The sequence below is a fragment of the Staurois parvus genome, unplaced genomic scaffold (genome assembly GCF_062004578.1).
Source record: "Staurois parvus isolate SC_StPar_1 unplaced genomic scaffold, SC_StPar_1.0 ptg000390l, whole genome shotgun sequence".
Taxonomy (NCBI): Eukaryota; Metazoa; Chordata; class Amphibia; order Anura; family Ranidae; genus Staurois; species Staurois parvus.
Genome location: NW_028318186.1, coordinates 5,301,334 through 5,364,424, shown reverse-complemented (window position 1 = coordinate 5,364,424; position 63,091 = coordinate 5,301,334). Strand labels below are relative to the sequence as shown.

The following is a 63,091-nucleotide window of genomic DNA, read 5'->3' as shown; positions in this document are numbered from 1 at the left end:
ATTTAGCATAGATTGTGGGGTACCCCTACATATGTTTCTAGTTTTTTTCATGGGGTTCCCCTTTAAAATCCATACCAGACCTGAAGCATCTGGTACGGAATTCAGCAGGGACCCAACGCTCTTTATTTGTTTTGCTTTGGGGTTTTTTAGGTGGGGTGCCCTTTGACATTCATACCAAACCTTCACCAAGGTCTTGAATACAATTCTAGGTGGAACCCCACACTGCGTTTTTTTTTACATGGATTCCCACATTAACATCTATTCCAGACACTCATCTAGGAAGAGAGAGAGAGAGAGAGAATACACTAAACTTAGCGGGACATGAGAATAATATCTTACCTCCATAGGATCTAAAGGTTTGCACTAAGCATTCCGCTTCCTCATTGATCTTGTCTTCTATACCTTTCTTCCCCATTCCATAATCCCGTAGAGTTGATAGAGTGAATCTTCTCATGGCCTTCCAACTTTCACCATTGGAAAAGACGATGCCTGATAGAGTTAACACAATAATCTTTGTACATATTTTTTAATAAAGTGCTGTGTTATCATACATTTCCTCACACCAAAACGTGTGAAACCAATATGGTAAAAACAAAATGGGCTACTTTTATAAAAAAAAAATATTCAATTTTTGCTCATAGTGTGCCAGAAATTCTTTGCTGACCCTTCACCCAATATATCAAGTCAAATTAGTGGAATTCGCTCAAGATTCATTCAGTGAAAAATAACATTCTCTGACATTTGTCCAGAACTGTTCTTAAACAGGAAAATATATTTATTGTAACGTTTACACTTTGTCTGAAAAGAACAAATATTACTTTCCCTGCTCATTCACTTTCCATTCTCTCAACAAATATTAATTCAAGATTTGTCTGGTTTCAGCTTCAGAATCATTTTTTGAAACACAGTTTAAGCAACATGGAAAGCTTTTGGCAGCAAATCTGCCTGTAGACTTAATCTTGTTTTTTTACTGGTACTGTATATATGAGATTTGCCAGCGATCAATGGCAGCTGCTTTTTTCAGGCGTACATTCATTATATTGTAAATATGTATGTGATTATGAAATGCAGGATCAGTCCCATAAAATCTTACTATGATAAATTACTATGATAGTGTATCTATGGTTAAAATGTAAAATCAAATATTAATTTGCACATTTTATTTCAATTATTTCTAGGCCTACTCCTATTAATCTGAACGATCTTGAAGTTTCCCTCCCCACACATTTACTTCCTTGAATTCTGTGACACGTAGTCACTATGCCCTGTGAGTAGCACTGCTGTGTCACACATTTCACAGAGCCTAATAGATAAATAAATATATAACCTCCTCCACCCCAAATTCCTCAAAAAGTCATACCTTCTCCCTAGAAAGTGCAATAATCATATATTATAACCTTTTTGTGATAAAATAAAGTAATACTCTAATTAAACCTTACAGTGTCATATGTAATCAAAAAAACCATAAATTGTCTAAAAAAAAAAAAAAAAAAGTCCAATGAAAAATCCAGTGTCCAAACAAAAAAAGTCTCAGATTTCCAAACTTTATCATCCAATAGGAAGGAATCCTATTTCATCCCGTGATACCTCAAAGAAAAAGATATATAGATACTCTAGTGCATTACCTTTATACAAAAATATATTCACTCTGTGCAAAAACACAACCTAAGAAAATGTGCAAAACAAATGCAGTAAGCCATGTGTGAACAACCAACAAAATGGCCGCGGCGACACTTCCGGTCTGCGTACGTGCATCTCGTGTGCGTTAGGGGTGTGACGTCGAGACGCACGTACGCAGACCGGAAGTGTCGCCGCGGCCATTTTGTTGGTTGTTCACACATGGCTTACTGCATTTGTTTGATAGAACTCACATAGGAGCCATGTTTGGAGCTGGAAATGTGGAATTTTAAATGTAAGTGGCTATTAAAATCTTTTCCTATACTTTGGATATGAGTCTTGAGACCCTTCTTGTCTTTTGAGGACCTTGGAAAATATCTTTGGAGAGGAAATAGAAGATCTCTGATTGAATGCTGATTATATATATACAGAGGGTAATAGTATGTAATACTATTGGTGTTGGTGGATGCACAGTGTTGCAGTGTTCACGGAGTGGTCACAGTTTAATTTATATGTGCACTATATATATTAATTAATTCAACAAAAAGTTTTGCACATTTTCTTAGGTTGTGTTTTTGCACAGAGTGAATATATTTTTATATAAAGGTAATGCACTAGAGTATCTATATATCTTTTTCTTTGAGGTATCACGGGATGAAATAGGATTCCTTCCTATTGGATGATAAAGTTTGGAAATCTGAGACTTTTTTTGTTTGGACACTGGATTTTTCATTGGACTTTTTTTTTTTTTTTGGACAATTTATGGTTTTTTTGATTACATATGACACTGTAAGGTTTAATTAGAGTATTACTTTATTTTATCACAAAAAGGTTATAATATATGATTTCACAGAGCCTGCCTTCTGAACTACAGAGGGGCTGAGAGTAGGGGTTTCAAGAGGTGGAGTCAGTACAGGAATCACAGCTTGCAAATAGCAAGGTACCATGGGACAGGGCTTTTTTCAGCTGTAACGTGATAGAACTCGGTTCCACCACCTCTGCCTCAAGCCCTCTTCTACTTGATCACCACTATTACTTGTAAACACAGCTTCCAACAGCTACCACAGGTCTGATTTCCTGAGTGGCTCCCACTGAGTGGGATGGGGACAAGGGAGATGCAAATGCCAACACCCCCACTGGATGATCTCCTACAAGTGATAGAGGCCACCTACAGTGTGTGATGAGCTACTAGAGCCTGGGTGCTTCATGTTAATAGAGCAACAAAAGTAAGACATGTGAAATATGGTGGAGCTTTTAAGGAGGTGAGGGAGAAGATTGGGGCAGTGGGGGTGGGGGGTTTGCATGCAGAGGTCAGAACTGAAGAGGGGTGAAAGTGAAATGTGGATGGGGGGAACAAAGGTAAGCAGCTGCGGTAAAAGGCTGAACTCTGTACTCTGTGTATAGCACATCCCTGAACTCTGCACTCTGTATGCAGTGCACACCTGAACTCTGCAATATGTGCATAGCGCACCCTCCAACTCTGCACGTAGTGAACCCCTGAACTGTGCACTCTGTGTGTAACTCCCCTCCCCAAACTCTGCACTCTGTACTTAATGCACTCATGGTAATTATTGTTCCTTTAAAAACCTCCTAATGTCAGTGAATTGTGACCACACCCACTATTTGATGTGGTTTAAAGGGTGTGTGTAGGGGGAGAGGGGGTTTTGGGGGGCTTTGGTTGAGTTCCTGTACCTATTTTCTGAGAACAAAAGGCCCTACCATGGGATATATAGTCCTTTGAGAAGAAGTTGCAAAGCATACAGGGAATCCAGGATGTTGTGGAAAAAAATGACCAGCAGATAGGCAGCACTCACAACATGAAAGGGAATTTTAAAGCAAGCGTATTATGTATAAATTAAACCAGTAAATGTGACATCATCCCTTTCACCACCATAGTTATAGGCATTGTAGAGAAATTCATCTTCAAAAATGCACATAAATCCTTGCTATTTTTAGTTGCATTCTGTTACAAACTAATCTTGACAGCCTGCCAATTCTCTAATGTAAATACACAGCAGGTGTTTATGAGCTGTTATAAACCAAAAACGTATTACCTTGTGATAGCTATACAGCTTCTAGTGATATTAAAGTTTCTATTTTTTTTAATAGCAAACATGTAATACTTACCTGCTCTGTAATGGTTTTTTACAGAGCATCCCCAATCCTCATCTTCTCAGGTCCCACGCCAGCACTCCTGGCTCCTCCCCCTTGATCAGTGCTCCTAATAGCAATCCGCTTGCTATGGGGGCACTGGTGATTGCTTGCTTCCAAGCCCCAATCTATGCATCTATGAGACACATAGAGCCACATCATGGCCCCACCCCAGCTCTCTCCTCATTGGCTCACTGGATGGCCAATAGCTCTCACTGCTGTGTCTCAGCTAATGAGCATAGAGAGACCTAGGACAGCCAAGGCTCCCATGCTCAATGCTTGATCAAGAGGGGGCTCATCTACGTATTTGGGGGGCTGAGGGATGAGCTTTGTATAGAAGGTTTTTTATCTTATATGTAGTGCTACCTTCATAAGGGCCGCTGTAAAACTTGGGCCCCGAAAGGTTGCCCTGACCTTGTAAGCTGCCTGACACCTCTGACAACTTGGGTTCAGACCTAATGCACACAGTAAACAATTGCACGGGCACTTGAATGCAGTAATGCAATAGAGTATTTACTGAGAATTATTCAATCAGCAAACAGTAACATTTATGAGAATAACTCTTTAGGCAATAACAACCTTGTAGGAACCCAAACAGGTAAACTTGGCAGAGATGAACAGGATAAATCAAACAGGGTTTCAAATATGCTCAGTAGGGAGTTTTTGACTTCAGGTAGAAAGAGAGAAGAGGAAGACTTTATGGTGTCAGCCTGCTCCCTCAGAATCCCGATGCAACAAGTCCTGATAACAGCACACTCTGTATATTGAATGTATGAGATACGCTTTGAACAGTTCTAAACAAAGTCCCCTTTTAACATACGTAAAGAGATAAGAGAGTCCTGGGACTGAGGAGTATCAAGGAGAGTCCTAGTGGAAGGGATGTCCTGGGTCTTCAGCTAGCTTACTAAGGGCCCGATGGATTTCTGTGCAATGGTGACCAGCAATAATGGATATTTTATGTAGATGATACAGGTAAAGATCACAAACTTGTACGCAGGAGTAAGGTATAAAAAGGTGTCTGCATGCAGTGTCCCTTAATGAAGATTGTTGGCTTCTGCTCGCTCACCAATCCTGATGATACACAGCTCAAGGGATCTGGGTGTCCTGGAGGGCTCCTGCAAAAGCTACAACCAGCGTGGGATGCTTGGCCTACCGACTTGTGACACTGGAATTCTTCTGTAACTGACGATGGTCACGTCTCAACTCTGTTGCTTCTGCCGAAAGGAAACTGTAGACCACGGGTGTCAAACTGGTGGCCCTCCAGCTGTTGCCAAACTACAAGTCCCATGAGGCATTGCAAGATTGACAGTTACAAGCATGACTCCCAAAGGCAGAGGCCTTATGGGACTTGTAGTTTCTTAACAGCTGGAGTGCCACCAGTTTGACACACCTGCTGTAGACAGATGCCCTGGTGGACAGTCTATAGCTCCGAATTTCACTGATCTGTAATCTATGCAATGCAATATGGTCCTACTGACACTTTTTACATTGCTTGAGAACAAGATCCTCTAAGATGAAATTCCCTTTTAAAGAAACTGAGAAATATTTACCATGATCCTTTTCAGTCTTATAAAACAACGGCATTTTTGGTCTATCAGCAAATTCATCTGCATGGTTGATTAGAGCTTCTTTGACAGCATCATATCCACACAGGACAACCATCTTAGACATTCCTAAACGGATGGTGTATACCGGACCATACTGCTTGGACAACTGCAAGGACATCACAGAATAAGAAATGAAAGTGGTAATAAACCCAAAAGCAAACATTTATTATGATGAAGCTTATCAATTCTTAGATGTGATGGCTGCATTAATTTGCATTTTTAGGCTTCCTTTCCATTATTTTAATCTGGTGGACCAACCAATGCGTCTGTTGTTTTTCAGCAGAACAAGCTCTCCTGCAAATCTAGCAGTTAGAATGTTGAGACAAACCATTTACCACTGACAGGGGTGCTTCCAATGATCAGCTTTTATTAATTCATGTAAAACCTTTATCCCAAAAGAAAAAAAAAACAATGTTTGCTGTAACTGCTTATTTAACTGCAGCGTGATCTGGAGTGTGGCTTCAGTTTGTTAGTGTATCCAAATCTGCTAGTCCATCTAACACTCCCTTTCCCCCGCACTGACAATGCTGCTGTCCAAATGTGTCTCCTTTGATCCTTCTTCCAGATTGGGAGCACACTGTACCCTTTATGAATAAAGTACTTTTATTGGGAGAACGAGTTGCTAGCTCTTCATCTTATACTCCTAAGCAATAAAAATCTACCAGAGGTTCTAATTATTCCCAACTGTATCCTAAACAATCAAAAAAAAATATGTTATCTAAAGTCTTTGCTTTAAAGCCAGCTCCAGAAAAAGTAAACGTCCTCTCTTGCAGTAGGGCTGCGCCTATACTGCAAGGGTTAAATTCTTGTTTAGTCAAGTGGATGGTAAAAGCACTTTTACTTACCTGATCCTCCATTCACCTGGCAAATTGTGCTCCCCTATGCTCTAGCAGTGAATTGTCTCTTGGCATCCTCACATTCAATGCAGGGCTATGGTCCCTGCATTGGTCTTGAAGATCTCAGGGGCATTCAATTGCGAGTGCAGGTGAGAAGAGGCTGAAGGAACAGGTGAAATAGCACAGAGGAACCTTAAGGAATGAAGGATCAGTAAAAGTAAAAGGTAAAACTGCTTTATCCAGTCCCGCTAGACAAAAACCTGCAGGGAAGCAGTACTAGACCCCTCAAAAAGTGTAATAAAAATTTTAAATGCTACGATTGCATTAATTTTCTTTTTTTTTAGGATTTTATTTCACCTGGTGATCTGGTCAGTGACACTAGTTAGTAACTTCTTGTCTTTGTTCCCTTTCACATGAGTAGACTCAGCAGATCTGTCTGCTCAGTGGAGAATCTGTCCACTGATCGCTGATCCCTGCTGAGCAGATGGCTTTCACAGGTAATGCTGATCTCATTTTTTTTATATCTCCCCCGACCAATTGGGTCCGCCTCTCGGGGTCCCATAAGCAGGGCTGGTGTTTCCACTAGGTGGCCGCCTAGAGCGCCCTGTCACCTAGGGGCACCTGGACACAGTACAGGCTAGCACTCTCTATGTGTAGGACACCGCCATGTCATGAATGATCCATCAGCTGAGGGGAGGGGTGACAGAGGGGATGAAGGGTGACTGGGGCCAGTGTAACAGTTGAGCTCCTTCCGTGTTTCTCTCAGACTCAGCCCCTTATTGCAAGCTGGCTGGTGGCTGCTGATCACTGTTGAGTTCCAGCTCTTCTCTCTGTCAGATCTGTCACTGTGTGGGATCAGCGTTTTATCACCCCCCATTGCCTGGGGAATCCCAGTGTGGGATCTGTCAGAGTCTGCAACCATCATCCTCCACACACTGCAACTGTTACCCTGCCACTGAAAGACACAGATACAGTCCGTCCGTGATTGATTTTGTCTTTATTATTGATGTTGGTGGCTTCTTATGGCACTTGTTTTTGCAAATTAAAAGAAATTCAGCAGTTTAATGTTTTGCTGATTTAATATTTTCTACTGTTTTTTTAAAAATTGTGTTTATTTTTATTTTTTTTTTTGGGGGGGGGGGGCACAAGTAGCTGGAGTTGCCTAAGGTGCAAAATAGTCTAGCACTGGCCCTGCGCATAAGTAGAGAGAACACAGACCTGTCATCTGCCTGCTCAGCAGGGATCAGCGGACAAATCCCCCCTGAGCAGGTTGAGTCCACCCATGTGAAAGGGCTTAAGTCAAGGCGTGTTTTAATCATATAAATATGATATATAATATATAAAGACCTTAAAGAGAAATAACATATTACCTCCATAAAGGATTTATGAGGTTTCTTTAGGTCAATTAGGTGCATACTTCCAATAAGGGGTAAAGGCCAGGGTCCTGGAGGGAGGTTTTTTTTTCCTTGCTTCTGGTTGTTGTACACTTTGGCCAAGAAAAGGATGACAACAACGGAGACAAGAATCGTAACAGGGTCCATGGAAAACATGTCTTCAACAATATCTGGAACAGAAATCCAAACAAATACATTACAAAAAGTGTTGCTAGGAAGGTGCTTTATTCTCATTATTGCTAATATTTGCTGGATTAAACACTTGAAAGAAATAGAGTCCACTTATGATCAAGCCAAGCCCCTCTTATAAATGTCATAGGCTAAAGCAGAAACCTGAAAACCTTTTAATTTCTTCTTCTCATTTCATAACACAACCTAACCCATGCAGGTCAAAGTAACAGGTAAAACAAAATATGGCACCTGCCCCAGTCTATAACTGGCTTATGAAGCAAGGACTATGTGAACCGGGACACGCATGTCAATAAAAAAAAAAAGAAAAAAAAAAGAAGGGGCTTCAAAATCAACTTGCCAGCCAGCTTGCCAACAACCAAATTAACCTGTCTAACAGTATGCGTTAAAAACAGGGGTTTAGTTAGCACACATTTGCAAATACATATGTAAGCCACAGAGCCACAAAGTAACAGGTATGCTTTAAAGCAGTGGTCTCCAAACTATGGCTCGGGGGCTGAATGTTTTCCCTGATCCGGCCCTTGGGACACTTTTTCCCCCACTGATACAAGACACTATTCCTCCCACTGATACCAACAAGGGGGCATTAGTCCTGCTACTGAAATCAACAACAGTCACTATTCCTCCCATGCACACCAACGATGGGGCACTGTTACTCCCATTCACACCAACAATTGGGCATTATTCCTTCCACTGAAACAAACCATGGGGCATTATTGCTCTCACTGAAACAAACCATGGGGCACTATTCTTCCCACTGATGCCAACAACGGGGCACTTTTCTATCCACAGACACCAACGATGAGGCTCTATTTCTCCAACTTACACCAAGAATAGGGCGCTATTCCTCCCCTAATGCCAAAGATGCATTGTTTGCTCCCAATGAAGCAAGGCAATTTCTATTCCCAATGGCCACAGTCTGGCCCCCCTAAAGTCTGAAAGCCAGTAAACTAGCCCTTTGTTTAGAAAGTTTGAAGACCCCTGCTTTAAAGGATAAGTTCATCTTTGGGAACATGTTACATGTTCCACCCGTTTTTAGTATGGGGATAGTATGGGGAGTAGTCTCCCTGTATGATCTGTCAAATATGAAAACAGCACAGCCATGCTGGGCTTTGACCACACAACTGCATCAGACATTCATGGACTTCCGTGAATGAATGAACTGCAAGTCCCGACAGCCTTAGCAGATGTTGGCTTGTAGTTTTCAATTAACTACCACGGCACTGTGAAGCGCCATGGTAGTTCATTGAGGCTTTCTGTCAGAATATCTGCTTGCTCGTATATCCCGTACGGCAAGCAGATATTTTCACAAATCTGCAGGAGACCTGCATGGCATCAGCGATCTACTGATCTCTGGCGCAATGCTTTCCAGTCTCCTGGAGAGAAAAATAATAAATGCACATTTTTTTACCAGCAAAAAAAATGTGCATTTATTATTTCTGTCTAAATGGTGAACTTATCCTTTAAATACGTTTGGGGCCCCATATGCAGATGCAGGTAGAATTCAGTGCTGCAGCCAGTGCTTCTTTTGTGACATACAGTAACAAATACAGACTCAGAGTAAACTGGATCTCTACAGATTGCAGTTTCCTGTGGCTACTATCTAAGTTGGAAATTCCAATAATTTTGGAGAGATTTCCTCTCATTTCTTGTTTCATCCACAGCTAAAAGAAATCTCTCCAGCTAGACACAGGCAGGAAGAAATAGGCTGAAATAATAAAGTTTTGCTGTGCATACAATTCACCTGTTTCTTTTTAGTTCTGTGCTAACAGGTTGACTTTTAGGCCCCTTTAATATTTTAAAACCTCCAAGTATTTAACCACTTTTGGATGTCCCATGCAGACGTAGCAACGTACTGGTAGGTTGCTGCCTGCTTCCTGGTTTGGAGCACGAAAAAATAAAAAAACCATTACAAAAAATAAAAAACTCAGTGGTGATCAAATACAAACAAAACAAAGTTCTATTTGTGTGGAAAAAATGATACAAATTTCGTTTGGGAAATTGGGTGCACTGTAGGGCGGCTGTGTAAATCTCTGGACTGGATAGACAGAAATACAAATCCCCTGGCAAATACATAGATGTATTTAGCTGTTTGCCTGGAGTTCAGATTTAAATAATCAAACCCACCCCTAAGAAAAACAAAAAAAATCTGAGAGTCAAGAAAAGGTTTTAAAAAATCAGCAGCCACTTACTGTGTCAGTTTTGTGGTCTTCTTTTTTCCTTGGTGTTAGAACGAGCTATTCTTTTTATACAAGCCTGCTTGAATGTTTAAAATGCAATGTGTGCAAACTGGTTGGTACTTGGCTTTACTAGCACATGTCACATGCTCCACCCTCTGATAAAAAGGAGCAAAGTCAACCGAGTTCAATAAAAGCACAAGTATTTTGTGTTGTTATTGAAATGTTTATTTAAAAGTCTTCAATTTATTTAAAATGCCAAGTGTAAACCTGGCCATACATGTTCAATGGTATTGCTCAATTTCTTTACAATCTTTCTTGTTTGTAACCAACAAAGATTGTACAGCAGTTGTAAACCTTTACCACAAAAAATGAACAAAGTATCTACCTCTATAGTGTTTACTAGCCTGAATCCAAAGCACCTAGTATCATTTCTCACTGATCTTTGTTTCCTCTGCTATTATTTATTATAGTTACTTATTTAGTGCTGTCAATTTATGCAGTACATTACATATGTATTGTACATTCACATCTGTCTCTAACCCTCAAGGGGTATACAATCTAATGTTTCTAAATTACATTCATACACATACTAGGGACAATTTATACAAGAGTCAATTAACCTACCAGCATGTATTTGAAGTGTGGGAGGAAACCCACGCAGGCACAGGGAGAACATGCAAACTCCAGGCAGGTGGTGCCATGGTTGGGATTTGAACCAAGGACCCTGGTACTGCCAGGTGAAAGTGCTAATCATTAAGCCACTGTGCTGCCCATCTGCTACCAGCGTGAGTCAGTGATAAGATTCCAAGGCAGTGGTCCTCAAACTGTGGCCTGGAGACCAGAAGTGGTCCATTGCTTGCCTTTATCTGGCCCTTGGGGCACTGTTTCACCGACTGACTCCAATGATGGGGCACCATTGCTCCTACTGACACCACCCATGGCGCTATTCTTCTCACTAATACCAATAATGGTGTTCCTCTAATTAAAACCAATGATGGGGCATTGTTTATGCCCACAGATGCCGGGGCATTTTCTACTCCCACTGTCCACAGTCTGGCCCCCCAAAATCTGAAGTTAGAAAACTCGCCCTTTCCTTAGAAAGTTTGGAGACCCCTGCTCTAAGCCGTCACAACAGCCTACAAGGGGATAGTCACCCCCTTCCCCCCCCAGCTCACAGTCTCAGCTCTATATGTTTGTCTATGAGCTTGTGCACAGGGGAGTGCATCCCTTCTATCCACTCAACTACCAGATTACAGGGAGCTCTGTGCTCTAGCTCTGTAGTGCAGATCACAGTCTCTATCTGAACTGAGTCACTGTCCCATCTGGACCACAACACTTCTTCCCTGTAGTTGTCACTACTGTCATCCTCATAGCGCAACTGACAACAGGAGGCAGGAAAGTTCTGGACAGAGGGAGGGTACTTTTCAACTTAGCAAATGCTTGGTTGCTAGGATGCAGGGTGGTCCTAGCAACCAATCACCAGCTTGCAGCTCTCACACTCCATCCAGACCTGCTGTGTCTTCTGCCGTGTCCTGTGTAAGGTGGGACATTGAAGGGGGGATGATGTGAATGAGGGCTGACAACACTAGTGTGAAAGGGAGGGGGCTGAGAACAGTGCTCTGGGAGGGTGATGTGCATGGGGGGCTGAGGACACTACTGGCGAGGGAAGGTGGGGCGATGATTTGAAAGGGGGGTGAGATATAAGGTGGTGTGTGAGAACACTGCTGTGAAGGAGGGGATCTTGATGTGAAGGGGAGAGTGGCTGTGATGTGCAGGCGCAACTTAGGACATTGATGTAAGAATGGGATTGTGATATGCAAATCAGTTCAGATCTGTGCATGCCCTACCCATGATAAACTCTTGGAAAGAAGTCCCCAACCCTTTGTTTATGATCAAGCCACACCGAGCTTTATGGTGCTATGGCTCCATGCAGTTTGGCACGTTAAAGTGCACAGCAAGTATCAATGCATGGGGGTGCCATGGCACACAAACATATTCAGACCTCTGCTGGAAGAAAATTTTACTGACAGAACCTACGGGAATTTTAATTCAATAGCCCTGCTGTAGTATGTGTAAGGTCAGATCCCCAACTCCTGCCTGCTGGAGCTGAGAAAAATCCTTTGAATTGTGTGTTTTAGAAGGCTCTACAGGTGATATGGCTGCAGATAAACAGGTAAAATTTTGTAGGAGGATTTGTTTCTTCACTGCCTTTCACCTCAGGCCAGTCACTTCAGTGGGTATATGTAAGGGTTTACGACCACTTTAAAATGTACCGCTTATGTAGTGTGAGGACTTACCTATACAACATATTTAATCTTTATCCAATCCGGTAGGCCCTTACACTGCATAGCTTGTAATAAATCAAAAGGAGAATGTAGTTGCAGATAGTGATGTTTGTGGCATGAGTTTAATCTGATGTTTTAACTAGATGATTGCATACTTTAATATTTGTTGTTAGATTAAAGTGGTTGCAAACCCTTACATTTACACCCTGAAGTGACTAGCCTCAGATGATACACAGTGATGAAACAAATCCTCCTACATAAGGTGTACCTGTTTATCTGCAGTTTTCTCTTCCCTACATCAGTTCACGGTCCAGAATTTACTCATCATGTCCTAGCTTCAAAAGGCAGGGGGAGAGGATCTGGGACTGCACAAAATAAAGCAGGGAGCTGAGTGTAATCTGAAACTTGAGTGGAGGGAATGGACACCCCCCTACACAGTCTCTTAGGGATACATGCACAGCTGTGGCTTTGAATCACATACTGTATGTGTGCAAGAGAGGGTTAACTGTTTCCCAAGATTGCTTGGTGTCGGTATAGACTGTTAGAAGTGACTCATGTAGATAGCAGAGGAATGACAGAACAGAAGGAAATCACACTAGGTGTGTTGGATAGAGGTAAATACACACTATAGAATGATATGCTTTGTTCACTTTTATTCATGTCAGAGGTTTACAACCTCTTTAAACAACCTTGGTTACTTCAAAGCAAACTCCACCAATCAGGATGGGCATTAAAGCTAAAAAAGCCATTCTTCTGTTGAGTTAACATTCCCAGAGCATATAAGCAGATATAAATTAACATGTTTTCAATATTTTTATTTCATACGTACACTTACACTATATTTCCTAAAGTATTGGTCGGCCTGCCTGTACAAGCACATGTACTTTAATGGCATCCCAGTCTTAGTCTGTAGGGTTCAATATTGAGTTGGCCCACCCTTTGCAGCTATAACAGCTTCAACTCTTCTGGGAAGGCCGTCCACAAGGTTTAGGAGTGTGTCTATGGGAAGGTTTGACCATTCTTCCAGAAGAGCATTTGTGAGGTCAGGCACTGATGACGGATGAGAAGGCTTGACTCTCAATCTCCACTCTAATTCGTACCAAAGGTGTTCTATCAGTATGAGGTCAGGACTCTGTGCAGGCAAGCCAAATTCCTCAACCTCAGACGAGCTCATCCATGTCTTTTTAGACTTTGCTTTGTGCACTGGAGCGCAGTCATGTTGGAACAGGAAGGGGCCATCCTCTGTTCCTACAAAGTTGGGAGCATGAAATTGTCCAAAATGTTTTGGTATGCTGATGCCTTAAAAGTTCCCTTAACTGGAACTAAGGGGCCAAGCCAAACCCCTGAAAAACAACTCCACACCATAATCCCCCCTCCACCAAACGCTACACTTGGCACAATGCAGTCAGGCAAGTACCATTCTCCTGGCAACCGCCAAACCCAGACATATGCATCGGTTTGCCAGACCGAGAAACGTGATTGGTCACTCCAGAGAACATGTCTCCACTGCGCTAGAGTCCAGTGGCGACGTGCTTTACACTACTTCATCGGACGGTTTGCACTGCAATTGGTGATGTAAGGCTTGGATGCAGCTGCTCAGCCATGGAAACCCATTCCATGAAGCTCTCTATGCGCTGTTGTTGTGCTAATCTGAAGGCCACATGAAGTTTGGAGGTCTTTAGCTATTTACTGTGCAAACAGTTGGCGACTTCTGTGCACTTCAGCATGCGCTGACCTCACTCTGTAATTTTACGTGGCCTACCACTTCATGGTTGAGTTGCTGTTGTTCCCAGTCACTTCCACTTTGTTATAATACCACTAACAGTTGGCCGTGGAATATTTAGTAAAAAGGGAATGTCACGGATGGACTTATTGCACAGGTGGCAACCTATCACACTTGAATTCCCTGAGCTCCTGAGAGCGATGCAGTCTTTCACTAATGTTTGTAGAAGCAGTCTGCATGCCTAGGTGCTTGATTTTATACACCCGTGGCCAAGTAGGTGATTGGAACACCTGAATCCAATGATTTGGAGGGCTGACCCAATACTTTTGACAATACAGTGTATGTATATCTATTACATATCTATGGCATACACACATTTAAAGCTGAACTCCAGGTTTGTAGTTAAGTAACACTTACAGATATAGTACCTCCACAAATCTGTGACTGGACAGTGAAAGGAGGAGCAGCAGACTGATGAGCTCATCTCTCTGTCACTCTATTCTCTCCTCCTATCAGCAAGTCTCTTGGCACCTTGTGCTGATTCTCTACCAGTCTAAGATCTGATGTAGGGACTGCAGGAGGCTGAGGAAAATTAAAAATCAGGTACTTACATTTAGTTACAATAAACTACCTGAATTTGAATGTTTTAAATGAATGTAATAATGAATAAGTTTAATTAAGTAATAGAGTAATAATAAATCAACACATTCATTTGTATCTTTTTATCTGCCTAAAGTTTGGCTTTAACCCCGTTTTCAAATAGGAAACATATTTTAATTCTTAATGTGTTGCAGTAAACTCTCTCTACCTCTTAACTTGTTGATTCTAGTTACATATTATCACCAGAAAACAGTCACCTGACCTCTTTTCTTCCCTTTTTTATTGTGCAATCAAGACAGTAAAAATGTCCTACCGGTGATCAGACTGCTCACCATCAGCTGGCAGGACACACTGGGACTTGTGTTATTGTCCTTGCCCCTTTCTATCTGCTTTCCTCAAAAAGCAAAACTTCAGCTGCAAAGTCAGACAACTGATAAAATGTGCAAGGAGCTAAGTGCAGCAACCTATCAAGAATGGAAAATGATCTCCATTGTGGCTTGGTTCACACAAATGCATTTTGTCCATTTTGCAGTGCATTTTGCGTTTTTGCGTGCACGTTTTTGCTCCTTTTCTACCGCGTTTTGTGTTTTTTTTCAGCAAGTTTTTTTGTTTGTTTTTTGCTAAAGGGGAAATGTTTTAGTTGCCGGGCATTAAAAAATGCAAAACGCGGCAAAATTGCTCTACATGTGATTCAGCAGCATGTCCATTGAGCTCTATTGTTGCAAAAATGCTGCTTTTTGCTTTTAAAAAAGTCCCTGACTCTTTCCAAAAACGCAGCAGCTCAAAAAAGCATGGATGTGAACGTGTCCCATAGGAAACCATGTTAAATGGAGTGCACCAAAAAACTAATTGGTGTGAACCAAGCCTTAAAGGGAATTGCAGTCAAACATGCATAATCCCAAAAAATAACAGTGTGCAGTTCTAACATTTTAATACTTCATTAGGCATTAGTATTGTTTTAAACCTTACCTTTTGCCTTTCAAACTGCTCCTTTTTGTTAACCCCACATTTCTTGTGCAAGCCACCATGTTTACTGAGGGCAATTGATGCCCTGGTCACAGTTTTCCTGCATCAGTCCATGTTGCTCTGCCTCACCGGCCCATGCAATCTTGCTCTTTGCCGCCATTCATGGCCTCAGGTGTCAATCACTGGGTCCCTGGCCGGCACCCGGTGATCGCCGAGTATCTCCGACGGGGGAGAGACCTGTGTACAAACAACACAGATCTCTCCCCTGTCAGCTCCTGAACCCTGTTTTGTATGGTTCTGCATAGCGGAGCGTGCTTACAGTGGAGCACACATAAAGCCAACATAGTGAAACGGCACACAGCACACAGTTAACCCTTTGATCGCTCCAGATGTTAACCTCTTCCTGCCCAGTTTCATTAGTACAGTGTCAGTGCTTTTTATTAGCACTGATCACTGTATTGGTGCCAATGGAGATGTCAGTGACACCAAGTCAGTTCCCCCCAGTGTCAGAATGCCTGCCGCAGTCCTGCTGTCCCTATATAAGTTGCTGATCACTGCCATTACTAGTAAAAAAAAATCAAGAATCTATGCCGCCATTTATAAACGCTATAACTTTGACGTAAACCAATTAATTTGAATGTATTGGGATTTTTTTTAGCAAAGACATGTAGCAGAATACATTTTGGAATACATTTATGATGAAATTTTATTTTTACATTTTTTTACTGGATGTGTTTAATAACAAAAAGTCAAAAATATTGTTTTTTTCTCAAAATTGTTGATTTTTATTTTATAGCGCAAAAAAATAAAAACGACCAGATGATCAAATACCACCAAAAGAATGCTCTATTTGTGGGAAAAAAAATAAATTTCATTTGGGTTCAGCATTGCATGGCAGCAATTGTCAGTTAAAGTAACGCAGTGCTATATCCCAAAAAATGTCCTGGTCAGGAAGGGGGGTAAATCCTCTAGAGGTCCAATGGTTAAATAGGCACCAAAACACCCATAAAGAAGAAAGTTAAAAAACGCCTCTGAGTGCAGTATAAACCACTATTTATTAGGAGTCAAATGTAGAACAACTCACATTTCTTTGTGAAAAAACAGGCTCATGTGTCCTGGACATGACAGCCACGTCTGCACTCAGGAATTGTGGTAACAGGAGAAGAAAGCCGGCCGGCATGTGAAGTCTCCTAAAGATGGTATCTGGAATGCACGTTGAGGTGCAACGTCGGCGTTGGCGTGATGACGTCAAGGACCAGCATGCATAGCTACGCGTTTCAGCTACGGGCGTAAGCGCACTTCTTTGTCAAACGTGCGTTCCAGACGCCATCTTTAGGAGACTCCACATGCCGGCTGGCTTTTCTTCTCCTGTTACCACGATTCCTGAGTGCAGACGCGGCTATCATAGCCAGGACAAAGCCGTTCCTCTACCTCTGTGAGATTGCACCCTATGAGCTTGCTTTTACACAAAGATATGTGAGTTGTTCTACATTTGACTCCTATTAAATAGTGGTTTATACTGCACTTAGAGGCGCTTCTTTTCTTTTCTTCTTCATTCATACAGAGTTCTGCTACTACTACTATAGGAAGCTTGCCCTAGTGCCCCATGGACCTTTTTGAAGCCCCATTTACTGGACTTTATGGACAATTCTTTAACTAATTTGAATGGTGGCAGTTTTTGCGCTGATAGTTCTTTTTTCTTACTTGTCTGACCAAAACATCCATACTCATGTGCACTCTGTTCTCATCCTGGATGTATGAACTGTGCTATGTGCGGGCAATAGGGGATCATGGGGCCCTTGTGTCCTTGCCCAAACTCAAAAAAGCCTATGAAAAAGATACCAGGGGTATCTCATGGGGCCCCGTACTGACCCCGGGCCCTCGGGCAGTGCCCGAGTTTCCAAATGGTCAGTCCGCCCCTGGCTATGTGCATGTCCTGAATCCCACTTTTATGTTGCATGGCTGTAAAGTTGCATACATTGGTGTTTTGTGGTTCATTTTGAGGCAATGCAGCTTTGACCTATATGCATTGCAGAATATCACTACGTTGTATAAGGTACAACTGTCAATTGTAGTGCAGTTTTTTGGGAAAATGCTGCATGGAATTTTTTTTGTCTGTTTTAACTGTTAGCAACTCATTAAAAATGAATAAGCTGCCTTATCACAATGCATGTTAAAACATAACTCACAGCACATCAATGCATGCACGTTAAAGCAATGCACAAGAATGGCAAAGTGTAAATGGATCTTTAACATGAGCCTTTATTTTATACTATCTAAAACTAAAAATGGTATCTAAGAACAGTCTCCACAAGCTGCATCCTGTGACCTCTGATTCAGTGACACCTCCTTCAGTGCCCTGTCTGAGGTTATTTTCACTTTACTATGAGGGCCTCAGTATATGTCTTCCCACCTTATACTCTGTTTATTCTTACTGAATATGTAAGCAGTTAAAAGTAAAAACAAAAGTGTAATATTTTACAGCTTACCAGTTCTTAGATGCGGTGGTGCATTAATTTCACTTCTTTCAACAGAACTCTGGGCTAAAACTTCTTTACATGCCCTTGTTGCTGTTTTCCTACCTTCACTCAATATGTCACCCATCTTCTGGTTCACTCAGTAATTGCTCTGCAATAGCCCATCCATTTACAAATCAAACTGTTAATTCTCTTAGTTTTCCTGTTTGTAAGACCAGTGGCTCCTATTCCTCCTATACACCCAGCCCCTGGCTGTGGCACATCTCATCTATAGTTCTTTCTCCAGGAAGCAGTGATGCAATTCAGCCCCACTGGCAGTGGTGGATGGACCAAGACTCTCAGATACATTCAACATGTACAGGTCTGTTTACCCACATTCACTATGGTTCCCAGAGGTTGATGGGAACTGCAGTTTCCTTTTACTGCAGAGAGAGAGGAGAGGGTATGATGTAATCCCTGCTGTGGCACCTCCTCCTTGGCAGATCAGATGCTGTTATCTTTTGAATTACAGAATGAGGTCATGAACATTCAATTAGACTTTTCTTCTAAATGGTAAGGATTTTTTTTAACTGTTTAGTGTTTTGTGTAGGGGGTGTGCTAATGGATGATTTTTTGCCTATCCCAGAGATCTTCTTTAAGGATAGGAACATGTTCTGCAAAATACAGAAAACACCTGTTGATATTACCGGAAATGTAGTGTCCTCATCATTTCCTGTGACCTAAACTGAAAGCACAAACAATGTTGTGTATGTTTGAAGTCCAACCTGAGTGACATCCATGGCTCCCTCCATTGGTATAGTGGAGTGAGTAAGTGTAGCACAGGAAGTGTATTTTTGCAGGATTACCAAGTGAAAATAAAGGAGAAAACCCTGAAAAAAGGAATACAAATGCAGGCACTGTATCTAAGGAATGGTTAGCTACAATGTTTTATTTTAAATTATTTTTGTTATTAGGCATACTTTTAAATCCAAACAACTTTTATTGTCAAGACAATGAACAAAAATGGAACTGAATTTACAGAATCTTCAATAATATTATTGCACCAGCAGAATTATACATAGATAGGACGATGTGGATATGCAGATCCTGTAACATACAGAATAACTGAAGCAGTGACAAATCATAGCAGGGAACACATGGATCCAAGGCTATCTTGACAATACATAACTTTTTCCTTTTACCTTTTATTTCTCCCCGTCTAAATAGAGATATATATATATATATATATATATATATATATACAGTATATATATATGGGAAAGGAACAAAATCAAAAACAAACCATCATGAAAAAACAACTGGTTCACCCGAGACATCCTGTCAAAGAAAATTGTGGATACACAGGATTTCCCCTAAGGGGGGATAAGTGGAGCTACATGCCAGATATAATACATCACACCTGCAAGAGCAGGTCCGCTATTAACTGAGGAGGGGCAAGACCAGGCGTATCTAGCCAGCCCCGCCACACCTGCTGAAACTTGCGATAAGCATTGTGATGTTGGTATGTCAGTTTTTCCCGTGGGAGTAAGGAATTAACATCATCTATCCATTGTTTACTAGTTGGCAGGGCTGACGCTAACCAGTACTTTGTAATCAACTTCCTAGCCAGATGAAGTCTAGATACCATAATATACACTCCAGGTTGGAACAGTTCTTGGTCCAGTGCCCCCAGCAGACATTGCAAGGGATCTTGGGGAACAGTATATTGCGATACTAGGGAAATAAGCTGGAGGATCTCACTCCAATATCTATGCAGCTTTGGGCAGCACCAGAGCATGTGAATGAAATCGCCTTGCAGAACCCTACACCTTGGGCAATTAGATGAATCTCGCCTGCCCCACCGGTACAATTGCACAGGGGTCCTATGCGCCCGATGGAGAATAAACAATTGTGACAATTTATGAGAGGGAGAAAGAGATATCACTGGAACAGATTCCAGGGCAGCGTCCCAGACATCTCTGGCAAGCTCTCCAACATCCCAGGACCACTGCACCCTACCCCAGAGACTAGCATGATCCTGTACTGTGGACAACTGGGAGTAAACTCAAGAATCATTACCTTTTTATGGGTTGCCCGAGTTACATCCTTGAGAAAAATCAAATCTATCAATGTGAGATTGGAGAGCAAAGACTGGTCCTGCACCGCATGGCGTAGCTGAAGATATCGGTAAAATTGCTTGTGCGTAAATGTAAAATCCATCTGCAATTGTGAAAAAGACTTCAGAGTTTCCCCTGAGTACAGCTGAGATTTAAATGTCAGGCCTTGTTCCCTCCATTCACGGAAACCCTCTAATTTAACTAATTCTACATATTGCTGATTGTTCCATAAGAGTGTACTACAGAGGATCCCGGTGACATGAAAGGATGTTTTTATTGCACTCCGCACGTGCCTCAGAAGGTCCATGGTTGGAGCCCGAGATGGGAGGCCATCTCAAGATGAGAGAGAGCCGAAACGGTGGAATTGGGAAGGGAAATCAGACTCGTAATAGCATCAGTAGTATCAATTAAATCCCACCCAATGAGATGCTGCAATTGAGCCACCAGGAAATGTAATCTACTGTAGACTCAGGGACCGCAAGCCCCCTTGAATCCTTACCATATTGTAACGTGGACAATTTTATCATAACCGTCTATTTTTTCCAAATGAGGCTCCAACACTGGATCTCTATATGATGAAACCATTTCTTAGGAATCTATATAGGAGAGTTATGGAAAATATAAAGAAGTTGAGGGGTCCAAATCATTTTAATCATATTGACCCTGCCCACCACTGATAAAGAAAGTTTCCACCAACTGTTGCATTTCAATTTATGCTGATGTAGTAGAGGTAAAAGATTGAGAGATATTTACTGTCTAGGATCAGGAGAGACCACCACCCCCAAATACTTAAATGTAGACTCTACTTGTATTTGCTGTGCAGAGGTCGGGAGGGGGAGGTCCACAGGATCCACAGACATCAACACTGATTTATGCCAATTGATTTTAGGCCTGGAAAAGCCACCAAAACATCCAATAAGGGACATAACCACATCTAAGGATTTAGAGGTATCGGCCAAATACAACAGTGTGTCATCCGCATAAAGGGATATCTTTTCCAAGAGAGCACCCCTATTAAAACCTATAATCTCCAGAGATTGTTGCACCAAAATCGCTAAAGGTTCTAATGCCAAGGCGAACAAAAGGGGCAAAAGAGGACAACCTTGCCTCGTCCCCTTCTGCAGCCTAAAGGAATCTGACGGATCCCCGATGAACTGGATACGGGCACTAGGGGCCATGTAGAGAAGACGTACCCAACTTATAAACTTGGAACCAAAACTGAATCTAGACAGTACTTACCATAAATATAGCCATTCCACTCTGTCAAATGCCTTAGCCGCATCCAAAGATAATATTGCCCCCCCCCCCCCAGGTTGTCCACTGGAATTTGTAAGTTCAAAAAAAGCCTACGAATATTATTCGCTGTCGCTCTAGAGGGAATATACCCCAACTGATCTTTATGCACCATGTTACCAATAACCCACGCTAATCTAGTGGCTAGAATCTGGGTCAGCAATTTAGCATCCGTATTCAGAAGGGAAATAGGTCGATAGAAGTTTGGTTTTAATGTTTCTGTGGTGGCACTGACTGGCACTGATGTGTGACATTGAAAGGCAGCTCAGATGGGCACTGATATGTGGCATTAATGTGCACTGTTATGCACTGATATGTGGCATTGATGTGGCACTGATGGGCACTGACACGTGGCACTGATGAGCACTGACAGCTGGCACTGATGGATACTGACAGGTGGCACTTCTGGGGCCACGCTGATCATCAGGGCACACTGATCATCAGTGCCCTGATGATCAGTGTACATGTCCCCTCCGTGGAAAGCCAATTACCGGCTCTCCTCTCCTCTCGAGCTGTCAGTGTGACAGCTCGAGAGGAGAGAAATGCTGATACCCGGCATTTCCGTGTTTACATGTGATCAGCTGTGATTGGACACAGCTGATCACATGACCGAGCCGACATCTTCGGCTCTTTCCGTGATCCGCTGTGTCCGAGGGACACAGTGCACCGGCAATCGCCGCGCTGCGCGCTCCCTGAGCCGTGCATGCGCTGTGAGAATGGTAGGACGCCATATGCCGTCCTATCAGAACGAGAGAACCACCTTGTGCCCGTCATTGTACTATAGGGCGGGCGGAAGGTGGTTAAAGAAGGTTTAATTTCAATAAAGTCTCCCAGAACTAAGTTTTACCTTTGATGTGTGGTATTTTTTTTTATATTATGTTAGGAATGCTAAGGATTTTTTTGCTTTTTTATATCAAAAATATAAATATGACAGATTTGTGCAATAATAATGGCATATGCAACATCAACAATGCTGTCTTGTAATTTTGAGCTTTCAAAGAATGTCATTTCAAAACTGCAAAGTCAAAGAACATGTCAATTAACCTCTACCGAAAAATGTCTTGAATATTTTTCTGTGTAATGAATAATGAGGTTACCTTTGCTAAAACTCAGACGACCTTCTTTAAAGCCAGAAAACTCCAGTCACCTCTGTCAGCTGATTGTATTTGTAAGACAATATCACCAAATAAACTCCTCTAACCTCTTCTTTGCATTTCCAATCATAAAAAAAGAAAAACTATAGTGAGGAGTAGACCTTACATTGTACTGGAAACATGCATGTCAGTGCTCTAATCTTCCTATTCCATGAGTGTATAGAAATACACACTATATAGAAGCTGGTCATATTAATGGCAAATTCTCAAGTGAAATACAATATGAACCTGGTAAATTCAAATAAACTCTACCTACCTCACCACAAAACACTGTTTCAATCAAGAGAAATAGCCATGTGAAGTTTCTTTAAAAAACACCACGTCTGTACTTGTCATTCACGCGTTCCCCATGGCTTTCAGTGGTTCCTCCCTGAAAAGAACTATTGAACACTGTGCAGAACACAGGAGATCAACATAAAATGTTGCTACTGTGATGAGCTAGGAGCACAGAGAGAGAGCACATGGAGGTGAATCACAAGGAACCTGATGTGCGGACATTTATTGGAGAAATCGGGGGTACAGGAAGGGTGGCAGTAGGACACAACACAAAGGAATAGCCTGCAGGGCAACAATGTATCACGGTGGAGAGAGCGATATTCAGGAAAAGAGAAATAGTTCACAGAATAAACAGAGGGCACAGCACAGAAGAGTGATCCTCAGGGCGGCAATATGGGGCGGCAAAGGGGGAACGTCCACAGGGCAAACAGAAACACAGCAATGGGGAGTGATTTGCAGGCAATATCAGACCGCCAAGGGGAAAAAACAGAAGACTCCATGAAGTTTAAGCCCTTGGAATACAGAACAGAGCAGAGTTGGCACAACTAGGGTAATTCCTTGGCACACAGAGCAGAGTTGGCACAACCAGGGTAAGTCATTGGCACACAGAGCAGAACAGAGTTGGCACAACCAGAGTAAGTCCTTGGCACACAGAGCAGAGCAAAGTTGGCACAGCCAGGGTAATGGCACGCAGAGCAGAGTTGGCACAGCCGAGGTAAGTCCTCCACACACAGTGCACAGCAGAGTTGGCACAACCAGAATAAGTCCTTGGAACACAGAGCATAGTTGGCACAGCCAGGGAAAGTCCTTGGCGCACACAGCACAGCAGAGTTGGCACACTCGGAATAAGTCCTTGGAACACAGAGTAGAGCAGAATTGACACAACAAGGGTAAGTCCTTGGCACTCAGAGCAGACAAAGCAGGCAGGGCAATCCTTGGAGGATTTGGGGAAAAACAGCAGAGAGGACCCCCACAGGTTCTGGCAATAAGTGGCTCCCACATAAAAAAGGTTTACAAAGTGGGAAAAAGGGGAGTTAAAATGTCCACAACATGGAGCTATATGTCCCAGCAGTCCAGGATCCTGAGAGTAGCATACCATCCATACTGAGCTACCAAGACTTTGCAGTTCTAAGCACCTTCTAGTCTCCTAGTGGGACATCCAGACATAAGTTCCCCTGTGTCCATCACTGGGGGAAGCTCAGAAAAGTCTGACACTTTTTGCCAGCATATGGATATTATATTGTCCTTTGACTTCAGCCAAGACTTAAGCATCAAAAATCCAGTGCAGGCACATCTGGCATTATTCAGCTACAGGACACAATGCTGTCTGTGCTTCCTACTAAGATCAACCTCATCTCCTACCCCCTGCGGGGCACAGGAACTAGAAGTAGATTAATTAACCACTTGCCCTCCTGAGGATTTACCCCCCTTCCTGACCATGCCTTTTTTTACGTTATGGCGCTGTGTTATTTTAACTGACAATTATACGGTCATGCAATGCTGCACCCAAATTAAATTTACGTCCTTTTTTCTCACAAATAGAGCTTTCTTTTGGTGGTATTTGATTGCCTGTGCTGTTTTTATTTTTTGCTCTATAAACAAAAAAAGACCGACACTTTTGAAAAAAAAAATTTTTTTGACTTTTTGCTATTACACATGTCCAATAAAAAAATTTCCTCATAAATTTAGGGCAAAATCTGTTCTGCTACATGTTTTTTGCAAAAAAAAATCCCTATACATGTAAATTGATTGGTTTATGTGAGAGTTATAGCGTTTATAAATGGCGGTGTAGATACTGGAATTTTTTTTTTTTTCACTAGTAATGGTGGCGATCAGCAACTTATAGCGGGACTGCGGCGGGCATTCTGACACTGATTTCCCCAGTGACATCAAGCCAGTGATCAGTGCTAATAAAAAGCACTGACACTGTACTAATGACACTGGACAGGAAGGGGTTAACATCTGGGGCGATCAAAGGATTAACTGTGTGCTGTGTGTGTTTTAATATGGGGTTGTGTCTGTGCTTTCCAGTGTAAGCACACTGCTTTGTATGGCTCTGCTATGCAGAGCCATACAAAGCAGTATACTGGAGCTAACAGGGGAGAGAACTGTATTGTTTACATAGTTATCTCTCCCCGTTGGTATTACTCGGCGATCACCCTGGGTGCCGGCGAGTATTCCCCGGCTGGAACCCGGTGATTGACAGCCAAATCCGAGAATGGCCTACTCGGAAATGCAAAATCATGTATATGTATATATTTCTGCTATAAGGTGGCGGTAAAGCGGTTAAGCAGACAAACCGACTGCTATTGAGTTAAAAAAAACAAAACAACACACAAAAAAATTATATTTCCGCCCTCCTCTACAACCACAATTAAGCCTAGTATTGTGTGTGAGACGTGTCAGATGAGGTCCCAGGCAGGGATTCATTGTCTGTCTGTTTGTAGGAGTCAGTACGGTTACACCTATTTTACATTTTACCACAGTGCTGCCTGCATTTTTTCACAAAATTTACTGGTCAACATGAAATGTTTGTTTCTTCATAAATTTCAAACAACAGTCCTTTTTGCTCATAGCAATATTCGGTGGGGGACACAGGGAATAAAAACTGGTGTATTCTTGCTGGAGGGGGAGGACCTGTCTTGTACTTGCATACTATCCTGCCTGGTATCCTGTCAGCCATCCAAATCACCAATTTGTGAGTAACAGGGCCTTCTCTTGCTAAAGGATGAGCCTGTCACATGTCCAGAGTGTCCTCCAGCATCTCCTTTGGGGTTAATGTCTGTGTGCTGCAACAGGTAATGTGTTGCAGACACTCTATGTTGGCACTTCAATACTATTTAAATTTCGGCATGCACCTCACCAGGGTAAAACTGTGCATGCTATGTTTCAGGACACATTGGGGTGTATTTACTAACACTTGTTCACTAGGAATCTGGTGCAGTTGTGCATAATATCCAATTGGCTTCTATTCTCAGCTTGTTCAATTAAGCTCTGGCAGTAAAATCTGGAAGCTGATTTGTTTTCATGCAGAGCTTGACCAAATTTTGCACACTCCAATTTTAGTAAATAAACTTAATTATATTTTGCATGTGCACACGTCCTCTGTATCTCCCATATTTTTCCTGATATTCAGTGGGCTCCTTGCAAAGTCCAGGATCTGTGTTACAATGACCAGAATTTCAGATGACTATTAACTTTCCCTGCTTCAAAAAATATTTTTTATTACCTATTACTGGGAATTTTCTAGCTTTACATATTATTTGTATGGCAGATAAGTGCAAGGGTATAAGTCCTACAGGCCTTTCCATCTTGTGAACAGCTTTGGGATAGCTTGGAGTGTACCTGCTAAAAGACCCCACTGATTGTTGCCACTGATCTCTGCTTAAGTTCACTCACTCCTCAGAGTGCTCCTTAACTTCCAAGAAAAGTTCCTTTTATCTTTCCCAAGCTTCCAAGTCCAAACCTGGGACTCCCTCACTTATCAAAGTAGGGATAGGACTGCTGGTCTTTGGAGCTGCCTGGATCCAAGACATTTAGAACACTTTGGTCCATAATGTGGTATCCAAAACCTAAAAGCGTAGAGTTTAAATGTTTGACTGCATTTCACGTTGTCAAATATGTAAACATCACAGCAAAAACTAGAGGACCTTTGCTCTGCTCTTGCACAGCTTCTCTCCCAAACAGCCATAGCCATTGTTCCAGAGCAGAAAAGATTTCAGGGTTTCTTCTCAAACCTGTTCACCATTCCCAGAGTGAAAAGGATCATTCATCCCACACTGGTTCTGAAGATTCTCAAAGCAGTCACTCAGGTTAAAAAAAAATCTGCATAGAATCTAAAAGGTCAGTCAATGCTTCCCTTCATTTGGGAGAATTTCTGACCTCCGAAAACATCAAAGATATACCATATATTTGCATGTCTCTATCTGTTTGGCACATAAATGCTATGTGTGTTTTGAGGTGCAGCACTACCAATGTGTTGCACTTCTTTTTGGTTTGACTACTGCACCTCAGGTCTTCACCAAGGTGTTTGCCCCTGCACTTGCTCTAGTTCATTCTTGGGACATTTCAAGAGTGGGATGCCTAGACCACCTTCTACTGATTCTGTCAGCCAATTTGCAACAAATTGTTCAGACTCTTTTGAGGTGCAGGTGGATCCTGAGCCAGTAGAAGTCAGTGCTGGAACTGACTCATCACTTGCAGTATCGAGGCCTTCTCCTGAATACTGCTTTTTCCAGGGTTTCCTTCTGCAGGAAAAAGTCCACACTCTGCTTTCCTATGTTCAAACTCTACCATCCTACCCTCCATTTTTGCATGGGGATTCTGGGCTTGATGGTCACCTTCTTCAATGCAGGTCTGTATACCAAATTCCTCTCCAAACCATTGCAACCCAACATTCTGGATATGTGAGACAAGAAGGCACATTTCTGAACAATTGCACATGCCTAACACCTAAGAGCAGGCTGACCCTGAACTAGTGGCTCATGAATCCAACCCTGGAGCCATGGAATTAAATCCTTCCACTGGTGTGAAATGTTCCCATGACAGAAGCAAACCTGATGTGTTGGGGAGGAGTCCTTGAATCCCTCTTGGAGCAAAGAGACTTGGTTGCCAGAGGAAACTCATCTCCAGATCAACACTGTGGAACTACAACCGATTTGTCTTGCAATTCAAAGAGAAGCCAACAAACTGAGCAGGTATGTCTCCAGATCCCTTTAGCTATATCAGTAGATGTTTTTGTGACTCAGTGCAGCCTGATCTTTTTTCATTTTCTGCAAATCCTTCCTTGTCTGCGCCACTAGGTGGAGGGCATTCTGGTGATATTCATTGCAGCAAAGTGGCTAAAGCAGATGTAGTATTACGACTACAGAAGACTCCCAGTGGATCCTTGGATCTTCTGTTCCAAGGTTCAATTTATCACCCTATTCTTCTTTGTTGCCTTAGCTGTTGAAGCACAGGTCCTAAATTACAGGGTTTTCCTGATTCTGTCATTCCTATGCTTTTCAAAGCTAGGAAATTAACTTCTCACAAATTTTGCTTGTTTTTTTAAGGTATACCCTTTATTGCCTAACTTAAGTGCAGGGGTGGACTGACAACTCATGAGGCCACCGGGCAATAGGGGATCATGGGACCCCTGTGTCCTTGCCCAAACTCAAAAAAGCCTATGAAAAAGGTACCAGGGGCATCTCATGGGGCCCCCTACTGACCCCGGGCCCTCAGGCAGTGCCCAATTTTCCACATGGTCAGTCCACTGCTTAAGTCATTAAAAATTCTAACGTTCTGGACCCATTAGGTCCCTTCTTCAGGAATTGTAGAAATCTCTGGAAAAAGTGGCCCAATGGGTCCTTTAAACTTGCCTTTTGAGTAGTCTCAGTTAGTCAAAGGCTAAATGCCAAACTTTCTGCATTAATTAATGGATATCACATCACAGGACTGTACTATAACCTTATTTGACAAAATAAATGTTTATTGTTGTCTTGCACTGATGCATACTCCTAATTCAATATAATTAACAAGTATGGATGATAAGGAGCACCAACTATCTAGTAAGATCCAAAGGACAGCCAACTCTTCAAAGAACACAACACTTTATTGGATCCAAGACACGTGACGTGACATAAATAATACTGTTTGACTCACAGGGGGAGATTTACTAAAACTAGTACACACAGAATCTGGTGCAGCTGTCCATAGTGACCAATCAGTGTCTGATTAACTAATTAAGCTTTGATGATAAAACCTAGAAACTGATTGGTTACTGTGCAGAGCTGCACCAGATTCTGTGTGCATCAGTTTTGGTAAATCTCCCCCACAGTGTAAACTCAGTTTTAGGCTGTAGGTTTTCCATCTACCTCAGCTGATAAAGAATATTTTAAAAAACATACACTCACCGGCCACTTTATTAGATACACCTGTTCAATTGCTTTGTAACACAAATTGCTAATTAGCTAATTACATGGCAGCAACTCAGTGTAGTTAGGCATCTAGACATGGTAAAGAGGACTTGCTGAAGTTCAAACTGAGCATCAGAATGGGGAAGAAAGGGGATTTAACGTGGCATGGCTGTTGGTGCCAGATGGGCTGATCTAAGTATTTTAAAACTGCTGATCTACTGGGATTTTCACGCACAACCATCTCTAGAGTTTACAGAGAATGGTCCAAAAAAGATAAAATATCCATTGAGTGGCAGTTGAGTGGACAAAAATGCCTTATTGATATCAGAGGTCAGAGGAGAATGGGCAGACTGGTTGCTGTGACATTCAGGTGGTAGGGTCAGAATTTTTCATAAACAACATGGATCCATCCTGCCTTTTTATCAACGGTTCAGGCTGGTGGTAGTGTAATGGTGTGGGGGATATTTTCTCGACACTAGCCAGGTGTATCAAATAAGGTGGCTGGTGAGTGTATATCATTGCTAAAAACAGACATTTATAAAATTGTCAGATGACAAAGATGTGGCCAGGATTAAAATAAAATTAAAAGCTTCTTAAATGTTGTTTAGTTTTTTGTATCTACAGAAAGTGTCTGTTGTTAGCATTGAACTGAGACAGGATACAAGACAGCCTTTGTGGGGGCTTCCAGGTTGACTCTGAACTTCTGCTCTGATACGAAGAGGATACACAATGAGACAGGACAACCAGCTATTTCTGAGAGGTTGACTATACTATTATACCAATCATCTAGGAGTGAAAAGGGAAATGATTGTAAATGCCAATTACTGACTGCTTAATTTATCTAATTTTAAATTATGTGTAACACCAAAACTGTTTTTCTAGTTTTGGTTAGAGTGGAGAAGAATTAAAACAAGCAAAACAGACACAGACAAAAAAATCTAATCAGGGTTCTAGCATTCCCTTCTGTAAAAAATATACACTTTATTAATAAAAAATAAAAATAGAGTAAAGGGACTGTATATTTACAATATATGCATTTTCTTTCATTCTTATTGCTCTATTATGGTCAGGATTAAAAAAATAAATCTTTAAACTTTTTCCTTTTAATTATAAAATGTTGTATTTGGTATTGTATTGTATTTGGTATTTTCATATTCAGCTTTCACATGATGGCTCTTTGCTCACGGTCATGTTTTCCAACTTTTCCTTGCTTACAGAACAACAAAGGTTGTTAATAACAGAGCTCAATACCTTAAGCTAAAATGTGGCAATCATGAAATGTCTTAACTGAATGAGTCAGAGTTTTGACTACTTCTTCTGAGTTTTCAATGACAGACATTATGCCTGAAAGGAAACATACAACAAAGACTGCTTTATCCCATTATACAATTTTTAAAACAAATTTATAAAGTTGAAATAAATAAAAGTCAAATTATTAACCATTATAGTTTCCCTATATCAGCTTTCCAGAAGCCAAAAGACGAATAAATTCCATTATTGGTAAGAAGAGGTAAAATGTTGAATACATTACTATGTATTTCAGAGCAGACATACATAGTCTAAGTGCGGAGGATTGCACACATTTCGTGAGGTAATGGACCATTTGTGGCCCCCAGTGCAGGGGTGAGGTCCAGCAGAGCTCCGGGAGGTGCTTGAAAGGTGAAGTGTTGCAGCAGTGTTGTAAAGAAGAGGAACAGCTCCATCTTAGCCAATGTTTCCCCAGCACAGCTTCTTTTTCCTAGGAATTACAGATAATACAATATTAATCAGCCATATAGTACCATATGTGAACAAGAACAATAGGTGCACATTTGTTTGGACAGGGCATCCCAACCCAATTTTCCTCTGGCTGTGCATAATGCATAACTAACAGGAGTGAACACCATTACCCCTATCAGCTATCAGGTCTTGACTGGTTTGTTATGTGTAATGAAAAGCATCTGAAAAGGGTGTATTCAACAAAACAGCTATGTGCTACTTTTTAGGCACAATTTGTTTATTACCAAAGGTAGCAGATGACGGGGTTACACCACCACCCATTTGGGCTGTGCAGCCAGAGGCAGTTTCAGTTCAGAGGTTCTATAAAAGCCCACATAAACCTACCCTTAAAGGGAATGCATAGTGATAATGATTTTTATATATATATATATATATATATATATATTTTTTTTTTTTTGTCAGGACTAAATATTAATAATGAAAAACTGATCTCCTGATAACTATAAAAATTGCATATAAATCTTTTGTATTTTCAATTTCAGCTAGCAGGAGGAGTTATCAGCTCTTGGCTCCTTTTGACATGCTTCACATGTTTGCCTTAGCCTTTTGTCTATGGAGCTCAACAGGTCATGCCAAAGCTTACACCAAAGTGCCTCTTCCCCTCACTCATTTTAAAAATGTATGAACTTAAACAATTTAACCAGGCCATTTTTTTTTGATACAGCGCTGTGTTACTTTAACTGACAATTGCACATGAAAATTACGTCCTTTTTTTTTCCACAAATGGAGCTTTCTTTTGATGATACTTGATCACCTCTGCACTTTTTATTTTTTGTGCTATAAGCAAAAAAAGACCGACAATTTTGAAAAAAACCCCACAAAACTATATTTTAACTTTTTGCTATTAAACATAAAAATTTAAAAAATCTAATTTCGTGATAAATTTAGGCCAACATGTATTCTTCTACATCTTTGCTAAAAAAAATCCCAATACATGTAAATTAATTGGTTTACATAAAAGTTATAGAGTTTACAAATGGTGGTGTATATATACTGGATTTTTTTTTCTACTAGTAATGGCGGTTATCAGCGACTTATAGCAGGCCTGCAGCAAACATTCTGACACTGGGGGGAACTGACTTGGTGTAACTGACATCCCCAGTGACACCAATACAGTGATCAGTGCTAATAAAAAGCACTGACGCTGTACTAATGACACTTGGCAAGAAGGGGTTAACATCTGGGGCAATCAAATTGTTAACTGTGTGCTGTTTTACTCTGTGCTGTGTGAGTGCTTTACACTGTAAGCACACTGCTTTGTATTGCTCTTCTATGCAGAGCAATGCAAAGCAGTGTGCAGGAGCTGAAAATGGAGAGATCTGTATTGTTTACATATACGTAGGTCTCTCCCCCATCAGTGATACCCCAGGTGACAGCAGGAAATTACCGGCCGGGACCCGGTGATCGAAAGCTGAGGCCACTAATGGTGGCGCAGTCCACGTGCGCTCCCCCTACCCAGATTTACAAAATCACATATATATATATATATATATATATATATATATATATATATATATATCCGTGATTTTGTGCAGCCGTGCCGTCCTGTAGCAGTATTTTTGCTATAGGGCAGTGGGGAAGAGGTTAAAAGTGTGTTAATGGAGATATGAGTACCAATTGTGTTTATCTATTGGTCTTTTTAAATTGGATACATATACTGCCATTCGCTTTCTTGACTCAACTCCCTACTTGGTAAAGGGTGTCTTTAGACATAGACATATGTGAATATGCAAATCAAAACACCCAGCACCAAAACTTATAGACCTTTCTGGGCACATAGTAATTGGTGCATGATCTGCATGCATGTAGAGATGTAGGCTGTGCAGGGGCGGACTGACCATTGGAGCACTCGGGCACTGCCCGAGGGCCCAGGGTCAGTAGGGGGCTCCATGAAATGCCCCTGATAACTATTTATAGGCTTTTTTGGGTGTGCTTTGAATGTGGGCAAGGACACAGGGGCCCCATGATCCCCAATTGCCCGGGGGCCCCATGAGTTGTCAGTCCGCCCCTGAGGCTGTGCATGATGATGTTATCTGCAGCTTCGGACTAAAAGTGGATTAACAATCACTAGCAGCTTCTATCATTCAAAATGTACTTCTGAGCACTATGGGAGCAGTCAAATTGGAGGATAATGTCAGACAGGTTCTCTGTAATAGTGATTAAGAGCTGAGAGTCTGTCTGGGTTTACCTACCCTTCATATATCCCAACCTTAGCTGGTGGACTGCCCAGCTTTCTCCAAAAGTCACCAAAATATGCCCATCAGGTACCAAGTGGATGATGATTTTAGATCAAGAAACGTAAAGCTCATGAAAATTCCTGTCAGCTTTTTTTCCCCATCATGAAGATGATTAATTTAATAATTACCAATAGAGAATGGGATGGATGCATCATTCTTCTTGAAATTGCCATCTTTATCAAGAAAATGTTCTGGATAGAACTCATAAGGTTTTTCAAAGTAGGCTTTGTCCCTCAATGAAGAGGAAAGCAGTGGGATGACCGTAGTTCCCTGTATGAAATAATAGTTACAAAACATTTAAAATAGAACAAATAGACAAAGAAAATGCTGACATGTCTATACAGAAACAGACATTCTTTAAATTCAGGAGAAAATGGCACCTGTCATATAGCCTCCATGCTTTCCAAAATTAAAATAAGGACATGCTAATAAAGAGAAAATGCCACTTTAAGTCCTTACAAAGAAAAATGTTTCATGGACTCTTCATGAAAGAACATGAATAAAGCATGTTTACCAACTTTTCAATACAAATCTTTATAAATCAAATTTTTTTATGCATCACATTTTTTAAAATTTGGCACTCACTTTTGGAATAAAATATCCTCTGAATGTGACATCTCGAGATGTTGCATGTGGAACGCTTCCTGGTGCAATATCGCCATACCGCAGGATCTCATGAATAGCTGCATCAGTGTAAGGCATTTGTTTCCGGTGCTCCAATCTAGGCTGGGCTGTTCCAATGACTCTCTCAATTTCATTTTGTACTTTCTCTGTTGGTAAGTAAATGAATCTTAACATGAAATAATTACTATAAAGTTATATCTTAGATGCATGTAGGTCTACCACAATTATAATATAATTTTTGCATATGTTTGGATTTGTTTCCCTGTATTATTACCTGGTAAGCCTGCCAGCAATACACTTTCTATGCATTTTCACTTACTGTAGTAAATTGAATTTTCACTTACTTTAGTAAAAGCGGTGAAAATTCACTTTTCAAACAATACCTAATCACATGTAAGGAAAATTAAAAATAGGATTTATGCTTGCACATTACAACATTACTAAACTGAAGTGAAAGTTCCCTTGCAAACTGAAAGTTCACCTTGCTAAGTAAACAGTCTAAACTCCTTTATTAAATCAGCCCCACTGTATCTATGGTAGAGCAGTGTTTTCACCCTTGGGTGTTGTGTTAAGACTACAAATCACCCTCTCCCTTCTAATCTCCATAACACAGGGGGAGATCTGCATTTTTTAGCTCATTGGATTTCTTGCAAGATCACCAGGTATTAATTTGCATTTATCAAACACATATAATAAAACAATGTGTAGTTACCATACTATAATAAAGCAAATGGAACAGTTCATTGTCTGGGTTTACACACACTTTAACCTCTGTGGTGACAAATGGGTGGGAACATGCTACACATACTGTATGTGCGTGGCTGATGTTTTTATGCTGAGAGCAAGCTCACTGTGCACTCCTATCACATTAACTGAGCTGTCAGAGACAGCTCTTGGTCCAGGCTAGTATCAATAGCTGGGGGGGACCAACCCCTGATCATCCTGTGACAAACAATCACAGTGCTCACATAATCACTGACGTTTCCCTCCCTTCTTCACCTCCCCAGATGTTCAGAACATTTTACAAGGATTCTGGGAAGGGGGTTAAACCTGAAGAATAAATACAGCTAAGATACACATCATCTAAGTATTTATTTATTTATTACAGCTACTTATATAGCACTGTCAATAATATGCAGCACTTTACTTATTTATGAGGCGTTCAAATCAGTCCCTGCCCTCAAGGAGTCTCGCATTCATACATAGGGCCAATTTAGACAGGAGCCAATCAACCTACCTGCATATCTTTAGAGTGTGGGAGGAAACCACAGTACCAGGAGGAATCCCACACAGGCACAAGGAGAAGAAGCAAACACCGGGCAGGTAGTGCCGTGGTTGGAGTTTAAACCAACAACAGATATACAGTAACAGAGATTGGGGTGGGCATTAGGTGATTTTAAGACTTTTTTTTAGTTGAATGTTAAGCTAGGGGTGATAGTGGGTGAAAAAATGGCTTTAGTTTTGCTTTAAAACAAAGCTCCCTTGCAGATTGCAGAAAAAAAGGTCAGTGGCCACGAATAGAGAACGACGCACACGGCAGATTTTGAGCATTAAGAGGGTAGTAGTGCTTTTCAAACTTTTTTTTTTGTAATTCAGAGGGAACTGCAAAGACTTAGAGGAATTTCAAAGGTGGCGTAGGCTTTTAAGATGGCAGTATTGTACAGTACATTTCCAAGACATTGCAAGCAAGGGGTGATGTTTCATAGTGTTAACTTGGTCATTTGTCAAATGCCATATTACTAAATGTCTTACTTTGTATATCAGGATATTTCATCATTAGCAGGAGGCCCCATCTCAAAGTGGTGGTTGTTGTCTCCATTCCAGCAACAAACAAATTGTCTATAAGGGCTGTTAAATTTTCATCATGAAAATACAGAGTAGACTCTGGCTTCCCCTGCAAAACAGAAATACAAAAGATCATGTCAATTAGATGTAGTATGGCAACATAACATGGCTATTATGTCCTCCCAACTTTATAGCAGAGCAATATTAAAGTCAGTTATGGCCTTGTTCTCCAAATACAATTTTTGGAATTATTTAGTCCAATTACATGGCAATATAGCTGTTAAAGAAGCACACAATCATTACATTCCACACTAGACTACTTATGGGTCTCTCAAAGTGATATGGAAAATATAATCAACCCTAAACGTTAAAGCCAGCTGCTCATAGGCATTGATAAGTAACCTCCCAGATCCCATACAGTTATTATTCATCTACTCCATACTGGCAAACTTATGGGACTGTATGCAGAAAAAAACACTAATACAATTATATATAACATTAATGAATTAGACACCAAAGCATTTTGATTGAAATAGCCATGGCCCTCTTATTATAGTCAATAAATAATTAATAAAATGTAAGCTTGACATAACTACTTTTATTTATATTTAACTACCGTACAGTATCAATAGATATATCTGGTGTACCACAACACTACATACACCTATAACTCAGCTATTAAAGCTTGATTTATACAATAAAATTTACAATAGAAAAAACGTTATTTGACATGTGACACCAAGGGGTTTATTTACTAAAGCTTCTAACCTCAGCTTGTTCAATGAAGCTTTGGCAATGAAACCTGGAAGCTGATTGGTTTCTATGCAGAAGGGAGTCTGATTTTGGACTCTCCAGCTTTAGTAAATAAACCCCCAACTGTCCAATTACGAGTCGATATGCAAATTACCCTTTCCTACTAGGAAACTTCCTTGGTCTGCAACGTTCCCATAGGTGGAGGGAAGGGGACAATTGCTTGCCCTGTCCTCCACTCTACAATCTAGTTAGATTATGGGAATTCCTTTCTCAACCCAGCATCACCAACACAATAAAAAACCTTAATCACCAATGTGAAATGGAGAGAATGCTGGCATTCAAAAATCTAACTTATAATAAGTTTGCTTTGCCTGGTTTCCATGGTTACAACATCACAGATGTACTTTTTAGGAATGATGGCTTAGGTTATTTCTTTTCACCTGGTACGACTGGATACTGTTGTTCTACACCTATGATCCCTTCTTCCTTACATCCAGGTCTTTGTTTCCGTATACTTCCTCCCCACCCTCTCCACCCCCTATCTCACTGACTTTCTCTTCCCTCGTGTTGAAATTACTTGTCCGATATTATATTAAGTTACTTTTGCCTCCACTGCAGTGTTACTTCCATGTGGCTCTATACTGTATGTCTTCCATAGAATATCTCCCTATAGATTACTCTGTACACTGATCTATGAATGATTTCCACTTTAGCACTTTCATTTATTTTTTTCCTTAAAACTTTAATAAAAATCTATTCAAAATATAACATGCTACGTTTATGTTGTTGTTCAAAAATTTATATTAGGGTTGATTTGCCTGGAAACTAAATATACTGAAAACTGACCTAGATGGAGATTATATTGAATGTATTTCCTTGAGTTAATTGGCAATAATTGGAAATGAATTGGCAATAGCATCTTTGTAAATGCACAGATGTTATTGTTTAAGCTTTGGATTTTTTCTAATTGTGACTTTTTGGTTCCTTTTAGTATTTATTTAAAGAGTACAAAATGTATAATAGTTGAAAATCGTTACACTCATACCTGTATTTTTGCTGTGGACAATATTAAAAAAGAAAATTTACAATAAGAATGACTGAATGATGTGTTGTGCCTGATCATTGGTCCATTGATCACATAGAGTAGTACCTTACCTCTTGCTGCTTGGCCAGGAATGTGTCAATAAGGTTCCTCTGGTCATTTACATCCAACTCTTTCCTTTGCTTAGTAAATGTTTCTCTTATAAAGCTTTGCATTTGGAAAAGGTTTTTAGCGATCTGCTTGTGGCTTCCTGGTAATAGGCCTATCAGGAATGGGAAGCTGTTATACAGCTTAAACAAAGAAACAAAATAATTATTGATTTGTTAGAAAGGAATTCTGAATATAATATAGGCTGTATCACCCTAACTACTTGTTATTGTGTCCAACATTAGGATTGCATAGTAGGCTTTTTTTTTGAGGGGTTAAGGAGATGGCAGGTTGGCACCTATGCCCCAAGGCGGATAATGAGCCAGTGCACGTCCTAGCTATGGGGCAATTGTAACAGCCAGCCAGCCAAAATGGAAGCAGCAAACATTCTTTTTTTGCAAACAAAACTTGTTACTCAGTCTTTCTCTTCTCTACACCCCTACACATTAGTTCTGATTGGTTATATCAGTAAAAAAGGGACAATGCTTTATATATGCTTTATATGTTTTTAAAAAGAAATAAAAATATGTTGTGTTGCATATTAAAAGGTTGGCCAACAGAAATATAATTTGTTCTTACATATGAAGCCGTATTATTTTATATAACTATAACAATAAAAGTCTATCCATCACTATTTTGTACTGAAAGAAAGGTTTATTCTGTACTGAGCAAAAAAAAAACTGTAGGAAAATATAGTAGAAAATCTGTAGAATAATTGTCAGATAGACTGTAACACTTCCACAATCTGAATTCTGCTTTGGTCAAAAAGGGATAAATCAACTAGGCTTGGAGTGACTAAAACAATTGTTATTAGATATACACAGGGGCGAACTGACAACTCATGGGGCCCCCGGGCAATAGGGGATCATGGGGCCCCTGTGTCCTTGTCCAAACTCCAAAAAGCCTATGAAAAAGGTACCACGGGCATCTCATGGGGCCCCCTACTGACCCCAGGCCCTCGGGCAGTGCCTGAGTTTCCAAATGGTCAGTCCACCCCTGGATATACAGTAGATAGTAGTAGGTCAAAGAAATATTTCAAAAAATTATAATTGGAAAAGGGTTCATTAAAAAATGTATTATATCCAAGATAATCTTAAATGAAAGGTTACTTTTAACTGAACATTGTGGCTTAGCTCATTTCTAAAATACAGTTGTAATATGACAAGGTCTCTAACACTTCAGGTTATTCCAGGTAGAGGACTGTAGCTTACCCCATTTCCCACACCCCGATATACATTTTTCTTTTGAAAATTGACCTGTCATATCTATGCCTGTATAAGTGTCTGGGTCAAACCCCACACAATTTCCCCCCTTTATAAAGGGAAAGCTCACATTAATTAAAAATTACAGCCTGGGTTTCTTCGTAATATTCCAACCTGAACCTTATCCAGGCATGCACCCTGGATGGCCAGGAAAGAGAGGGCAGTGAGCTTATGGCCTCTATTCCTGTGCCAGACTAGATCACATAACAAAGGAACACAGCGCCTCTAAATGTGCACTGTTTCTTCAGTGTTCCTTTGTTTCTTCTACCACAGAGTTATGCTTTGCTCCATCGTAGCTTGCCCTCAGTGCCTACTGGACTACTCCTTCCCACTTGGAACTTTATACTACATAAATGGATTGCTACACCATGTGCCTGTCATTCTCCTTGTACAGACTAGATCACATGCCTTTTAGGGGCTATCTTGCAAGGGATCATGGCAATGCTAGGACATGGGCCTATTCTCCACATCCAATGCCCCATGAGGAATGTGGAGGTTATTGAGGGGATTTATAGTGAAATCTGGAGCCCTCTTTTGAAATAAGGTACCTCCAGATATTCGCACCCTCACAGAGGAATGAGTACAGGGTTACATTAGTACCCATTTCGCAACCACACAGATAAATGTAAATAAACATTAAAATACCCTAGAAAAAGTTCTTTGATTACATTACAATGAAAATACAATCCATCGTCAGTAACAGCTTCCAGATATGTGAATCCTAATTAATCACAACTAGTCCACTGATGTGTACCTGACACATTCCCATGGTTTAAATGACAGATCACTGCTGCTGCACTAATAAAAACACAGCACTCGGGATCCCGGGTGATGTCATTAACCAAATATGGTCATGACTATTGTCATGACCTTACCATGTAGCATCAGGGATTCATCATTTAGTAACAGTAATACGGTGGGTAAATATTGTTGGTTGATGGCGATTTACAAATCTGGACACTGTGATTGATGATAGATTGACATTACTGAACTGATGATGATGTATTTACATCAAGGGACATCATTTTTTTTTTTTGTTTTTAGTTAGTTAAAGTTCTTTGTGTGTGTTTATATAGGTTTAACTCTTTGTGGGAATGATAAAGGGGTAAGATACCACCGTACTCATTCCTTATGGAGGGGCTGGATATCTGGGTAACCCCTTCTTATAAAGAGGGCTTCCAGATTACATTGTAAGCTCTCTATAGCATCAGATGTTGGGTAGGTATCCTTGTCTTTAAACATTGTGACAAGCAGGGGAGGTGGGGAGGATATGGTACCACGTGCAGTTTTAAGACATCCTTCAAGCATGTTATTTAGAGGGTTTATGTATTTTTAATGCTTCATGAAAAGACTTACTTAAAAAAGTTAAAAATGTTACCTGACTTATGGATTTCAATTGGACAAATTGTTTCATCCCTATTCTCTGCAGTAGGAAATACATTTGAATATATATCTACCCTGCAATTATTGTTCAGTTTGTTGTAGCTGATAGCACTGACAGGTTTTCATATATCATGTTGCATTTTTACTGCTAGACAAATAAAGAATTTCTTTGCCACATACCTATTTATATCCAAATAACAATGACTTACCCTGATTAAAGGTGAGCCCAGGAGTCTTAAATTCTCATTAGCTATATTCATGAGCTTCTGTAATGTAGGGTCCTTATACTCAAATCTACAGCTCAGTAGTATAGATATAATGATGTTGGCCACAGCTGCATTAATGACAGTCAGATTGTTAAAGGGCTTTCCTGGAATTTAAAAAAACATACAAAAAATAAATAAAATAAAATTCAACTTGATTGTGCATTTAAGCTAATCATTGCATAGCTGACCAATTTAGAGTACCTAAACTGTAGTCTCTGATGACTGGTGGTGGTGGGGGGGGGGGGGAGGAGGGGGCATTCAAGAAGTAGCAGAAGATGTGCAGAAATCACAGATACACAGAAAAAACAGTACAGAAGCAGGAAAATCCTTAAGCTGGCCATAGATGGCTGAACCAATTTCCCCATCCACACAAGCAAGGTGGATGCAAGGATTTTCCCCCTTGTGCTATTGTATTCTGACAGCAGGGACTCCTCATCTGTCAGAATATACTGATCAATGTTGCAGCTAATTAGCCCAGGTCTACCCTGCTTCTTCTCCTGGATCTCCTCTCCACTCTTAACAAGAACAACGCATTAACTCCTGTTAATTTCTGAACAAATAGTGTATATATATTTTTGTATATGTTGACTAGTTCTCACCTCTAGTTGCACTTGTTTTATGACTGTATGCTGTGTCTGGTCTGTTTGAGAAACATCCCCCCCCCTATTCATGTGATCCTTATCAGTTTCTAATTGGGACGGAGAAGAGTGCTCATTTGACCATCTCCCTACAAATTTAGATCAGCTCATGGGGGGATAACAGATGGGGGGCACAGACACAGATGGGGTGCTGCTTTTGCGTGAGTGCTGCGCTGATGGAGTGCTAAGAAGCAGTTACACACAGCAGTTTACCTAAAGCAGGGTAACTCAAGCAGCAGGAAGATACAACAACAGCAAGAAACTCTACTGCATGCTGGACAGACTGCAAGCAAACACCCTGGGAAACATCTCTTACAAGTCTGTGTCCCACTCCATGTACCTTTTAATATGTCCTCTCTACTCCTCCTTTTCATATTACTTTCCTGCGTTCCAAAAATCTCACTTCTTTATCCCTCTGCTCCACCCCAAAACTTGTACATCTTGCCCTCACTGCTACCATCACCCTACTACTGTTTGCATCACCTCCTGTTGATACTTCACTCTCCTGCTGACCCAAACACCAGGACTGGAAGGCATGTACACTCATGTACATCCCTCTCCCATGTTACTTTCCTCACCCTACTTCTCCTAACCTCTGGGGATATCTCCCCAAACCCTGGTCCTCCAGTATTTCACCCCCACACCAGGCATCCTCTTTCTTCCGGGAATAGCTGCAGCATAGCAATCAGTCCCCGTGCTCCCAAAAACCACCCTCCCTTTTTCATGTGGACTCTGGAATGCCCGCTCTGTCTGTAATTAGCTCACCTCTGTCCATGACCTTTTTGTCTCCCGCTCCCTTAACCTACTAGCAATTACAGAAACCTGGCTCCAAGCAGCAGATTCTGCTTTCCCCGCAGCACTTTCCTACGGAGGCCTCATCTGGAACCACTCACCCAGACCCAGTGGTCGGAAAGGTGGTGGGGTTGGTTTGCTTCTATCCCCACTCAGCACCTTTCAAGTCCTCCCTAATCCTCCTTCTCTATCCTTCTCTTCTTTCGAGACTCACTGCATCCGGCTGTTTTCTACCATTTCTCTGAGGATTGCAGTAATCTATCGGCCTCCTGGACCTGCATCCCGCTTTCTTGATGATTTCTCCACCTGGCTACCCTACTTTCTCTCCTCTGAACTACCCACAATCATTCTCGGAGATTTTAACATCCCTATTAATGTCAACAACCCGGCTACATCCCAACTCTTCAACCTAACCTCATCTTTTGCATTAGCACAGTGTATACAATCCTCCACTCACTCTGATGGGAATACGTTAGACCTTGTTTTCTCCCATCTTTGCACTCTCTACAACCTCACAAACACCCCCTTTCCTCTCTCTGATCACAATCTCATCACCTTCACAGTCTCCTCATCTTCAAACACCTATCCCTCCAAGCAGCAAACAATTATCCGCAGAAACCTTCACAACTTGAACCCTGCTCCTTTCCACTCTGCAACTGACCAACTCTATGACAGAATCTCTCCCCTGTCCTGCCCTGACCTGGCCACTGCTGTCTACAACAGTTCACTTTCATCCGCATTAGACTCACTTGCTCCTCCAACAACATGAAGCATCAGGCCCCGGCCGTTACAACCTTGGCAGACTGATGACTCCAAAAATCTTATTTGACAGTCGTGCACTGGAGCGATTGTGGCACAAAACCAAATCCCAGCAAGCATTCACCTGATATAAATCTGCTTTCTTCACATACAATTCCTCCCAATCTTCAACCTTCTTGACCCTCTACAGTCTGGCTTTCGCTCACTACACTCCACTGAAACTGCCCTACTAAAACTCACTAATGATCTACTAACAGCTAAAACCAATGGTCACTACTCTGTACTCTTACTACTTGACCTCTCTGAGGCTTTTGATACGGTTGACCATCCCCTTCTCACAAAACTCCACTCTCTTGGTCTCAGAGACTCTGCTCTCTCCTGGTTCTCCTACCTATCACAGCGCTCCTTCAGCATTACCTATAATGCTGCCTCCTCCTCTTCACTCCCTCTTTCTGTAGGGGTCCCTCAAGGTTCTGTCCTTGAACCCCTTCTCTTCTCCATCTACACCTCCTCCCTTGGTCACTTGATAAACTCCCATGGTTTTAAGTACCATCTCTATGCTGATGACACACAAATCTATCTTTCTACCCCTCACCTCACCCCTTCAGTCTTCTCTCGCATTACTAACCTACTAAGCGACATATCGGCATGGATGTCACTCCACTTCCTCAAACTCAATCTTTTCAAAACTGAGCTCTTAGTATTTCCCCCAGCCCGTGCCCCCTCCCCTGACTTTTCCATCAAGATCAATAACACAATCATCAGTCCCTCCTCTCATGCCAGGGTACTAGGTGTAATCCTAGACTCCCATCTGTCCTTTCACCCCCAAATCCAATCACTGTCCAAATCTTGTAGACTTCACCTCCACAACATCTCCAAGATATGCCCGTTCCTAACCACGGAAACTACTAAGCAACTTATTCACTCCCTTGTTATATCTCGCCTTCAACTCCCTCCTCATTTTCCTACCGAATCACAGCCTATCCTCTCTTCAGTCTATCATGAACGCTGCTGCCAGACTTATCCACCTTACTAACCATTCTGTATCTGCCACCCCTCTCTGCCAATCCCTTCACTGGCTTCCCATTGCCCAACGGATAAAATTCAAAACACTAACAATAACATATAAAGCCCTCAGCTAATAATGGAATCTTCTACTCCTCCTACAAGTCCATCCCCCACAGTTGCTACATTTTGTACCACTAACCCCTCCCTCCTAGATTGTAAACTCCAAGGAGCAGGGCCCTCCTTTCTCTCTTGTATTGAACTGTATTGTTGCTGTATTGTCTCCCGTTATATTGTAAAGCGCTGAGCAAACTGTTGGCGCTATATAAATCCTGTATAATAATAATAATAATAATATGCTCAACTGAAGTTGACAAGGTTTCTGACTTGCTTATTATACTAAAGAAATCTTGCCACCATCATGACTGGTCTGAGATGACTTAGTGAAAACTTACCTCCATATGACTGAATAGCCTGTACCAAGTATTCAGCTTCCTCGATTATCTTGTCTTCTGTAGTTTTCTTTCCCATTCCATAATCCCGAAGTGTGGAAAGTGTGAATCTCCTCATCACCTTCCAGTTCTCTCCATTTGTAAAGACAACCCCTAAACAGAATTCATACAGTTTACAACTTGCACACGTACACATAACTGTATTCCCAACAAAATATATGATAAGATATCATATGATCAAAAAAAAAAATTCTCAAATGAAACTTTTTATTCTCTTTTTTGATCCAGACCTTCATTATCGATTCCAGCCATTGATAATGAAAGAAAAGAACAGAAAGAAATAGAAAAGGGCAGCAAGATTCCAAAAATTATATATGTATTGTTTTGTAATGCAACTGAAGCAAGGGACTGTAATAAGAGTTGTACACTGGAGTCCTGTTAGTTAATGATATCTGCAGCTTTAACCACTTCAATATCAGATACTTTCAACCCCTTCCTGCCCAGGCCGAATTTCAGATTTCAGCGTTGTTACACATTAAATGACAATTGTGTAGTCATTCAACACTGTACTCATATCACATTTTTATCACTTTGTTCATACAAATATATCTTCTTTTTTTTTTGCTAAAAAAATGAAAAAAAAGACTGACTGATTTTTTTTAATTCTTTGTTTCTGGTATAAAGTGTTGCAAATAATTAATCTGTCTTCCTAAATTTAAGTCTAAATGTATACTGCTACATTTCTTTGGTAAAAACAACCCAAATCAATGTATAATATTTAGTCTGTAGAAAAGTTATGAACGAGTCCACAAACTATGGGATAGAAATCTGAAAATGGATCAGTCCTGCTGTACCAATGGCTGATCTCATTTGTTGAGGGTCAAAAATGCCAGCACAGTACAAATATCCCCCAAATGACCAATTTTTGGAAAGTGGACAGTCCACCTTATTTAGTAAGAGGTATGGCATGTTTTTGAAGTTGTAATTTTTTGGTCGCAACTTTTTGGAAAATTAAGAAATTGCCAAAAAAAGCTTTTTTCCCAATTGTTTTCATTTTTATCTTTACATACTGTCACTAGGGCAGTGCAGCAGCATCATATAACTGGTGTGGCGGTGATCAGGGACACTGACTAGTGACAGTATGTAAAAGAGAAAAAAATTCTAATTTTTTTCAAGTTTAAAAAAAAAAATTTTTGACTTTTTTTCTTTTTTTTAATGACTGTGACCAGAGCAATGCGGTGTTATCATAGTAATACTGTATTACTCTTGGGAAATTATCAGGAGTTATTTTTTTTTTTTTACACATTATGATCACTCATAACAGTGAATATCACAGTTATAAACAACCATTTTTACTGAATGAAATTGATTAATTCAGTATGTATTATTGTGATTGGCCACAGCTAACCACATGGTACAGATGGGCTCTGGTTGGCCATTTCTGTATTATGTGGTCACTGTGACCAATCACAGTGAGCAACACAATAGTACACATTGAACGGCATGAATGGAAGCCATCCAATGTACAATTGCCATGTGATCTTCTGTGGCTGGTCACAATAATCACATGGTGCCGGACACGGCTTGGTGCAGTGATCTGTCATCGCTGTGTCTGGTGGCCATAGCAGGTGACAGATGGCACCACAGCAAGGCCCATGGGGCCAGCACGAGGTGCATTCTGGGGAGGATGCTGTTAAATCGCTCAAAACCAGCAATACTGATTTATTGGTGGTGTGTGAATTATAAGTTTGAAAATAATAAATGATTCAGCTTGTGATATTCAGGTCACCACGCACTTGTGAAGGTCTCCCTCATCCTACTGATGATGAAACACATGGCCATATGCTGGTGTAGATACCCTTATTTGGACCTTATTATTATTTCTTAAAAAGACACTGTCACCTTGCCTATGCAGAGGAAAGAGACAATGGAAGTTATTTACTAAGGCTTGAGATTGCAAAACCTGGTGCAACTCTGCATATAAACCAATCAGCTTCCAGGTGTTATTGCCAAAGCTTAATTGAACAAGCTGAAGTTGGAAAAAGATTGGCTACCATTCACAGGTAAACCAAATCTGGGTGCATCAGTTTTAGTAAATCCGCCTTAATGTGTTTGCATACAAATTTGTATATTAACCTTACCAGTGATCCCTGGCTGCTCCTACTCTGCATCCAACAATATTACCTGTCAATTCCAGGTATTGTGGAGCATCTGATCTCCTGTAATGGGTCACTGCTTGGGTCTAGTAGGCAATTGCAAGCTCTGAGCATTACTACATGACCAAGAGAGTGACATCAGTGCTCTTGTGGGTTGCCAACAGAAGTTATTTCAACACCGGCTGCAACAGAGCAAGGGGCAGCAAGGGAGCACCAGAATATAATGAAGTCGGTGGTTGTTTGCAGAGGCACTGCCACTTTACCCTGTGTGGCCAAGGTAACAGTGTCTCTAATGCTGGAGATCTGTGGACAATATAACATGAACAAGGTTCACCTACTGTACATACAAATAAATGCCAAAGTGCTTTCTTTATGCAACAGTAACAACACAAAGCCTAGTTTATGCTGTGCCATTTATAATTAATTACTTTGCCCCCCCCCATAGATTTAATGGAAGAGCTAACCTATACAGAATGAGAAACTACCATATTTTTCGCTCCATAAGACCCACTTTTTCCCCCCAAAAAGGGGGGGAAATGTTAGTGCGTCTTATGGAGCGAATATGGAGTGGCCGGTCCAGTATTTCCACCGCCGCCGTGTCAGAATACCGGGCTGGCTGCTCAGCTCTGCAGCAGGACCTTATGGAGATGACTGCTGACCTTCCTCAGAGTTGTTCTTTGACCTTACCTGTTCCTCTATCCAGCGGCGCGCTGTCTTCCCGGCTTCTCTAGTGTCGGCGCCGGGCTTGACACCCGGGTGCCAAGTGCGCATGCGCAGGAAGCGGTGCTTTTTGTGAATGGTAAGGCTGTACCTGGGACACATGACAGATCCCAGAAGCCGCCGGACCAATCACAAAGCGCAAGTGCTTCTCGCTCATGCGCACTGGGCATCCGGCTGTCATGCCGAGCGCCGAAACTACAGAAGCCGGGAAGACAGCGCGCGGCTGGATAGAGGAACAGGTAAGGTCAAAGTAAGAGCGGGTACCTGTCAAATTCAGGTATCCGCTCCCCCCCTCCCCAAAGGTCAGCAGTCATCTCCTGTACTGTCCGCAGTCTCTGGTCATCCCTGTGCTGTCCGCAGTCTCTGGTCATCTCCTGTACTATGTCTGCAGTCCATAAGTTCAGAATTTGTTTTTTCCTGTTTTCTGCCTCTAAAACCTATGTGCGTCTTATGGAGCGAAAAATACAGTAATTTTCATGACTGAAAGATACTAGCATTAAACATTAAGTTATTAGAAGCAAATTATCAGTCAAAATGTTCGCAATTGTATACCTATTCAATTTATAATGTATTAATAATGCAATTTTGGTTAAATGAACGAGTACCATTTTCTCGTAGGGTTTCAGGGAACCACAGTGTCTTTGGCCTGTCTGAAAATTCCTCAGCGTGGTGAATTAGAGCATCTTTCACAGCATCATATCCACAGAGGACAACTACTTTCTCCGTTCCTATTTGGGCACCTATTACTGGACCATATGTCTTGGATAACTGCAAATTAAATAAAATAATGGGAGTATGAAAAATAGTTATTTTCATTTTAATACTCATCTATAAATTACAGTATTAAAAAAAATCTGCAGGTGAAGAAAAGTAAAATTATAAATTAGGTGTTTTACATTCATTAGAATCTGAAGTTCATTATAGTTTATTGTGATAAATTTGAAATTTTAATAAATGAAATACAGCCCATTCATATTTTTTATTTTTTATGAATGGTCTTGTACAGCATGTGCATAAGCCCAGTGATTCAGGTAAGGTAATTAGAGTTCATTGTGCTGCTGACAGTAAATTCTTTTGACAAGTCAGTAGTGGAATGTACTGTATGTAAACAAATTAATTCCTGAAGTGTCAGGGATCTGCAGTCAGCACATTTGGAGCTCATGTATACTTCTGCTCCTAAATGTGAGTTTAGGAGCTTTCAGACTTTTTTTTTTTGCCCAAGCCCCAAAACTCAACTCAATAAAAGCCAATGTGTCCATGCAAACATAGGCTTTTGTCAGAGTTTAGCAGCAACAGCGTTTAAGGGCAGTTAAACGTTCCTGTCCTGAACACAGAAGAATCGCATTCAGGAGAGAAGCGTTTTGACCAGAAACTGCAAAATGAGGCAACAATGCATGTAAACAGCCCTAAGTGCTATTCTGACCAATGAAATGAATAAATGCCCAAGAATTAACATGGCTAAATGTGGCTAAATGCAGCTTAACGTGATAGCACATTTACACAAATTTCTGCAGTCTTTAGCATTTTTTAGCAGCCAGGAAAGCTTGGCTTCTAAAGGAGCTTAAATGTACATGTAGCCATAGGTGTCTGTTGCCATTTCATGTTGACCTTTCTCACTTACCTCCTCCCCCTCACTCCCCCTTTCTGTCGGGATCCCTCAAGGCTCTGTCCTCGGGCCACTTCTCTTCTCCATCTACACCTCCTCCCTTGGACAACTGATACACTCTCATGGCTTCAGCTACCACCTCTATGCCAATGACACGCAAATCTATCTCTCGACCCCTCGCCTCACCCCTTCAGTCTCTGCCTGAATCACTAGCCTGCTGAACGACATATCAGATTGGATGTCGCTCCACTTCCTCAAACTGAACCTCTCCAAAACTGAGCTCCTAGTCTTCCCCCCAGCCTGCACACCACCCCCCACTGACTTCTCCATCACGTCCATCAATGCCACCATCAGGCCCACCCCGCAAGCCAGAGTACTTGGTGTCACTCTTGACTCCAATCTATCCTTCCTGCCCCAAGTCCAATCGCTAACAAACTTGTGCAGACTCCACCTCTGCAACATCACCAAAATCCGCACGTTCCTAACTCCATAAACCACTAAACAGCTCATCCACTTCCTCATCATATCACGACTTGATTACTGCAACTCCCTCCTCACTGGCCTCCCTCACCACAGACAATCCCCGCTTCAGTCGATCCTGAATACGGCAGCTAGACTCATCCACCTTGCCAACCGCTCCGTTTCCGCCACTCCCCCTCTGCCAATCCCTCCACTGGCTTCCGATTGCCCAACGGATCAAGTTCAAAATGCTTACACTGACGTACAAAGCTGTCCATAATACCGCCCCAAACTACATCACTGACCTAATATCCAAATACCACTCAAAACGCACTCTCCGCTCCTCACAAGACCTCCTTCTCTCTAGTTCCCTGGTCTCCTTCTCCCATGCCCGCCTCCAGGACTTCTCCAGGGCATCACCCATCCTCTGGAACTCCCTACCCCAATCCATCAGACTATCACCTACTCTCCTCTCCTTTTGGCGCACCCTGAAAACCCACCTCTTCAGGGAAGCCTACCCCGCCCCCTGCTAATTGCTGATCTCCTCCACTCTTTATTTAATTTTCCTTGTAAGTGATTGGGCATTCTTCGCAAAGTGAAACTTCACCTCATTTACTAAGCTCTGGGGAAAATACCCTTGTAAAGTGAACAGTCTAACTGAATTTTGAAAAAACAACCCCAATATTTGCAACACAGTCCCTTGTCTTAAAACAACAGGGTGTGATATGGCAATGCTATGTAAAATACATTTTTTTAAAGCTGCCCACTTATTGAACTTAGCTTCAAATTGTTGTTTGAGTATGGGTTACAAAATTCGACCACAACAAATGTTCTAGAAATTTGAGAATTTGAAATCATGTTCAACCCAAATTGGATTCGCAATACCAAGCAACATATTACCTCTATAAATGTCTTATGTGGTTTCTTCATGTCAATGCTGAATGCATTTCCAATGACTGGCCATGGTTTGGGCCCAGGTGGGAAGTTCTTGTACTTGTCTTGCTTCTGGCTGTTGTATATATAGGCCAAGAAAAGTATGACAACAACGGACAGAAGAATCGTCACAGGGTCAACTGGAAACATTGTCCTGTAATATCTAGAGAGGAGGAATAAATGCATTGTGGGTAATGTATGAAGAAACATATATTAAAGAACCTAATGGTTCTCAAACACATTTTGATAAATGAGGGATTTTTTTTCCAATCAATCTCTTCAGATAGGAATAATCAATCTATAGTCGACAAACCTTTCAATTGATATGTCACACACAGAAAGATGGATTTTGATCAATAGTTAAGATGATCACAAAAGCAATCCATAGCAGATTGTGGTATAGCAAGGTATAGCAGCACCTGACAGGCATTTAGGAGGCTATACTGCAGCCTCTTGATACCTGTTTTTTTTTTAAACTGCTGAGTGGCAATTTTACATTGCAGGAACTGTAAGCCAAGCATTTGTCTAAGGTTTGCAGTGCAGCACCTTTGATCTCAATGTGCGAGTTTGACAAGTGGTGCCACCTGTGAAACTCTGCAGCCCGAGTTATTATACCCAAAGTAGGGTCGCTTACATTTTGTAACTTAAAAACAGGCTCATCAATTTGTCAGGAACACCAAGATGGAAGTCAGCCAAATACAGGAGCCAGATCTCATGCCAGTCTTTCTCCCAGGGAATAGAATGGATGCTGACCACTTATTTCCTGAATGTCGGTGGAACGCAGCATGGAGAGCGGTGGCAGCGGGGATGATGTCATGAAGAAAGCAGCCAACATCCATTCTATTCCCCGGGGAGAAAGACAGGTGTGAGATCCTACTCCTGTATTTGAACTTCCATCTTGACATGCCTGACATATTGATGAGCCTACACAAATTCTAACAGCAATTCTTTCTCCGGCTGTCAGTGGCACTCATTGGGTAACTGCAGCCGCAAAATAAGGAAGTTCCACCTAAAAATCTACATCAAACCCTTTGGGTCTGGAATTAATTTTAAGGTGGTAGTTCAGACACAAAAAAAAAAGGAAAAAAGCATGGCCCCACAAAATTCATACCAAACTCTCATCCATATATGTAGCGTGGCTGGCCGTGATGTAATTCTATTGGAAACTCCATGCATTTCTTGACTGCGTGGCATCTTGCATACTAGCAACCATGATATAATAATTTGCCAGGAAGCAACTGGCCAGCACTCGCAGCATCCTTGAATATTATGACAATGTTTATGACTTCCTGCAGCAACCAGAGGTCTTCAATGGCAAATTAACTGCTTAATTTGCCTTTTTGATCAAAACCCTGTCACTGCAAACTCAAACCTCATTCCTAATCAGGATTTGTAATATACACTATATTGACAAAAGTATTAGGATACCACTCCAAATCATTGGATTCAGGTGTTCCAATCACCTCCATGGTGACCGGTGTATAAAATCAAGCACCTAGACATGCAGACATTTGTGAAAGAATGGGTCACACTTAGGAGCTCAGTTAATTCAAGTGTGGTACCGTGATAGGTTGCTACCTGTGCAGTATGTTCATCTGTGAAATTTCCTTGCTACTAAATATTTCATGGTCAACTATTAGTGGTGTTATCATAAAGTGGAAGCAACTGGGAACAACAGCAACTCACCCACGAAGTGGTAGGCCATGTAAAATGACAGAGCGGAATCAGAGCATGCTGAAGCGTACAGTGCGCAGAAGCTGCCAACTGTCTGCAGAGTCAATAGCAAAAAACTGTGCATAGAGAGATTCATGGAATGGGTTCCTATGGCTGAGCAGCTGCATCCAAGCCTTACATCACCAAGTGCAATGCAAAGCGTCGGATGCAGTGGTGTAAAGCACACTGCCACTGGATTCTAGAGCAGTGGAGATGTGTTCTCTGGAGTGATGAATCACGCTTCTCTGTCTGGCAATCTGATGGATGTTTCTGAGTTTGGTGGTTGCCAGGAGAAAGGCACTTGCCTGACTGCATTGTGCCAAGTGTAGTTTGGTGGAGGGGGGATTATGGTGAGGGGTTGTTTTTCAGGAGTTAGGCTTTGCCTCTTAGTTCTAGTGAAGGGAACTCTTAAGGCGTCCGCATGCCATGACATTTTGGACAATTTCATGCTCCCAACTTTGTTGCACCTTTCTGTTCCAACATGACTGCGCACCAGTGCACAAAGCAAAGTCCATAAAAACATAGATGAGCGAGTATGGGGTGAAGGAACTTGCCTGGCCTGCACAGAGTCCTGACCTCAACCCAATAGAATATCTTTGGGATGAATTAGAGCAGAGACTGCGAGCCAGGCCTTCTCGGCCGACATCAGTGCCTGACCTCGCATGCGCTTCTGGAAGAATGGTCAAACACTCCCACAGACACACTCCTAAACCTTGCGGACAGTCTTCCCAGAAGAGCTGAAGCTGTTATAAATGCAAAGGGTGGGCCAACTCAATATTGAACCCTACAGACTAAGACTGGGATGCCATTTAAGTTCATGTGCGTGTAAAGGCAGTCGTCCCAATACTTTTAGCAATATAGTGTATCTTTAAAAGCTCTGGGCAGATAGAAAATATGAGTAGTATAAATACTATAAGTAAAGAGAGAAAAAATACAAAAATTAACACAGCTCTGTAATCATCAATGTATTATTAAATGTATTTTTTAAATGCAATCAGTATAATGCTTCATATACACTGGCAGCTCCTGACATTTTTAGCCAAAGCTCCTAAATAGAGACGAGCGAAGTATTCAAAAATTCGATTCGACTGATTCGGCGAATTCTTGGAAAAAATTCTATTCGAGTCAAATATTTTCGCTGTGAATTTAACTTAAAAAGGGTGTTTCTAGGCTTCAGAGAGACTTTATATTAGTGCAGAACACTGTACCTTTAATTTAAATGCCCTTGGAGTCTGCTGGGGAAGAGAAATAATACTGTCAGTCAGTATGACATGCAGATGAGTGCCGTCGATCTTAGAATCACCGCACACTTCACTCATTTGGCCAGTCACGGGGCCAAAACCAGTGTTTGGAGCCACAGTGTGGCGGTGGAGGCAGCAGCAATGGGAGGCCATACAGCACCCTATGACAAAATGGAAACCAGCAGGAGTGTGAGGAGACCTGAAAGTGGCACATGGCAGAGTGGGAGCAATGGGAGGCGGTACAGGGACCCATGACACACTGTGGACCAAGCAGCAGCGTGACGAGGCGGTCCGGGGTCCCATGGCAGATTTGGGGCCTGGCAGCACCTATAGGAGGCCTGTAATCTGCCAGCAACCTATGACAAAATGGAAACCAGCAGGACTGTGAGGAGACCTGAAAGTGGCACATGGCAGAGTGGGAGCAATGGGAGGCGGTACAGGGACCCATGACACACTGTGGACCCAGCAGCAGCGTGACGAGGCGGTCCGGGGGCCCATGGCAGATTTGGGGCCTGGCAGCACCTATGGGAGGCCTGTAATCTGCCAGCAACCTATGACAAAATGGAAACCAGCAGGAGTGTGAGGAGACCTGAAAGTGGCACATGGCAGAGTGGGAGCAATGGGAGGCGGTACAGGGACCCATGACACACTGTGGACCCAGCAGCAGCGTGACGAGGCGGTCCGGGGGCCCATGGCAGATTTGGGGCCTGGCAGCACCTATGGGAGGCCTGTAATCTGCCAGCAACCTATGACAAAATGGAAACCAGCAGGAGTGTGAGGAGACCTGAAAGTGGCACATGGCAGAGTGGGAGCAATGGGAGGCGGTACAGGGACCCATGACACACTGTGGACCCAGCAGCAGCGTGACGAGGCGGTCCGGGGGCCCATGGCAGATTTGGGGCCTGGCAGCACCTATGGGAGGCCTGTAATCTGCCAGCAACCTATGACAAAATGGAAACCAGCAGGAGTGTGAGGAGACCTGAAAGTGGCACATGGCAGAGTGGGAGCAATGGGAGGCGGTACAGGGACCCATGACACACTGTGGACCCAGCAGCAGCGTGACGAGGCGGTCCGGGGGCCCATGGCAGATTTGGGGCCTGGCAGCACCTATGGGAGGCCTGTAAACTGCCAGCAACCTATGACAAAATGGAAACCAGCAGGAGTGTGAGGAGACCTGAAAGTGGCACATGGCAGAGTGGGAGCAATGGGAGGCGGTACAGGGACCCATGACACACTGTGGACCTGGCAGCAGCGTGAGGAGGCGGTACAGGGGCCCATGGCAGATTAGGGGCCTGGCAGCAGCTATGGGAGGCCCGTAATCTGCCAGCACCCTATGACAAAATGAAACACACCAGCAGTGTGAGGAGACCTGAAAGTGGCACATGGCATGACACACTGTGGACCTTGCAGCAGCGTGAGGAGGCGGTACAGGGGCCCATGGCAGATTAGGGGCCTGGCAGCAGCTATGGGGGGCCCGTAATCTGCCAGCACCCTATGACAAAATGAAACACACCAGCAGTGTGAGGAGACCTGAAAGTGGCACATGGCATGACACACCGTGGACCTTGCAGCAGCGTGAGGAGGCGGTACAGGGGCCCATGGCAGATTAGGGGCCTGGCAGCAGCTATGGGAGGCCCGTAATCTGCCAGCACCCTATGACAAAATGAAACACACCAGCAGTGTGAGGAGACCTGAAAGTGGCACATAGCATGACACACTGTGGACCTTGCAGCAGCGTGAGGAGGCGGTACAGGGGCCCATGGCAGATTAGGGGCCTGGCAGCAGCAATAGGAGGCCCGTAATCTGCCAGCACGCTATGACAAAATGAAACACACCAGCAGTGTGAGGAGACCTGAAAGTGGCACATGGCATGACACACTGTGGACCTTGCAGCAGCGTGAGGAGGCGGTACTGGGGCCCATGGCAGATTAGGGGCCTGGCAGCAGCTATGGGAGGCCCGTAATCTGCCAGCACCCTATGACAAAATGAAACACACCAGCAGTGTGAGGAGACCTGAAAGTGGCACATGGCATGACACACTGTGGACCTTGCAGCAGCGTGAGGAGGCGGTACAGGGGCCCATGGCAGATTAGGGGCCTGGCCGCAGCAATGTGAGGCACGTAATCTGCCAGCATCCTATGACAAAATGAAACACACCAGCAGTGTGAGGAGACCTGAAAGTGGCACATGGCATGACACACTGTGGACCTTGCAGCAGCGTGAGGAGGCGGTACAGGGGCCCATGGCAGATTAGGGGCCTGGCAGCAGCTATGGGGGGCCCGTAATCTGCCAGCACCCTATGACAAAATGAAACACACCAGCAGTGTGAGGAGACCTGAAAGTGGCACATGGCATGACACACCGTGGACCTTGCAGCAGCGTGAGGAGGCGGTACAGGGGCCCATGGCAGATTAGGGGCCTGGCAGCAGCTATGGGAGGCCCGTAATCTGCCAGCACCCTATGACAAAATGAAACACACCAGCAGTGTGAGGAGACCTGAAAGTGGCACATGGCATGACACACTGTGGACCTTGCAGCAGCGTGAGGAGGCGGTACAGGGGCCCATGGCAGATTAGGGGCCTGGCCGCAGCAATGTGAGGCCCGTAATCTGCCAGCATCCTATGACAAAATGGAACCCAGCAGCAGTGTGAGGAGACCTGATAGTGGCACATGGCAGAGTGTGGCGTTGGAGATAGCAACAATGGGAGGCGGTACAGGGACCCATGAGACACTGTGGACCTGGCAGCAGCGTGAGGAGGCGGTACAGGGGCCCATGGCAGATTAGGGGCCTGGCCGCAGCAATGTGAGGCACGTAATCTGCCAGCATCCTATGACAAAATGAAACACACCAGCAGTGTGAGGAGACCTGAAAGTGGCACATGGCATGACACACTGTGGACCTTGCAGCAGCGTGAGGAGGCGGTACAGGGGCCCATGGCAGATTAGGGGCCTGGTCGCAGCAATGTGAGGCCCGTAATCTGCCAGCATCCTATGACAAAATGGAACCCAGCAGCAGTGTGAGGAGACCTGATAGTGGCATATGGCAGAGTGTGGCGTTGGAGACAGCAGCAATGGGAGGCGGTACAGGGACCCATGACACACTGTGGACCTGGCAGCAGCGTGAGGAGGCGGTACAGGGGCCCATGGCAGATTAGGGGCCTGGCCGCAGCAATGTGAGGCACGTAATCTGCCAGCATCCTATGACAAAATGAAACACACCAGCAGTGTGAGGAGACCTGAAAGTGGCACATGGCATGACACACTGTGGACCTTGCAGCAGCGTGAGGAGGCGGTACAGGGGCCCATGGCAGATTAGGGGCCTGGCAGCAGCTATGGGAGGCCTGTAATCTGCCAGCACCCTATGACAAAATGGAACCCAGCAGCAGTGTGCGGAGACCTGAAAGTGGCACATGGCAGGGGCATGATTCATGGCGGATTTAGTCAGTTGTGTCAGGAACTGGTGGTTTGAAATCCAGACTAATCCACGCCTGATTCATTTTCACAAACGTGAGTCTCTCCACACTTTGGTTGGACAGTCGTGTCCTCCGCGGAGTTACAATACCTCCTGCCGCACTAAACACGCGCTCCGATGCCACGGTACTGGCCGGGCATGACAGCCTTTCAAGGGCAAATTCAGCTAGTTGGGGCCAAAGGTCAAGTTTCGTTGCCCAGTAGTCAAGGGGATAGTCTACCTCGGTTGGCAGGGTGCTGTCCAAGTAGGCCCAAGCCTGTTGTTTGAGCTCCTGCTCCAGGTCCACCTGATGCTGCTGCTGCTGCTGCGGCTGGTTAGTAGTTTCCTCACTGCGCTGGTGAAGAAAGCTACTCATCATCGACTGCAGACTGAGGCAGCCGCTGCTGGTGGAGCTGCCACTGCTCCTACCACCCCACCCCTCCCCTGCTGCCATGCCAGCGGAACGCGAGCGCACAGGGCCCACAGTGTCTGAGGATGGACGTTGGCGCAGAAAGGCAGAGACCAACTGACTACATAGGTGGTTTTTATAGTACGTAATTTTGGCCTCCCTCTCAGCAGGTGTGAAAAAGGCCACCATTTTGGAACGGTAGCGAGGGTCCAACAAGGTGGACAGCCAAAAGTCATCCCTCTGTCTGATGGTTATTATTCGGCTGTCGCTACGCAAGCAACCGAGCATGCTATGGGCCATTTGTGCCAAGGAATGCGAGGGACTCCTTGCCTCCATCTCCACAGCATACTGCCACGGTGCGTCTGGGTCCTCTGTCTCCTCCTCCTCCTCCTCTACCAGATGCTCCTGCTCCTCCACTCCTGTCCGCTGAGTGGAAAAACCACCCAATTCACTCAATAATTCTTGAGCACAAATGTTCTCCTCTACCTCCTCCTCTTCTTCCTGTCCTGCCCCCACAGGGGTCATGTGGCGTTGAGATCTGTGCGCCACGTCTACCGCACCCTGACCAGCCATTGTTAACAGCATTTGTTCCAGGACGTGCAACAGAGGAATGACGTCGTTCATCCCATAGTCCTGCCGACTCACGAATAGCGTGGCCTCCTCAAAGGGCCTGAGCAAGCGGCAGGTGTCACGCATGAGCTGCCAATGGCTGACATCGAAGTTACACAGGGGAGTACCTTTATCCGCTTGTAACATCAGGAAATCGATAATGGCCTTTCGCTGCTCGTAAAGGCGGTCTAACATGTGTAGGGTTGAATTCCACCTTGTTGCAACGTCGCAGATCAGGCGATGCTGTGGAATTCCGTTCTGCCGCTGCAGCTCAAGGAGGGTGTGCTTTGCGCTGTAGGAATGGCTGAAATGCATGCAAAGTTTACGTGACATTTTAAGGATGTCTTGCAGTGGGATGGTGGATTTTAGGAACCGCTTGACAACCAGATTGAACACGTGAGCCATGCATGGCGCATGGCACAACCTTCCTTGACGCAGAGCAGACACCATGTTCTTTCCGTTGTTGGTCAACATGGTTCCGATTTTCAGTTTGCGCGGAGACAGCCATCTGTCGATTTCTCTGTTCATTACACTCAGAAGTTCCTCCCCTGTGTGACTACGTTCGCCAAGGCATACCAGGTGCAGCACAGCGTGACACCGTTGCGCCCTGCACATGTGATATGCCGGTCGGGTAATGGGACTTGGCACGGGGGTGGCGGCTGAGGACATGACGGAAGAAGAGGTGGTAGAGGCGGACATGTTTGCTGGACCAAGGACGTGCAAACGTGGAGGCAAAAGCGTTGTGACCTGTCCAAGTTGCTGGTGCGGCTGTGCCGGCACCACGTTCACCCAGTGTGCCATAAATGACATGTACTGTCCCTGACCGTAGTTACAGCTCCACACGTCGGCGCTGCCGTGCACTTTGGCAGAGACCGACATGCTCAAAGACTGGCCCACCATCTCTTCTACATGTGAATGCAGGGCTGGCACTGCCTTTTTGGCGAAGAAATGCCGGCTTGGCACTCTCCACCGCGGCGCGGCACAAGCCATCATTTCTTGGAAAGGTGCTGAGTCCACCAGTTGGAAAGGGAGGGACTGCAGCACCAGCAACTTGGACAGGAGGACGTTCAGCTTCTGCACCGTCGGGTGCGTGCTCGCAAACTGTTGTCTCTTGGAAACGGATTCCAAGAAAGACTGCTGACGGAATCCGTGAAGAGGAGTAGCAGGAGAAGGAGCATCTGAACGAGCGGAAGATGCCAACGAGCGACAACTCCCCTCAGCAGAGGTGTTGGAGCCTTGACTGGCTGATAGAGGGCGATTGACGTCGGGTGACGGAGCAAGTAACGGAGCGGGTGATGGAGCGGGGGCTGGGGCAGGCAGAACCGCCGTATCTTTATCACGGTTTTCCCAGGCCACCAAATGGCGACGCTGCATATGCTGACGCAACGCTGTAGTCCCAACATGGGCCCCCTGGCCACGCTTGACTTTCTGGCCACATAGTCGACATACGGCTACGTTTACTTCCTCGGGCGGCTTGACAAAAAATTGCCACACCGCCGAGTAGGAAACTTTGCCCCCGCTACTCCTCACTACCTGACTGCTACTTCCTCCGTGCACACCGGCACCACTACTGGCCGTGGTGGTAGGCTGCAGTGGAGCTGGTGCTCTACTCCGTGGCCGTTTGGCTCCACTGACACTGCTGTGACCCTGCTGCCTCCTGGGCAACCCACCGACTGTTTCGCTCGCTGCCAAGCTGGCACCCTCTTCTCCTGATGATGCGGAAGAAATTGCCTGATGACGACGAGGCTGCCAAGTGCGATCAACCTCCTCATCATCAAGTAGGGTCTCCGCCTCACTACTAGCCCCCTCGGCTGCGTGTGGGTCAGGAGACAGACCTGTCTCTAGACCGGCTACCGAGCCACTCTCCTAGCCAGTACTTCTTCGCCTGGCTGCTGAAGAGGCGGATGTCTCCCCCCGTTCCTGACCGCCCTCTGTTAGCTCTTCCTCACTGTACAGTGGGGCTGAGCCCACAGCATGCGATACTTCGCTTGGTGAGGGAACAGCAAAGGACAGGGGCAGGTAGAGGACACGTGATTTCAGTGGGCTTGCTCCCGGGCCATGCCAACTAACGGTTGTGTCTGACGTACACACCGACCGTTGGCTGTAGGTGTCAGAGGTGACCTGGGAAGAGGAAGACGACCGAGCCAACCAATCGATGACGGCAGGGTTGTCGGTGGAGACACGACCGCTGGATGACACCGGGAGCACTGGCCTCTGGCTGCGACTAGTGCTGCCTCGACCCCTTCCTCTGCTGCCACGTCTGCTCGCTCCTAAAACATTGCCTCCTCTGCCACTCCTCTGCATGTTGTCTGACATACTCTTTAATTCAACGATTCTGTGTCCCTGAGTAACAATTCTGTGTCCCTGAGTAACAATTCTGTGTCTGTCCCTGAGTAACAATTCTGTGGCCCTGAGTAACAATTCTGTGTCCCTCAGTAACAATTCTGTGTCTGAGTAACGTTTCTGTGGCCCTAAGTAACGGTTCTGTGGCCCTCAGTAACAATTCTGTGTCCCTCAGTAACAATTCTGTGTCTGTCCCTGAGTAACAATTCTGTGTCCCTAAGTAACGTTTCTGTGGCCCTAAGTAACGGTTCTGTGGCCCTCAGTAACAATTCTGTGTCCCTGAGTAACGTTTCTGTGGCCCTAAGTAACGGTTCTTTGTCCCTCAGTAACAATTCTGTGTCCCTGAGTAACAATTCTGTGTCTGTCCCTGAGTAACAATTCTGTGGCCCTAAGTAACGGTTCTGTGGCCCTCAGTAACAATTATGTGTCCCGGAGTAACAATTCTGTGTCTGTCCCTGAGTAACAATTCTGTGTCCCTAAGTAACGTTTCTGTGGCCCTAAGTAACGGTTCTGTGGCCCTCAGTAACAATTCTGTGTCCCTGAGTAACGTTTCTGTGGCCTTAAGTAACGGTTCTGTGGCCCTCAGTAACAATTCTGTGTCTGTCCCTGAGTAACAATTCTGTGTCTGTCCCTGAGTAACAATTCTGTGGCCCTAAGTAACGTTTCTGTGGCTCTAAGTAACAGTTCTGTGGCCCTCAGTAACAATTCTGTGTCCCTGAGTAACGTTTCTGTGGCCCTCAGCAACAATTCTGTGTCCCTCAGTAACAATTCTGTGTCTGTCCCTGAGTAACAATTCTGTGTCTGTCCCTGAGTAACAATTCTGTGTCCCTAAGTAACGTTTCTGTGGCCCTAAGTAATGGTTCTGTGGCCCTCAGTAACAATTCTGTGTCTGAGTAACGTTTCTGTGGCCCTAAGTAACGGTTCTGTTGCCCTCAGTAACAATTCTGTGTCCCTCAGAAACAATTCTGTGTCTGTCCCTGAGTAACAATTCTGTGTCCCTAAGTAAAGTTTCTGTGGCCCTAAGTAACGGTTCTGTGGCCCTCAGTAACAATTCTGTGTCCCTGAGTAACGTTTCTGTGGCCCTAAGTAACGGTTCTGTGGCCCTCAGTAACAATTCTGTGTCCCTCAGTAACAATTCTGTGTCTGTCCCTGAGTAACAATTCTGTGGCCCTAAGTAACGTTTCTGTGGCCCTAAGTAACGGTTCTGTGGCCCTCAGTAACAATTCTGTGTCCCTCAGTAACAATTCTCTGTCTGTCCCTGAGTAACAATTCTGTGGCCCTAAGTAACGTTTCTGTGGCCCTAAGTAACGGTTCTGTGGCCCTCAGTAACAATTCTGTGTCCCTGAGTAACGTTTCTGTGGCCCTAAGTAACGGTTCTTTGGCCCTCAGTAACAATTCTGTGTCCCTCAGTAACAATTCTGTGTTTGTCCCTGAGTAACAATTCTGTGGCCCTAAGTAACGGTTCTGTGGCCCTCACTAACAATTCTGTGTCCCTGAGTAATGTTTCTGTGGCCCTAAGTAACGGTTCTGTGGCCCTCAGTAACAATTCTGTGTCCCTGAGTAACGTTTCTGTGGCCCTAAGTAACGGTTCTGTGGCCCTCAGTAACAATTCTGTGTCCCTCAGTAACAATTCTGTGTCTGTCCCTGAGTAACAATTCTGTGGCCCTAAGTAACGTTTCTGTGGCCCTAAGTAACGGTTCTGTGGCCCTCAGTAACAATTATGTGTCCCTGAGTAACGTTTCTGTGGCCCTAAGTAACGGTTCTGTGGCCCTTAGTAACAATTCTGTGTCCCTCAGTAACAATTCTGTGTCTGTCCCTGAGTAACAATTCTGTGGCCCTAAGTAACGTTTCTGTGGCCCTAAGTAACGATTCTGTGGCCCTCAGTAACATTTCTGTGTCCCTGAGTAACGTTTCTGTGGCCCTAAGTAACGTTTCTGTGGCCCTAAGTAACGATTCTGTGGCCCTAAGTAACGTTTCTGTGGCCCTAAGTAACGTTTCTCTGTCCCTAAGTAACGTTTCTGTGGCCCTAAGTAACGTTTCTCTGTCCCTAAGTAACGTTTCTGTGGCCCTAAGTAATGTTTCTCTGTCCCTAAGTAACGTTTATGTGGCCGTAACTCTGTCCCTAATACAGAGAGGTCTGCCTCTCTTGAATGACTGGAGGCAAATGGAGAATTCTAAAATGGCCGCCATTTATAGCTCGACCATTACACAGTGCTGGCTGGCTGGCTGCTGATTGGCTAATGCGATCACATGTCATTAATGAATGCATTATGGGTCAGCGCGCCTTGTCTGCGCGCCTTCCCAGACATCCCCGCTCCGTCGCTGCACATGTCGCCGCCATTTTAGGAAAAATTTTGATTCGCGCATCCGAAGTATGCTAATTTTCGGATTCGGCGCGAATCGAAATTTTTCCAATATTCGAAACGAATTCCACTTCGCCTACTTCGATTCGCTCATCTCTACTCCTAAACTCAGCTCCATAAAAGCCTAGGTGTCCACATACACATAGGCTTTTAGCAGAGTTTAGGAACTGACCTGTTTAAGTGAGGTTAAACCTCCCTCTCCTGAACGCGGAAGAATTGCGTTCAAGATAAGAATGTTTTGACCGCCGACCACAGGAAAATGCAAAACGTAGCAAAAATGCATGTAGCCCAAATTTGAATTAATCATAAGGCTCTTGCAGCCTTTGTGCAGCAGAGCTCAGAGAGCGGGAAAGAGAACCCGAAGAAGTAGCCACTCAAGTCTGCTGCAGTGTAAGAAGCATGCTGATAGGAGAAAGCAAAGAAATATAAACCCTGCCTGAGTTCTCCTCTCCTGCCCTGCTGGACTACTGAACACTTCCATCTTTCTAATTTCAATAACGGGATTTCTGTAGTTTATGAGAAGAAAACTCAGGCAGTGCTGACAACACTTCTTGAGAGCAGAGGTACTGTGTTGTCAGCCCCAAAAATAAATTAGGGGCTCACTGAATCTTTGGCAGATCAACAGGTATTCTTCTGTATTTGCAGATTTCTTTAGAGACAGAACGTGGGGAAATGTACTGTTTTTTTTCTGTTTGCACAGACATACACTTTAAGGTAATAACTACAATCATAATAACTCAAAATATGTTTTAACAAAACTTCACTACAATTTGGACTAATTTTGGATTAAAATGTGTTAATGAAAAATGAAAGACTTACCGATGATCACCGTTGGCAGTATCCTATCTGCAGATCTGGTCTTTGCTCTACCACGTTCCTGCTTTTGTTCTTCTGCTTTTACACTCAGGAGGACTATTTAAACCCTGTGCAGATAATGGTCTTGTATGCATCTCAGATGTACAGTCATTACTCCACCCAGCAATAAATAGTGAACATGAACTAGCAGGTTTTCTATTGTGCAGGTTTGTGACTCACACAATGACTCTGCGAACAGAGGAAATATTGCGGGAATTTGTATTAGGATAAAAGTTGTTGAAATGTGATTCTAACCTCTAGCCTGGTTTTTTAGTCCACATTTCTGTCTTACAAGGTGCATTCCAAAAGCTGCTTGGGTTAGATGAATAAAAATGTATGGTTTAATAATAATATTTAGAAAGGGATGATTTAGGCCCATTCACACTACAATGTACAGTTGCAAGAAAAAGTATGTGAACCCCTTGGGATTACGTGGAGTTTTGCATGAATTGGGCATAAAATGTGCTCTGAACATCATCTAAGTCACAACAATAGAAGAACACAGTCTGCTGAACATAATACTACACAAACATTAGATGTTGCCATGGTTTAATTGCACATAACATGTAAA

The 63,091-nt window shown here is 43.2% G+C and overlaps 2 protein-coding genes across 2 annotated transcripts in view; both read right to left on the bottom strand.

Moving 5' to 3' along the window:
* LOC149455639 (cytochrome P450 2C29-like) overlaps window positions 1–7,769 on the bottom strand; it is a 23,613-nt gene extending 15,844 nt beyond the window's left edge. Inside the window, exons 1-3 of the mRNA XM_089686029.1 lie at window positions 7,582–7,769; window positions 5,319–5,481; window positions 340–489 (exon numbers count right to left, since the gene is read on the bottom strand). Of these exons, the coding sequence (XP_089542155.1) occupies window positions 340–489; window positions 5,319–5,481; window positions 7,582–7,761 (493 nt within the window). The 5' untranslated portion in view covers window positions 7,762–7,769. The remainder of the gene's footprint in view (window positions 1–339; window positions 490–5,318; window positions 5,482–7,581) is intronic.
* A 21,906-nt stretch (window positions 7,770–29,675) lies between these two features.
* On the bottom strand, window positions 29,676–62,558 carry LOC149455638 (cytochrome P450 2K4-like). Its single transcript, XM_089686027.1, has 10 exons — window positions 62,485–62,558; window positions 49,504–49,699; window positions 47,144–47,306; window positions 43,666–43,815; window positions 39,960–40,120; window positions 37,072–37,248; window positions 35,131–35,272; window positions 33,340–33,524; window positions 32,883–33,024; window positions 29,676–30,476 (listed from the first exon to the last, which is right to left on the bottom strand). The coding sequence occupies exons 2-10, from the start codon at window positions 49,684–49,686 to the stop codon at window positions 30,298–30,300; spliced, it is 1,482 nt and encodes a 493-aa protein (XP_089542153.1). The 5' UTR covers window positions 49,687–49,699; window positions 62,485–62,558; the 3' UTR covers window positions 29,676–30,297.
* Between the last annotated feature and the right edge of the window lie 533 nt (window positions 62,559–63,091).

What these genes read in the sequence shown, in the direction of transcription:
- LOC149455638 (XM_089686027.1), bottom strand. Translation starts at nt 49,686, where the DNA reads ATGTTTCCAGTTGACCCTGTGACGATTCTTCTGTCCGTTGTTGTCATA. An exon ending in GAAATATCCTGATATACAAA is followed by an intron (nt 33,525 to 35,130) that starts GTAAGACATTTA and finishes ACTTACCAACAG; the next exon opens with AGAAAGTACAAAATGAAATT. An exon ending in ATCCATCCCATTCTCTATTG is followed by an intron (nt 30,477 to 32,882) that starts GTAATTATTAAA and finishes TGTAATTCCTAG; the next exon opens with GAAAAAGAAGCTGTGCTGGG.